General features: G+C 48.8%; 3 protein-coding genes across 6 annotated transcripts; 1 reads left to right on the forward strand and 2 right to left on the reverse strand.

The window, feature by feature from the left end:
- The first annotated feature begins 5,129 nt into the window (after positions 1–5,129).
- ZSCAN2 (zinc finger and SCAN domain containing 2) lies at positions 5,130–26,514 on the forward strand. 3 transcript variants are annotated; one of them, XM_061158769.1, is made up of 3 exons: positions 5,130–5,254; positions 6,933–7,444; positions 25,449–26,514. In XM_061158769.1, the coding sequence occupies exons 2-3, from the start codon at positions 7,039–7,041 to the stop codon at positions 25,538–25,540; spliced, it is 498 nt and encodes a 165-aa protein (XP_061014752.1). In that variant the 5' UTR covers positions 5,130–5,254; positions 6,933–7,038; the 3' UTR covers positions 25,541–26,514. The 3 variants fall into 3 exon arrangements, with proteins under 3 accessions (XP_061014752.1, XP_061014751.1, XP_061014753.1); XM_061158768.1 differs by lacking the exon at positions 25,449–26,514 and adding an exon at positions 15,246–17,947; XM_061158770.1 differs by lacking the exon at positions 25,449–26,514 and adding an exon at positions 11,600–12,550.
- A 127-nt stretch (positions 26,515–26,641) lies between these two features.
- On the reverse strand, positions 26,642–38,718 carry WDR73 (WD repeat domain 73). The gene is made up of 8 exons (XM_061158771.1): positions 38,620–38,718; positions 37,809–37,876; positions 37,412–37,500; positions 35,610–35,698; positions 34,935–34,999; positions 28,978–29,142; positions 28,286–28,645; positions 26,642–27,141 (listed from the first exon to the last, which is right to left on the reverse strand). The coding sequence occupies exons 1-8, from the start codon at positions 38,658–38,660 to the stop codon at positions 26,906–26,908; spliced, it is 1,113 nt and encodes a 370-aa protein (XP_061014754.1). The 5' UTR covers positions 38,661–38,718; the 3' UTR covers positions 26,642–26,905.
- Positions 38,719–39,744: 1,026 nt separating this feature from the next.
- Positions 39,745–43,069, reverse strand: NMB (neuromedin B). 2 transcript variants are annotated; one of them, XM_061159608.1, is made up of 3 exons: positions 42,875–43,069; positions 42,071–42,243; positions 39,745–39,986 (listed from the first exon to the last, which is right to left on the reverse strand). In XM_061159608.1, exons 1-3 carry the CDS (start codon positions 43,029–43,031, stop codon positions 39,921–39,923), a joined length of 396 nt encoding a protein of 131 aa, XP_061015591.1. In that variant the 5' UTR covers positions 43,032–43,069; the 3' UTR covers positions 39,745–39,920. The 2 variants fall into 2 exon arrangements, with proteins under 2 accessions (XP_061015591.1, XP_061015592.1); XM_061159609.1 differs by having other exon boundaries at positions 39,745–39,991.
- Positions 43,070–51,456: the final 8,387 nt, after the last annotated feature.

Below are 51,456 nucleotides of genomic sequence, written 5' to 3' on the forward strand. Positions count from 1 at the left end.
TACCCATTCCAGTATTCTTGCCAGGAGAATTCCCAAGGACAGAGGAGCCTGGCGGGCTACAGTCTGTGGGGTTGTAAAAGAGTCGGACACTACTTATAACTATGACCAACAACAAATCTTAGGGTCAGCCAGGCTCTGACAAGCCAGTCAGGCTCTGACATTTCTTTCACCTGCCAAGTGTCTTGGAAACTTTTACTAAATGTCTCCAAAAAAATTTTTTTTCTTTTTTCAATGGTCAACTATTCTGGTGATAATTTTCTTCTTATGAACTAAGCAGGCTAGGGATACACTAGTGTGTGTAGTGTGTGGGGTGTCTGGGTGTGTTTCCCTGTGCATGAAAGTGTATGTATTTAATTTTTTTCCTTTTTTTCATCCTATTTTGGTAACTAGTCTTTACCTGTAAAAGCTTGGGGGACACTGAGGATTCCAGAGCCAGATCTCCTCTAAAACACCCCTCAAGCCACCTCCAGCACCACCCGTGCCTCTGTGTCTGGGCAAGCATCACCCACACCCAGGCCGCCTCCCGAGTCATTCAGTCCAGCCCAGAGCACCCTTGTGTCTTCCCAGAAATGTCCTTGAATAGAGCAGTTCAGCACAGGGCATGGGAACTGGCCAGAGGCTGTAAATCCATTTTTCTCTTTGGCACAAAGGGGCTAGAGAAGCCCAGGCAAGCACAGGACAGCTGAAAAAGAGAAAAGCCAACATTCCCGGAGGGGCAACTCAAGGTCCAAAGCAAAGGGCCTCCTTCTGCCACACTAAATGCAAACCATTCATTAAAAAAAAAAAAAAAAAAAAAAAAAAAAAAAAAACAGGGAAAGATACTCTAAAAAAATTTTTTTTAATCCTGCTCTAGCTCTTTTTACATGAGTATGTGTTAAGTGATACTTAATTTCACAATTTTTCAATGACACTTCCTTGAACTGAATTTCACCCTCTGTCTATAAAATAAATGTTACCCTGATTCCATTTGCTAGTTTCTCTTCCTGTCTGGGCGTTCCTACAATGATCCCCTCTTTCGGCCTTTCCTTCTCTTTAGGCCAGTCTTGCAGCATCCTACAACACTGTCCCTTTAAATTATCTTTTCCTGGGACTTCCTTGGTGATCCAGGAGTTAGGACTTCACCTTCCAATGCAGGGAGTATGGGTTCGATCCCTGGTCAGGGACCTTAGATCCCTCGTGCCTTGAGGCCAAAAAATTTTAAAACAGAAGCAATACTGTAACAAATACAATAAAGATTCTAAAAATGGTTCACATCAAAAAATGTTTAAATTATCTTTTCCCAGTCACACTTGGCAGGCTTCTATGGCATAACTAGCAGAAAGGTGACATACCTTTTGCATAATCTGAGCAGTCTCCCTTCTTACTCTGTCATCAAGGAAGTAGGTTGGAGTAAGCAATGCTGGGAGTCTCGAGTAGGAGGAGTTACTTCCTGGACCCTCAAGGCCCACAGGCCCCCCTGCCTCAATGCCTAGACCTCACATGCTCAGGTGTCATTGGCTCTGATTGTCACTAGGTGTTATAGAAAGCAGGATCTGCCCATCCCCATCTCTATCACCTCCATCTACTTGAGATGAGCTGGGTGCTCTCCAAAGGCTTTAGGCTGAGCATTGCTTGGGGTGAGTTTCCCTCTTGCTCAACATCTAAAGACAAGTAGTGACATGTGTAGTTGCTGCCTGTCCTAGAGGCCTTCAGTCTCCAGATTGGATAACTCACCTTTGTGGGGTGTATTAGTAAGGAAATCTAGAGCCAATCACCTCTCCCCTGGTACATATCTGGAGTGGCCATGTGATTTATTTATTTATTATTATTACTTTTTAATTTGGCTGTTCCGGGTCTTAGTTGTGGCATTCAGGATCTTTAGTTGTGGCATGTGAACTCTTAGTTGCAGCTTGTGAGATATCTAGTTCCCTAACCAGGGTTTGAACCTGGGCCCCCTGCACTAGGAGAGCAGACTTTTAGCCACTGGACCACGAGGGAAGTCCCAGCCATGTGATTCAGACTCAAACAACCAAATACTCTTTTCCTGGTCTTGGAACCTTGAGCGGAAGGCAGGCAAACAGATATGGCTAGAGCATCACCAGAGCTCACGGGATGGGCAGCCTGGGTTGTTTTTGCTAAGAGATTGTTGCTGTGGTTTGGGGGACTTGACTCCCTTTTCTTGGTTTCCTGACTATTTTCAAGCCTGATACTTCAGTTCCCATTTACTCTGTAAGTTCCCTTATAGTCTTTCAATAAGTCCCTTTTAAGTTAGCCAGAGTCATCCTTTGAAGCTTCTAACCAAGAGCACTCACTGTAGAACTGAGCCTCTGTCATCCCTGTGGTTTGGAGGATGGAGAAAAGGAATCACTGGGAGAAGCAACCCTGCTCACTATTCTGGACTTGTTCTGGGCTTGCTCACTGTCCAGGGTGGTCTTATGGCACTGGCGTGGGTACCAGGACCATTATGCCCCAAATTGGACTTAAGTGTGACTTGCTCTCTATCTAAATGTAGGGTAAGTTGACACTGGCCAGGACCAACTTCTCAGAGAATCAGGCATGGCACAGAGATGGCTAGGTCCTAGATTCTCCTGTGACAAGACGGTGCCAGTTTCTTGACCTCATGGGTTGTCTTGGGAGAGAAGTAGAGGGAAATGAATCCTTAGGCTCCTGGGAAGTTTCAGCTGTATCCCACCTCCCCAAACCCCTGCCCCAGCCAAACAAATATCTTCCCTTTTGTGTAAATTTCCATTCCTCGTGGAGGTGAAAAAGTGGAGATACAAGCTTTGTGAATACAATATCAAGTGCAGAATTATCATCCTCAGTCATTTTGGAGATCTTGCTTTTTTATGAGTTCTGACCACTGCAGAGGTGGCGGCTGGGAATCATGCCTGCAGGTACTTAGTGCAGATTTCTCAGGCCAGCCTGGAGTGGCGCTGTTTGCATGAGGTCACTTTGGACTAATAAGATGCTACCCTACCAGGGACAGAGCATTTAATAACTGAACCTCTCTCTGCATCTTTATACTTAAAGAGGTTAATTAGTGAAAAATGGGTGAAATTCAAATAATCTTTGGAGTGGTGCAGAGAACTTTCCAAGAGTGACATAAAACTCAGAAGCTATAAAAAGACAAGAATGATAAACTTGACAGCATAAACATGTCAAATTTCTATAAAAAAAAAAAAAAAAAAAACAGCAAAAATCGAACAGCATAATGAGAAAAACAGCAGAGACTTCTGTGACAAAGGAATCATTTTCTTAGCTAAGAGCTTTTTCCATCCAGGGATCAGAGTCTCTTATCTCTCCTGCATTGAAAGGCGGGTTCTTTAACACTAGATCCACTTGAGAAGCCCAAAGAGCTTTTACAAGTAAATTCAACTTTAAAAATGGGAAGAAGATATGAAAAATCAGTTCATAGAAAATGAGATTAAAATCACCAATAATCATGAAACATTTTTCAAACATTCATGAAATGAAAAGTAAATTTTCATGAAAATGAAATTTAAATAAAAATTAAAACAAATGTGGTCATTTGATTGTGCATGCTCCCAATAATTGCCTTGTACAAAAATATACCATTGTTCTATCACAGGCCATTAACTATTGACTAGATGGATTAATACCTCTTTTGTTACCCAAACATTATTGATCAGAGACAATTCAATATTCACTAACATAACAAATCGGTGTTAGTTTCTGCAACAATCACCTAGTCAATCATATTAGGAGTGTCTTTCTCTCTGGCCTTGTATTTCCCCCTTGAATTTCCAGGCAGTTACCCACCTGCTGTCATACATTGATAACGACAGGCATTTCTTTAAGAGCACTGTGAAATGAAATATTTCCCGCCATATCAGTGGGCAAGAAGTGTCATAGCTATCTGCGATTCTCTCTCTCCAGATGTGAATTTCTGAGCTATGCCAATAAGCAGCACCACTCCCTACATGAGGAAAGGATGTCACAGTCATCAGTGACTGTGCTGTGCTTAGTCGCTCTGTCGTGTCCAATTCTTGACCCCATGGACTGCAGCCAGCCCTCCAATATCAGCTGGGGAGCCCTAAGGGAAAATGCAGGATGCTGGCCCCAGATCGCTGAGATGCATATGAAAGAAATGCCTTCAAAATCCCAAATTCTTGCACCTTCCGATACACAGAAGAGCACTAAATTCCTTAATTTGATATCGCTTTTTCTTACTGAACAATAATCTTTGATGTGCAGACTGCCTGCTCCCTTCCTTACAAACTTGTGTATAGCCTGACTCCCTCTCCCGCCTCCTGGGAGCTATTTCTTAGGGCTGAGATATTGTCTCCCGGGCTTGGAGTCCTGAACATTCCCAACTGAACAAAACATTCTCTATTTTCAGGTTGCGACTAATTTTTTAGTGGACAGTGCCAGCCACTGAAACCCCACAAGAGAGGCCATTCTGTCACTCTCAGCCCCCCCCCAGGGCCGAGAATGACAATAAGTAAGGCTGGGATAACTATTAATACCAAGGAGACGTGGAGCCGGTGTGCTGGGGGCGGAGACTCCGACTAGGGCGGTATGATGAGGCAGGTTCCTTACAGGAGGAAACGGAGGAAAGAATGGGAGGTCCGCGACAGAAGAGGCGGGACAAAGCTCTCCCCCTGACCCAGGAACACCACGTGCGTAAACAAAGTGGTGTCCAGAAGCCCGGTGCGAGCGGGTGGGCAGGCTGTGGGAGGGCCGCCGGGCTGGGCGGGAAGGAACTTCTCCATGCGGGATTCTTTTCCTACTCAGGGGCCGCTTTGGGCTGTCGAAGGGCCTAACAAAATTATCTGCCACACAGTTTACAGCTGAAAGGGAGCCTCCATCCAACTTTCCCTTTTTATAGACCACTATTTGGAGGACACAAAGAAGTGGAGTGATCTGTCCCAGGTCACAGCTCTGGGGCCCTGACTGCCAGTCGGTGGATTTTCCCGCCTCGGTTCCTTCCGCACTGCGCAGGTTATCAAATCCCCAAACTCTGCTCCCTGGCCCGAGGTCGCAGTCGGCTAGTGGGTACTACATCTCCCACAATGCCTTCGGCCCAGCCTCGCTCCCGCCGCCAGGCTGGGTCCGTATTCACCAATGGGAAAGCAGAGTTTCCTGGGACCGTTCTCGGTGGCCAATGAGCGCGGCGAGGGGGCGGGCCTCTCCCGTCCATTGTTCTCGGTGCCCCTCGGGCTTGAGCCGCTGCGACTCCGGAGGGGCCGGACCGTGCCCGGGGGCGCTTTAGCGCGTGGAGCTACCGAGGAAGCGGCATCCGGTCTCTGGAGAGGTGAGCCCGGGGACACAGAGCTGGAGCCGCGCTGGCCCGGGGAGCAGCCCGAGGCCAGGGGATAACGGGCCTGGAGCCAGTACGGGCAGCCCTGCTGGGGGAGGGGCGTCGGGGGCTGTGTCCGTGTCCTGCGGGCCCCCGGCTGTCCGAGTTTAGCCGTCCCGTCGGGCTCTGGGAGCCGACCTGAACTCTTCTCCCTAGCGGCGAGCTCCTTGTACATCCAGCTAGGGGCGCAGGCTTTAGACTGAAAGGCACAGAGGACAACATCCCGCGCAGCTCATTTTAAAGATGGGGAAACTGAGCTTCAGAGGGGGCGTGTCTGGCCCCAGGTGGGACAACGCTTAAATTGTCTGGGAACGGTTTTCCTGCTCCCCACCCCCAAGTTAAGAATTGTGTTATAACTGTTTCTTCTAGCCATTTGGTGAATACAGTTTGAGAGCTTTAGTGTATCCACCGGCTTTTCTTTTTTCTTCTTTTTAAAAAGTTTTCCCGGGAGTGTTTCTGAGTCTTTATGCTGTAGTGATGATTTTTAAAAATAACTTCATTGCCTTTTAATCTTTGTTTTAAATAACTGCTCTCAACATTCTTGTAGAATTTCTCTCCAGGTTTTTTTTTCCTTGTGTATGTGTTCATTTTTAAAAGGAATTGGGGTCATAACTGTATCTGTGGTTTTTCTATCTTGCTGGTTTTGTTTTTATTCATTAGTTTTCATATTATGAGGATTATCTTAAATCACCAATGATTAATAATTATTGTCAACATAATTTTTAAAATATTTAAAAATACATACATCAGAGCACACAAATCTTAAATTTCATATGTATGCTCTTATGCAACCATTGCCAAATCAAGACATAAAACATATCCAGCTCCTTTGAGCCCCTTCTCAGTAATATCCCCATATCCCCAACCCTCCACCCCCCCCCCATAAGTAGCCATTATTACATCATCAGCATAGTTTTTAGTACATTTTACTATATGGATGTGCCATAATTAGCCATTCTCCTGCTGCTGGATTTTAAGGTATCAATTTTTTTTGCAATTAGAAACAATGCTACAGTTGTGTGTCCTTGCAAATATTTAGTAAATTTCTCTTTGCAAAGATGGTTATTTTAAAAAATAAATTCCTGAGGGGCCAAGGCTGGATCTAAGAATATGAACATTTTAAAACATCATGTTTTAAAATATAATAATGCAGTTGAGATATTTCCCTCCTTTCACTGAGGCTTAGAGTGCCTTGACATCTGATCCTTTGTAAATTCTTAAGACATTCCTTTCAGATTAGTAGGATGGGTGTTCTTATCTGTTTATTAGGTAGTCCGTGAGGTTATATGACTGAGTTGTATGTTAGGTCAAGGTCACTGACTCTGCAGCAAGTCTGAACTGACTTAGAGCAGGATAGCTCTGTCCTGGGTTCTTGCGAGGGCTTTGAATTTTCTCATACTCATGCTTTGGTCTTTTGGGAAGAAAAGCACTGTATTTTGTGCTCGTGATTCTTCTTCTCTTGCCACAGAGATGCTTTCAGGAATAAGCCATTTTTCCTTTAAGAGGAACAGGAAACTTCTCCTGATTTGCGGATGTAAGAATCACTTGGTGGCCTGACCTGGGCTGTTGTGAGTTAGATTGTTTTAGGACCTTTTACTTATTGATCCTAGTTCTCTCTCTCATTCTTGGCCAGACCACTTGTTGAAACTGGAGAAGGGTGCTGTCTTCTCAGGGAGCCTGCCTGGAGAAGACTGAAGGTCAAGATCAAAAGCCTGAGTGATTCCAACCCAAGGACGTGGATGATGGCCTCAGAGGGGCCGAGAGTAACTGCTCCGCAGAGCCCCGTAGTCCGCCTCCCTCGGGAGGAAGACGACCAGGTGGAGGAGGTGGCCACCATGATCCTGGAGGACGACTCCTGGGTACAGGAAGCTGTGCTGCAGGAAGACGGCCCTGAGCCCGAGCCCTTTCCCCAGGGTGCTGGCAAGGGCAGCCCCCATGAGGACGTGGCCGGAGGGCCGCAGGGGGCACTCAGCCGCCTTCGAGAGCTCTGCCGGCGCTGGCTGAGGCCAGAGATGCACACCAAGGAGCAAATGCTGACCGTGCTGCCCCGGGAAATTCAGGCCTGGCTGCAGGAGCATCGGCCCGAGAGTGGCGAGGAGGCAGTGGCTCTGGTGGAGGACTTGACCCAGACCCTTCGGGACAGTGGTGAGATGGAGAGCCTCACTGGGAGAGGGTGGGAGCTCCCCGCCGACCCCAAAATGGAGGGGTGTGGTGTTTGCAGAGGAGGAAAAGGTGGCATCCAGGACTGAGTCCCCGTCAGCCCCTGCCCTCCAGTCGGTCTGCAAGCGATCAGCACGCTGTCACCCCAAATGCCCTGGTTGTTTGCAGTGACAGTTCCAGAATCTCAGCATAAGATATTATTCTTTTAAGTAATAAGTAATTTTTAGGGCTTAGAGGACTTTTTTTTTTTTTTCCTATTTGGCTATTCTGGGTCCTCATTGCTGCTCAGGCTTTTCTGTAGTTGCAGCGAACGGGGGCTGCTCTCTCGTTGTGGTGCACGGGCTTCTCATTGCTGTGGCTTCTCTTGTTGCAGAGCATGGACTCTAGGGCACAAGAGCTTTGGTAGTTGTGGCACATGGACTTAGTTGCTCCGTAGCATGTGGAATGTTCCCAGTCAGGGATCAAACCCATATCCTCTGCATGGGCAGGGGGATTCTTTACCACTGAGCCACCAGGGAAGCCCAGGACTACCATTGGAGCTACATTTACATAGTTAGCACAGTTGTTATTTGCGTTGTAGTTGGAATGGTTGGGAAGCTGATGGAGGTGATGAGGAAGGGACTGAAGACCCTACAGACCACCTCTTGGCACTTTGACCTGGTTGTGCAATACACATCCAGATAGTTTAAGTTCCAGCAATTAGAGAAACCAAATCCTATTTTTTTTAAAGTGAGTATTTTTTATGAAATCATGATAAATGACGAGTAAGCCAGCTAATAACTAGAGACTTAGTCTCTGGTATAAAGTCATCTTGGGCTCTTAAAAGAGTAATTCCAAACTGGAGCTTTTGCAACTTAATATATTTGTCTCTAGTTTTATTATGACATTGTGGGACCCATGCATGCCATTCAACCACCCTGCCTCCTTTCTGGTCTTCAGCTGTAAACTGGGCTGCCTTGATTACCAAATGTTTACTGCAGATCTGCCTGTGCCCCTGGGCTTCCTGGGTGCTCAGTGGTAAAAAATCTGCCTGCCAATGCAGGAGACATGATCCCTGGGTCGGGAAGATCTCCTGAAGAAGGAAGTGGCAACCTGTTCCAGTATTCTTGCCTAGGAAGTCCCATGGACAGAGGAGCCTGGTGGGCTACAGTCTCAGGGGTTGCAAAAGTCAGACATGACTTAGCAACTGAACAACTGCAACCACCTGTATCCCCAGGACTGTTTCAGGACCATGCGAAACGCGGCAACCTTTGTGCTGCTGAGAGCTGCAGAGGTTCAGAGAAAGGGGTTGGAGGGGAGAGGAGAGGCAAGGTCAGCGAAGGCTTCGTGAATGATGGACCCTTGAGCAGGGGTTGAGCTGGTGGGGGGTTTGGAAAGTGTGGAGGGAGGGGGAGGGTGTGGCATTCCAGGAGCTGTGCTAAGCAGAGGCCTGGAAGAGTGGACCCGCGTGGGATCATTCGGGTGACCATTTGGGTGACCGACCATAAGGAAGACTGGCGGATTGGAGTGGAAAGTGTGGTTTTAGGAAGTGGTGGGAAGTAGGGTTTGGGGGAAGGGTGGGTGAGGCTTTGGCCTCAGCAGGTTGTAACAAGGGCCCCAGGGGCAGGGAAGGAAGCTGAGCTCAACGACAGGATGCAGGTTTTATCCTGGAGGTGGGCGAGCAGCTGGGAAGCCGCCTGGATGCTGGGTGTGCAGTGATAGGGTGGGGACAGCAAGGGAACGGGAGGAGATGGGACATGTGAGAAAGAACTCATGGTAACACCAGTCAGCACTGATGGATCCTCTTTATGGGCCAAGCAGTGTGCCTAGCATCTTATATGTAAAACTCACATAGATGTCACCAGCTTGAGAGATTGGCAGGATTATCATCACTGGGGAAGATAAGTGACTCCATTAAGATCATGCCCCCAGTATGAGGCTGAACAAGAATGCCGGCTCAGGGGTCTGAGGGTGTGACTCATGTTCTTAATCATTTCATCACAAATGAGATGCAAAGTCCTAGTTCTTGGTAGGGTATTGGAAAGAGGGACTACAGATGAGGACTGTAGGTGACTCATCTGTAGGGTCAGTAGGTGACTAGGGACTTCCATGGTGGTCCATTGTTTGAGTCTCTTTGCTTTAAATGCAGGGGCCACAGGTTCAATCCCTGGTCAGGGAACTAGATCTTACATGCCGTGAGTGAGTGATAGTTGCTCAGTCATGTCTGACTCTTTGAGACCTCATGGACTGGAGCCCACCAGGCTCCTCTGTCCATGGAATTCTCCAGGCAAGAATATTGGATTGAGTTGCCATTTCCTTCTCCTACATGCTGTGAGACATGACCAAAAAAAAATTTTTTTTAAGGCAAAGGTGACTAATTCAGAGGCATCTAGTCTGGAGGATTCGAAAGACTGGGAAGGGAAGATGGTTTGGGGGCGAAGTTGTAACAATGCCCAGAGACTTGGGAGGTGTGAATAAAGCTGTGCTTTGGAGAAGAGGGTGGTCATGGAGGTTCCACTGTGAGCCCAGGCCTGCACTGAGCACCTTATACCTCCATCTCACTAATAATCCCGTGAAGTGTGTGGGACCATTTAACAGATGAGGACATGGACATTCAGCAAAGTCCAGCTCTTTGAGAGCTGGTTCGTGGTGGAACCACGATTCAAACTCTAGTCTGTTTGCTTCCACATGTGTTTGGGGGAATCTCAGGGTTTTTTTTTTTAATATATTTATTTTTATTTATTCATTTATTTGGCTGCACTGGCTCTTAGAAGTGGCTTGCAGACTCTTACTTGGGGCGCGCGAGATCTAGTTCCCTGACCAGGGACAGAACCTGGGCCCCCTTCACTGGGAAGCCATGGAGTCTTAGCCAGTGGACCACCAGGGAAGTCCCTACCCCAGGTTTTATTTGAAGCAAAGTCCCAGATGGTCTTTGACCCTGAAAAATAACTTTTTAAATTTTACTCTTCCTGCTTAAAAAAAGCAAAAGCCTCTCATCCTTTTTAAAAACCTTGTTTACTTTACTGACGGATGTAACAAGTCTGTGATGAATGTCAGGCTCTTGAGTCAGACGCTAAAGAGAGGCCAGAGGGCTGAAGGGCTGAGGAGAAGCCCCTGGGTTATTGTGAGTTGGAGTCACAGAGCAGGGGGTCACCAGGTGTCTCTGACGCAATGACTGGCCCCCACAGTGACCGCCTTCCCCACCTGGCTTTGTTTCATCTTTCACGGGACGCCCCAGATGGAGAATGTCCAGACTGAGCAGCTTTGTCAGTGCTCTAATTTCTGCCTCTGAGGTCATCTTCATTGGTTTTTGTTTCTTCAACATGTGTTCCTGACCTGCCTGGTGATTGCTCAGAGGAACCTCTGCAGTGATCTCCATCCCTTGTTAAGCACGTCCTCAGGATAAGACCACTTGACCTCTAGTCTCTTTGTCCAGCCCGGAACCTTTGGTCACATGTTTTACCCAGCACGTTTTTAAGACCTGATTAGACCATGTTGTTTAATATTTGACTAGCAGGCACCTCTGGCTGTTCTCAGATCAAATATCTTGCATTTCGGTTGAGACTGGACCTGTGTTAATAGTTTTGGAATTTATTTCCCACAGTTCTGAAGGCTCTTAAGTCCAAGATCCAAGTGCCATCAGATCTGGTGAGAACCTGCTACCTGACTCACAAACAGATGTTTTCTTTTTTTTAACTAATTAATTAATTTGGCTGCATTGGGTCTTAGTTGCAGCACACAGGATCTTCCTTGCGGTGCACAGACTTTCTAATTGTGGCACGTGGGCTCCAGAGCACTCGGGCTTAGTAGTTATGGCTCTCTGGCTTAGTTGCCCCCCTGCATGTGGGATCCTAGGTCCCCAACCAGGGCTTGAATCTGAGTTCCCTGTGTTGCAAAGCAGGTTCTTAACTACTGGGCTACCAGGGAAGTCACTTATGTTAATAGTTTATGAACTAAAGCTCATCTCTCTTTGCGTTTCCCAAGGACATTTTTGATCTCCACGCATGCATGTTCAGTTGCTGAGTTGCGTCCAACTCTGCGACCCCATGGACCATAGCCCTCCAGACCCCTCTGTCCATGGAATTCTCCAGGCAAGAATACTGGAGTGGGTTGCCGTGAACTCCATTCCCAGCCTCATTCAGGCTCTTGCTATTTCACCAGACTCTGGCAGGAGCCTCCAGAGGGACCGTGCCTTCAGCCTCTTCCACCTGCATGGCAGCTGCTGCAGTCCTACCTGAGCGATGGGACACTTCTGCTACACATCCTCTCTAGTCCCCCAGTGTCTCCAGATCAAGCACGACCTCTTTGTTCTGCTCGCACTCATGGCCCTGTGTGGCCTGGCCCAGGTGGCCCCTGGCGGGTCCTCCCCTGATCCCCTCCCTACAGCCCTCGCTCCATTCAGATCCTGCTGTTCCTTGGACATAGCCTGTGCTTGCTAACTTTCACCTGCGCTGCTGAATCATGACTTGGAATGGCCTTGTTCCATCCCTGTGTGATGGTCATCCTCTGAGTACACAGCTTTGGACACCTGCTCCATAAAGCCGTCCTTACTTCCGGCCTCTCTTCCCCGTCCCTAGATCCACCACCTGAGAGCATCTCTGTCACCTCTGCTTGAAGTCATCGCCCCTCGAACATTCAGATTCTCCTTCTCTTTTGGCTTTGTATCATATATTGTTTTAGGATTTTTTTTTTTATGTCGATCATTTTTAAAGTCTTTATGGAACTTGTTACAATATTATTTCTGTTTTATGTTTTGAATTTTTGGCCGCAAGGCACGTGGGATCTTAGTTCCTTGACCAGGGATGGAACCCACACCCCCTGCATTGGAGGGTGAAGTCTTAACCACTAAACCATCAGGGAAATCTCTTGTTTTCTGTTTGTATCAGTCCTCATCTTATTTCTTCTAGGAGCCTATAAAATCCCCAAAGTCAAGGAACCTGTTTTCTTTTCCTTTTTTTTTTTTTAAAAACAGTACCCAGTACAGTGCCCTACACATAGTGAAGACTCATTACTGTCAGAGTGAGAAAAATGAATCTTTCCTGTGTGGAGAAAGAACTGCTGGGTCAATAAAGGAGGCAGATGGATAGCTTCATCATTCCAGGCTTATCTGCCTTTCCCTTGAGAAAGCCAAGCTAAACTTGTGTTTTAAAACATAATGGCGTCAAGCCCAAAGTTAGCAGAACATAGCCCAGGATATTCCAAAATCTCAAAAGGGAGACTGGGTAAGACCTGGGAGAATTCTCAGGCCAGGAGGCAAGTCAGGCCAGGCAGCTTAGTTCAGCCAGAGAGGACCTATGCTTTTTTTTTTTTTTTAATATTTAGGTATTTATTTGACTGTACCTGGTTTCGGTTGCAGCACACAGGATCTTTAGTTGCATGAAAACTCTTAGTTGTGGCATGTGGGATCTAGTACCCTGACGAGGGATTGAACCCAGGGCCCCTGCATTGGGAGCGTGGAGTCTTAGCCACTGGGCCACCAGGGAAACCCCGAGAGCACCCGCTCTTAGGTTTTCACTCTTGGAAGCTCTGTATTAATTCTTTGTTTATATTTAGAAAACTCAATGGGTATTATCATCTTTTATGCTGTTAACAAATATACTTTTATAATTTTATTTATTTATTTATTTAGGGCTATGCTGGGTCCTGTTGCTGTGGGTTTCCTCTAGTTGTGGTTCAAGGGCTTCTCATCGCAGTGGCTTCTCTTGTTGCAGAGCCCGGGCTCTAGGCATGTGGGCTCAATAGTTGTGGCTCCCAGGCTGTAGAGCATGGGCTCAGTAGTTGTGGTACACAAGTTGCCCCGCAGCACATGGAATTTTCCCTGGCCAGGGATCGAACCCGTGTCCCCTACATTGGGTTGGTGGACTTTTTACCACTGAGCCAGCAGGGAGCCCATACGCTCTCTGGTCATAAGAAGAGTATAGAGCAGTGTAGGGTTATAAAGGTATGTCTTCTTAAAGCCACGATTCTCAGGTTCAGAACAACATCACTTTTAATTCATTTAAATATTTGAAATGTATACAACACAGAGCTCTTGAGATGTAATGTTATTACTAAACTGTTTGGCAGTCATTCATTTAAACTGATAACAGCTCCTTGCTGTTTTTACCAGCACTTCGTCTTTCAAGCAGTCAGAGTTCAGGGGGAACAATGGCCCAAGCCACTTAGGTGCTATCGGGTTCCCACCAGGCTCACCAAGGCAGCACCCTGATGGGGAGAATCCCACTGGGGCATCAGCTGTATCAGAATTAGAGACCCACTTCTGCATTTCAAACCAGTGGCTCTGACCGTGGTATTGAGTGAGACCCAGCATTACGTCACAGTCAGGTGGGAGGGACCTTACAAGAACTGTGAGCCTAACACACACTAAAGCACCGAAGTCTGTGACCAGTGATCTCGTTGTTCACTTACAGCACATGCACGCTTATCCCCATATTGACAGCAAATTTCTCCACACTTACTCTGATACGTTTTCTAGTATGGGAGAGAAAGCAGAGGCCTCTGGCTGGGCAGGGGCACACACGTGGCCCTCTGAATTCTATGTGAGCCTAGAGCCTGGGTCAGGGTAGGAAAATGCAAGAACCATTGGTTTAGGATGAGTTGTAATTGTCTACTAACCAATAAGGGTCCTTTGGCAATTCAGTAGTATTTGGACAGTGGTCCAACCCTTTTGAAAAAACTAAAAGTGGCTCTCTGCTTCATAACTTACACCGAAATAAATTCAGATGAGTTACAGATCTATACTGTAAACCATCTGAAATCACCTATAGTAGAGTATTTTTGCCATCTTGCAGTGGGGTAGGACTTCTTAATTTTAAAACAAGTCATCAAAGCTAGATTGGACTCATGGGAACAAACAAAAGCCCTTTATATTAAAAAGATACTGTGAAGAAAGCCAGTGCAGAGACTGGGAGGAAATATTTGCAAAAAAAGCCTGAAGTGTAACAGATAAGAGTTGAAATCTTGCTCTATAAGAGCATCTACAATTCATAAAAAAAAGTCAACCCAGTGGAATAAAAGGTAAAAGATAATGACCTGGCAATTTAGAAATGAATGAAAATGAATTATATCCATAAGAAAAGATGTTCAGCTTTACAGATTACTAGGGAAATACCCATTAAATCGAGATGCTATTCTGTAGCCTGTGAGACCATCAGAAATTGAATAGTAGGACTTCCCTGGTGGCCCAGTGGTTACAACTTCGCCTTCCAATGAGTGGGGTGCGGGTTTGATCCCTGGTCTGGGAACTGAGATATTCCACATGCATTAAGGGCAAAAGGCCAAAATATACAATAGAAGCAATATCATAACACATTCAATAAAGATGTCAAAAAAAAAACACCAAAAACCTTAAAAAATTGAATCATGTTTAGAATTCTCTGCCTTTTTGAGCATTGACCTCCTTTAAAACTGATTCCAGAATTCTTCTAGTAACTAATATGTGTTATTTATGTGTTGTTTTTTTTTTTTTTTTTTTTTGGCGATGCTGGGTCTTCATTGCTTTGCAGGCTTTTTCTCTAGTTGCTGCGAGTGGGGGCTCCTGTCTGGTTGTGGTGCGTGGGCTTCTCACTGCAGGGGCTTCTCTTGATGCAGAGCACAGGTTCTCGAGCTCAAGAGCTTCAGCAGTTGCAGCCCTCGGGGCTCTGGAGTTGTGGCATCTTCCTGGATCCGGGATTGAACCTGTGTCTGCCACATTGGCAGAGGATTTCTTCACCGCTGAGCCACCAGGGAAGCCCCTCCCCTTTGATTTTCTTTTCTCATCATTACAGGAAATTGAGTACAAATTGCACATTTTCCCTCATTGTTTCAGATTTTGAGATCCAGAGTGAAAATGGGGAGAGCTCTAACCAGGACATGTTCGAGGACGTCGAGTCCCATGAGATGTTCTCAGACGTGCCGGATGGGGAAGGCATCCCGCAGTCCGACTGGGAAAGTGACGTGGAGAGAGACTGCAACCCCCAGGGGCCCCGAAGAAACACCCCCAGGAAGGACCGCGGGGTGGTGCCCGCCCCGGGCAGGGAAGCTGGCCAGCTCATCGGCCTCCAGGGCACCTACCTGGGCGAGAAGCCCTACGAGTGTCCCCAGTGCGGGAAAACCTTCAGCCGGAAGTCCCACCTCATCACCCACGAGCGGACCCACACGGGCGAGAAATCCTACAAATGCGACGAGTGCGGCAAGAGCTTCAGTGACGGCTCCAACTTCAGCAGGCACCAGACCACGCACACCGGGGAGAAGCCCTACAAGTGCCGGGACTGCGGCAAAAGCTTCAGCCGGAGCGCCAACCTCATCACCCACCAGCGGATCCACACGGGCGAGAAGCCCTTCCGCTGCGCCGAGTGCGGCAAGAGCTTCAGCCGGAGCCCCAACCTCATCGCGCACCAGCGGACCCACACGGGCGAGAAGCCCTACTCGTGCCCCGAGTGCGGCAAGAGCTTCGGCAACCGGTCCAGCCTGAACACGCACCAGGGCATCCACACGGGCGAGAAGCCCTACGAGTGCAAGGAGTGCGGCGAGAGCTTCAGCTACAACTCCAACCTCATCAGGCACCAGCGGATCCACACGGGCGAGAAGCCCTACAAGTGTCCCGACTGCGGCCAGAGGTTCAGCCAGAGCTCGGCCCTCATCACCCACCGGAGGACCCACACGGGCGAGAAGCCCTACCAGTGCGGCGAGTGCGGCAAGAGCTTCAGCCGCAGCTCCAACCTGGCCACGCACCGCCGGACCCACCTGGTGGAGAAGCCCTACAAGTGTGGGGAGTGCGGCAAAAGCTTCAGCCAGAGCTCCAGCCTCATCGCCCACCAGGGCACGCACACGGGCGAGAAGCCCTATGAGTGCCGGACGTGCGGGGAGAGCTTCAGCTGGAGCTCCAACCTCCTGAAGCACCAGCGGATCCACACGGGCGAGAAGCCCTACAAGTGCGGGGAGTGCGGGAAGGGCTTCAGCCAGCGCTCCCAGCTGGTGGTGCACCAGCGGACCCACACGGGCGAGAAGCCCTACAAGTGCCTCATGTGCGGCAAGAGCTTCAGCCGGGGCTCCATCCTGGTCATGCACCAGAGGGCCCACCGCGGGGACAAGCCGTACCGCTGCCCCGAGTGCGGCAAGGGCTTCAGCTGGAACTCGGTGCTTATCATCCACCAGCGGATCCACACGGGCGAGAAGCCCTACAAGTGCCCCGACTGCGGCAAGGGCTTCAGCAACAGTTCCAACTTCATCACCCATCAGCGAACTCACCTGAAGGAGAAGCTCTACTGAAAGGGCAGAGAGGGAGGGAGCGTGAGGGTCGGGGGGCCCGGAGAGGAACCGGCCACCCTGCCCCCACGCAGGGATGTGTCTTTAGAGGAGCCATTCCTCCTGAAGGCATATTGCCAGGATCTTAACCCCTGCTCACCCTCACTCCTGGGATCCTGTCACATTGGCAGTCAGAGTCAGACCCTGAGAACCGAGCTTAGGAATGGAAGCTCAGAAAGCTTGGTCCTTTTCCTGTGACACTTCTCCACTCGGTTGGCTCCATCTCTCCTGATCCTCTGTGCCTCAGTTTCCCCTTTGATAGAACAGGAGGGATAGTTCTCTGTGTGCAATGGAAGCCAGCGTTGCCCTCATTTCAGAGAGAGGCCCCAGACCTGGTCCTTCTGCTGCCACTGTTGGGCTAAGGTCCCTTCACCCAAGCTGCGAGCATCCCAGGCCCCCTGCCTTGGCAGAACTGGCTCTTCCTGCCCCTGGGTCCTGGGTTTGGATTTCGGGTCAAGCGGAGGGGCTTCTCCTGTTCTGAGTCATCCGCATGAAGGTAAAGTCCTTTCCTAGTTCTAGAAAGTATCAGGAACACGGAAACACGGGGGTGTCTGGCCCGGAACCTTTCCATTGATAGGAGGTTGCCCAGGGCCTGCCAGGGAAGGCATAAACAGAGAAGTGATGTGTTTACTTTTGTCTCTGCTCACTGTCCTGGGGTAAGTTGGCTGTGGGAGTTGGGGACGCACTTACTCTTGCAGGGTTTCGGTTTTTGAGTGTGAGGTGTCATCAAAGCCCCCAGCTGCCTCCCCCTGGTGGATGGTATTTCTCTCATTCAGGGTGATCGTCCTGCACTCTGCTTGCAGGGTGGCCTCGCATCTTTACCCGCCAGATCCGCGGCCCCGTAATTGTCACCCTGTGCGCTCGTCGTTTCTGTCTTACGTACACAGATCCAGAATTCCGTCTGGTAGCGTTTGTGTACAAAGAGCATTCTTTTTAAGGTGGTGTTCATTTTGAAGCCACATCGTCTGTCGCCTGGAGAGATCTGGGCTTGAATCAAGATACAGTGTCTCCCTTAATCTTGAGACGCTCCCAGGGCTTTGTTCTCGGCCGTGAAACAGTGAAGACAGGATGATAGCAGGTGAAGGGGTTTTTTAGGAGGGAAGAGGATGGTAAAAACAGGCTTTTCTCTCCTACGCATGGGGTCTGCACTCAGAATGCACCTTGGTTTTTACAGGGTGGCTGCTCCAAATCGCCTAATAAAGTCGAGTCCCATTCTTTTCCCAAGTCTGTCTTTTTACATGTGTTAAAAACCCAAGCTTGACTGTTGGCAAACCCATGTCTCACTTCCCCACTCCCTCCACCTGCTCACCACCTGCCTCAGGCCAGAAGTGGTCCAAGACCTTTAGAGGGAAAAAGGTCACTTGCTTCAAAGGGCACAGCTTTAAGGCAAACCTGGTCCCATGTGTTCGACCAGCGCACACACCTCTCCACTTGCCCTTTGCCAGCGCTGCATCCAGCCTGTCAGCTGACGCCTGGAGCCCCAGCTTTGGCTCCTGTGCCAGATGGTCTCCCCAGGAGGTATCCTCTCCATCCAGAATCGACTAAGTAAGACACAGGAAGCTCTAGGCAGCAGCAGCTGTTACACCAAACCACTAGGCTGTGAGATCCCCATCGCTGACTGCATTCCTTCACTTACTGAGAAAGCGTGTACTGAGGGCGTGTGTACCATCGCCGTGCTGGGTGCTGGGGAAAGGCTGTGAACAAGAAGTTCTGTCACGCATCGTCATGCCGCTTTACTGGAGCAAAGATTCCCATCTGTCTGGGAAAAGACAAGATCTGCCCTGCCTTTAAGGGAGAGGGGCCAAGAGGGTTTCCTCGGTGACGCCCTGGAATTTGGGTTGTAGAAGATGGTGGCTCTCTTTAAGTCTCACCTTGAGAAAACAATGGATACTAAGCTTTTTAAACTTTTCTAAGTAAATTTCCTTCTTTATTCCTCCCTACCTGGTAGAGAGACAAAATATCCTGGGAATAAAAAGCAAATGAGATTAGCTAGAATTGCAGAATCAATCAGGCAGGAACCAGGTTGGGAAAATGACAGATGGTGGTTTTTTAGAAAGGTTGAGAGCCCCTGGCTTCCTGTCCTGCTTGCAGCTAAAGGGGGTCTGCAGAGGGGTCTGTGTGGCAGGAATGTTGGATGGAAGGACACAGCTTGTTCCCCTGAAAAACATCAAGAAGCCCCTACCCCCTGGGCAGATCTACCTCTGCCAGACGTGTTTCTGTAACAGGCTGTCTCCTCTTCAAGGTACATATATTTAGGGACCAAGTTTTTTGTTACCAGTTTGTTTCTAAGTTCATGAGAACAGCCTTGGGACAATTAAAAACCTACAATAAATGGTTTATTTGCTTTGCCCTCAGTGTGGCCCCACAATGACCACCCTCTACCCTCTGGCCCATGTCAGCCCCCAGGCCTCTGCTCACCTCTGAGAACCTCGAACCTGCCTCTGCCTGGTGTGGCCTCCTTCAGCGTCCCGCCCCCAAACCAGCTACCTTCTCTGAACCTCGCCCCTTCCTCACCTCAGGGCTCAGCCTTGAGATGCACTTTTGGTTTAACAGTTCTCTCTGTCCACCTGCCGCTCGCCTCCACCCCCACGCAGAGCTCAGGACCTTGCTCTTCTGCGGTTTTCTCCCTCGATTTCTAGTCTGTCCCTCTCTACTGGCTTCTTCCTGCAACTTACCTCTAGTGTTCCTAGAGCCTCAGACTCGCAAGTTCAGAGCTCACGGCCCCACCTGCCTCCCTTGATGTCCTGTGACCAGCGTGCTGGTGACAGGTGAATTTCCTTTTTGTGAGTAGCACCGCCATCCACTAGGTCTTACCCAACTCGGAAACCTGGGAGTCACCCAAGACTTCCTCCTTCCAATCCCTTAGAGCCATTTGGGAACCAGGCCCTACAAAATTCTTAGCCATTTGGGAATACAAGCGCCCATGGAGTGATGAGAGCTGGACTGACCTGGCTCTGGGCACACTTGTGCCACTAACCACACACCCTCACTCTTATTATTAGAGATTTTACAATTTGAGGCAGGTCATCATGAGACCTCTTGTTTTCCATGGACTTCTACTTCCCTGTGAGTTGCATTTCTGGCTTGCAGTAACCCATGATAGCTGAGAGTTGCACAGTCTATGGCAAGGTTACTCTGCACAGGCAGCATGCTAATCAGCTCTACATGCAGGTCTGAATCCTGACAACCACCCTGTGAGGTAGTAAATTATCCCCACTTTACAGATGAGGACCTGGAGACCCAGAGGAGAGATTCGGTCTGTAACTTGCCCAGCTTCTGCTGCTGCTAAGTCGCTTCAGTCATGTCCGACTCTGTGCGACCCCATCCCTGGGATTCTCCAGGCAAGAACACTGGAGTGGGTTGCCATTTCCTTCTCTGATGCATGAAAGTGAAAAGTGAAAGTGAAGTTGCTCAGTCCTGACTCTTGGCGACTCCATGGACTGCAGCCTACCAGGCTCCTCCGTCCATGGGATTTTCCAGGCAAGAGTACTGGAGTCGGGTGCCATTGCCTTCTCCAAACTTGCCCAGCACCTGTCGCTTAACCACTCTACTCCTGATGTCAATTAACCCCACTGCATTAAAAAAAAAAATTTTTTTTTTGCCATGCCACATGGCAGGTGGTATCTTAGTTCCCCAACCAAGGATTGAACCAGAGCCCCCGCCTTGTAAGCATAGTCTTAACCACGGGACCACCAGAGAAGTCCCCCCACTGCATTATTAAAGCCAAAAGAAATCCCACAGGAACAAATGGAAAGAACAAGGAAACATTAAAATCGGCATATTGGCTACTCGTTCCAGTCTTCTCCCCTAGTGTCAAGGTGATCCACTGTTGTAACTGACCCTTTCTTGCCCATCACTGGGGGTCACTCTCCTCAACTCTTTATCCCTAATGGGAGGTCTGTCTCATAACCAGAGAGTTGGGTGGGGGCCCCATGTGCTGGGCTTGCCCCCTCTCACAGTCTCTCAAAGACAGACCTGGAGTTTTTTTCAAATGTAGGGCCATTATAACCTCCCTGTTGCCTGACCTTGTGAAGCTATTTCAAATCTCTGGATAGATATTAAAGTCTTTGCTTTCTCTCGCCCTCTTGGTAACATAGCACATGGCCATAGAGGAAGTGGTAGTAGAATTGCATGGTTGATGCTCAGATTTTGAGATAAAAGATTTCAGAGCCTAGTGGGGAGCAGGGAGCCACAGCCTTTGGGCATCTAAGCCCACAAGCCCTAACTAGAGGCCTACACATGCAACTACCGAGACAAGAAGCCCTTGTGCAGCAACTAGAGTGTCGCACAATACCAAGTGCCACCACGAAGACCCAGATTAAAATTTAAATTAATTTTTAAGGTTATTTAAAAAAAGAACAGGTAAAAGCAGAGATGCTCTAATGACTGGATGGTGGGAACCAAAGCTCTCTCCTGGGCTGGGTCTTGGCCCCTCTTTCCTGGTCCCTGAGGCAGTTCTGTGGAACTTCTAGGCTAGGCTGGTTGGAAAGCTAGGTGTGTGTGCACCCTGAAAGAGCTGGGCTGAGTTTTCCATGTTAGGCCTCTTGGAACTCTTGTTCTTAAGATCCAAGAGGCTAGAAGAAATCTCCATGACCCAGACTTGCAGCTGGATTTAGGGCTCTACAGATAGAGCCCCTCTTGTCCTATACCCCACCACAGGCTGTCCCTCCTAGGGGGAATCATATCTTCACCCACCTTCCATTGAATTTAAGACCCTTTATGTGTTAAACAGGGAGTGAGACATACTACACAAAATTTGTTGTCAGAACCAAATCAGATAAAATATGCTGAGAGGGACTTCCCTGGTGGCTCAGTGGTTAAGACTCTATGCTTCCAATGCAGAGAGCACCGGTTCGATCCCTGGTTAGGGAACTAAGATCCCATATGCCATGCAAAGCGGCCAGAAATAACAAAGGTATAAAGTATAATTTCCCCACCCTCTTCCCTGAGGGTGCACTTTCTTTCCTCCTGGGCTCTCCCAGCTGCTCTCTAGTACTTCCTTCCAGTCATTTACTTTGAAAGCTACTCCATTTAGCACTTAATCTTATCGCTTTGAAGTTCCTTGGGTTGTTCACCATTCCACTTTAGAAAGTGCACCCTCTGCCAGTTTGCATTCAAGAGGAGGAAGTGTTTTTCTTGGCCCAAAGTATATGCTCTACAATGGTCTGTTAAATGAATAAGCGTCAATGATAGTCATCTTGAATCACCCAGGACTGGGCACTGGGGAAATGAGGGCCATGGGCCGAGAGGAGCAAAGGGGAGGATAGTAGTGAAGCGTTACTACAGTGGGCAGCCAGAAAAGCTCTTTGTTTAAATGGCAAAACATCTGAATTGGGGTCTCAGCGCCACCCTGAGAACTGGGTCCAAGCTGCCAGGGTTTATTCACCTGTATAATAGGATTAAATAGGGATTAACAGGGATAAACACCCGCTTTCAGCTGTAAGGGAAATGCTTTGCCAAGGTCCCTCTGTTTCAGTAAATCCCCCCCCTCCCCCAGGCGGAGTAAGGCGAGAAGCCGCCACCTCCCCAAATTCCCACGGGGGTGGGAGAAGCGAGGCAGGACTGCAACCTCTCAACTTGCGTGGACTACAGCTGTGGCTCAGCAACCCCGAATCTCCGTGTAGGAAAGTCCCACTCGTCATCGATGATTCGCAGCGATAAACGGCGCCCAAGCCACTCCGAAAGATCATTGGTTAATGCTGCTGTCAGTCGGCAGACGCTGGCGGAGGCCTATGGGAAATGTAGTTTAGCCAGCCCGAGTCCTTCGGAAGTTTGCATTTCCGCTTCCGGCGTTTAGTCGCTGTCCGAAAGTGGTAACTTGAGGTCCTTGCTCGGGGTGGGAATGTCGTGTAGGGACTGTGCGTGGCCAAAGAGAAGGTGCCGCGGAGTCAGGCCCCCGGTGGTGGTCGCAGGGCCTCGACGGACAGGAGCGGGTCTCACCTCAGGTCTGAGCCGCTCACACGGGCTGGGCGTGACCAGGCAGGCGAAGACCCGGAGTCCGACAGCTTCGGTCTGGAACCCGGGGGAGGATGCGCCCCTCATGCTGGCGGCGCCCTCCTTCTCGCTGTCCACCAGGCCCGGCGGGGACGACTCTGGTTCCGTAGCCAACGAGGCAGCTCCGTCCGCAGAGCCTGCGTTTACCCCATAGAGCTTCCAGAGAAGGTCGCCCGCGGAGCAGGGTAGCTTTCCGGTGAAAGTCACGCTCTTGAGGGTCAGACACCCCGTCCACCGTCACCGGACTGCCCATCTCCAGCCAGCTTTGTGTCCCCCGGCAAGGTCCCGGCGGTCTCTGAGCCACGACTGCTTCAGCTTTGAGGGGGTGGAAGCCTGAGTATCTCAACTTTCTTTCCAACTGTAACATCTTTTGAGTCTGTGATCACATTATCCTTGCTCTCACATCTTGCAACCTTAATAACCAGGGTAATTCTCCTTGTTTGGGAGAGTTATGATGCCGGGACTGAGGAATCCCCAGAGGGCGCCCCCCACCCCTCCAAATCTGAGAACCCAGCCTGTGGGAAGGACAGCTGAGGGTTGGAACTATTGAACCTCCAAAGCTTAGAGCAGGCTCCATTCAGGCGCTGCTCTCCAAGGTGCTGCCACCTTGGGTGCCCGTCTGGCTCGTGGACCGCACATACTTGGCAACACTTTGAAGACCAGTGGCTTGGGAGAGCGGGCAGTTTTTCGTTCCTATTTTATCCATCCGCCCATTCTCATTCTTCAGTGTGGATAACTGGCATTTCCTTGGTGTAAATTGCTATGCAAAAACAGCTTCACACTCCCCTTCTTTCCAACCAGACCAGCCCTTGACCCCTCCTGTCAAACTTCTGGAGCTTCCTCCCCAGAGGGGAAGCCAGTGACAGAAGGCCAGACTCCACGGGGCATCAGGCTATGGCACAGGCAGGGGTGGGGGTGTGGGGAGGAACAGGAAGACTATTTTCATCACCTCAGTCTTACTGGGCTAACCTTGTGGTTTTCACTAGAATTCACTTTGTAATGTATGTCTCTGGCTCTAGAATTTCAACTTCTGCTTCTTCCTATCTGAAGGTGGCTTCTCAGGGAAGTGAAGGAAGAGGTTTGAAGTTCAGAGCAGAGCTGCAGGGTTTCTCTCTGATCTGAACAATGGCTGTAGCTGTGGACGAACAAATCCACACTCCTTAAGTACAAGAAGGGCTTCGAATAGTGAAGCTGGAAGAAGATTCCCACAGGGAGCAGGAAATTTTCCTTCAAGCAAATGTCCCTGGACCAGAGACCTCCTGCCAGTGCTTTTGGCATTTCTGCTATTGAGAACCAGCAGGACTCCAGGAGTCCCTCATCCAACTCTGGAAGCTTGGTTATCAGTGGTTGAGACCAGAGAGGTAGTCGAAAGAGCAGTTCCTACAGTCGCTAGTCCTGGAACCATTCCTGGCTGTCCTTCCCCAGGAGATCCAGATCTGGGTTAGACAGAAGCATCCAGAGAGCAGACTGGAGGCAGTGGCCCTGGTGGAAGATTTGCAAAGAGAACCTGGAAGACAGCAGCTGCAGGTGAGATACGGGAACTTAGTTCTGAGTAAAGTAGAGGAACGTGAGAGCGCCACCTTCGGTTGCCAGCAGTATATGGATGATGTGTAGACTTTTCTCTTGGTATCAATGTGGAATTTGCTCATTACAGCTTCCCTTCCATTTTCAGACTGACTCTTCTTTTCTTTTTCCTTAAACAATTTTAAATTAATTAATTAACTTGGCTGTCCTGGCTCTTAGTTGTGGCATGCAGACTCTCAGTTGCGGCATGTGGGCTCTAGTTCCCCAACCAAGGGTCGAACCCCAGGCCTCTTGCATTGGGAGCATGGCATCTTAGCACTGGACCACTGGGGAAGTCCCTTCCACTTTTCAGACCAACTCTTCAGATAATGCACAATATTGGGTACTCTTGTGTTGGTCCCTGCCGTTAAATAAAAAAATTGCTTAAAATAGAGTGAGCACCTCTCTGATACAGGAGCATGCATAAGCTATTTTCTCTTTGCAGAATAGCTCTCATTCAGCAGGAGCCAGCCTGAAGCAAGGGGCTTCACCAGGCTTTACTAACTTCATTGAACCTTTGGGTCCTGTTGCAAAATAGCTTTTTTGTTGCTGGCCATCTCTGTGTTGTCAGTTTTGCCTAGAAGTGAGCAGAAGCAGCCCCAGGAGAGCTGGAAGGACAGACTGCAGTGGGTCTGGGTTCCAGATATTATCTCTCTGGTGTCTTCCACACCCACCCTCCTCACTGCCTCTGCAGTGATCTGCATAAGACTGAGCTCCCCCTCTGTTTTTTAAGATTTTAAAAAATGCATTTATTTTTGTTTGCACTGGGTCTTTGTTGCTGTGTGCAGTCTTCCTCTTTTTGCAGAGCGTGGGCTCTAGGTACAGGGGCTCGGTAGTTGCGGCTCTTGGGCTCTAGAGTGCTGGCTCAGTAGTTTTGGCACATGTGCTTAGTTTCTATGTGGCGTATGGAATCCTCCCAGACCAGGGATCAAGCCCGTGTCCCCTTCATTGACATGAATTCTTAACCACAAGACCACCAGGGAAGCCCTCCCGCTTCTTTGCTTCTTTATGGCTTGGGATGATTTTTTAGTGCCTACAGAATTTTGACCTTCTCCAGTCCTTAACAGGGATTCAGAGAAGGAATCCTCAGGATCAGTACTGGGTTCCCTAAACATCCATCTGAAGCAAACACATCTGTTTGCAAAAACAGAACATGTTTCTGTTCCAGGTCATGGTGATGATGTCACAGCCAGATCAGAAGACCAAATGAATCGCAGCCACAAAGTAGAACTGGGAGCCTCCCACAAGAGCGAGCAGTAAGCAGCAGCAGTGGGAGGGAGTGAGGGAGAAGGGACCCTTCGTGGGTGGGTGTGAAACCTCCTCTGATTATAGGAAGTGGGATAAAAGGGTACAGCTCCTTTCCCTGGGAGGGTGTGGCATATAACTGAAGCTGAGCACAGGAATCTGTGGGATCCTCAATAGGCACTTCCAAAGGGAAGAAGCACCTTGGTTGGCAGGTTTTGTAAAACTCCACAGCAAAGCCTGTGACACTGCTCCTTACATGAGTGAGACATCATTGGTCCCAGCAGGTAAGGTGTGGGCACCGATTTTAGGCCTGGTTGGTAGGAAAGGCAGAAGGTAGGGTTAAACTATTGTGGACTAATTCGCAAAACAGGTACATGTCCCAGACCAATTCAGATGATTCCCATGTGCTGTCAAAACTGAAGAATAGGGACTTCCCTGGTGGTCCAGTGGCTAACTCTCTGTGTTCCCAATGCAGGGAGCCCGTGTTCAATCCCTGGTCAGAGAACTAGATCCCACCAGTTGCAACTAAGAGTTAGCATGCTGCAACTATGATCTGGCATAGCCAAATAAATAAATAAAAATAAATATTTAAAAAATGTCATCAGCCTGCAAAATATTGCCCAAACCTCCTTTCTTGTTTAAGATAGGCCACAGCTGAGGTATTAAAGGCACTGTTTTCCTTGACACTAAGATTGATAGTTTGTCTTAAAAGTAATAGTCACTTCCTTCTTTCTGTATCTAGATCTTGCCCTCATGATAATTCTTTAACATCTGGTGGTAGTGGTAAAGAAACTGCCTGCCAGTGCAGGAGACTTAAAGAGACACAGGTTCGATCCCTGGGTCGGGAAGATCCCCTAGAGAAGGGCATGGCAACCCACTCCAGTATTCTTGCCTGAAGAAATCCATGGACAGAGGAGCCTGGAGGCTACAGTCCCTGGGGTCACAAAGAGACAGACACAACTGAGCAACTAACACAACACCACAATACCTCTTAGTTCTGTAAAAGAATTCACAAAACCTGTTTACATTTATCCGCTCTTCAGATTCTCTATATTGTGAATACAGACGGAGTAAAACACTGCCATTCTGCACTAGGAGAAATGGGGCATCCAGAGCTAAGAGCAGTTACCAAATATTTATTGTGCCATGCATCCTAGCAGTTATTTTTAAATATGTTACTTCTAACTTTCCCAACAGCCCTGCCAGGTAGTTATTACCGGCCTCATTTTACAAATAAAGAAACCGGGGTGGGCTGACAGGCTGGTTAACTTGCCCTCAGCCACTCAGCTGGTAGCAGGGCCGTCTGCGGTCGCCTGAATCCTGAATCCGTCTCCTTGCTCTGCAGCAGGTTCCCAGGGCCTGGGCTGAAAGATGCTGGTGTCAGTGAGAAGCGCAAGGGTCCACCCAGTCCCACACGTGCAGAGAAGCATCACTGGCTGCCGATAACACAGTCCTTGGTTTATAGGGGTGCCAGGTGTGGGTGGTGACCAGCGGGGCAGGGTCCATCCCACTGTCATCTAGGAAGATGTGACCTCTGTGAGTGAAGAGAGGTTCTACTTGATGCCCCACTCCAGCCCAAGATGTGACATCATAGACCTGGACCGTCCCATCGAACCCTGAGGAAGAACAAGGGAAGAGAGTGTTGACGCTGTATCTCTGAAACTGTCTTTATAATTTGCTCTGTGGAACCAAAACAGGCTGGAGGGTGAGGAATCAGACAGTAATGAGGTACTTAAAGACCAACCAAAGGACATGTGACATGTGACGTCAGCCACGTCAACAGCAGCTAATGATGTCACAGAGCACATGCTGATGAGCATGTGTGGTCTGTCTATCATGTGCCAGGCCCGAGGCTAACCCTGCATTCTCTCTCTTTTACCCCTCATGACTATATGAAGTAGGTAGTATTTTTTTTTTAAGTTTATGTATTTAGTTTCAGCATGTGGGATCCAGTTCCCTGACCAGGGATGGAACCCAGGCCCCCTACATTGAGAGCAAGAAATCTTAGCCACTGGACCACCAGGGAAGTTCCCATGAAATAGGTTATTATTATTTTCCCCAAGAAACTGAGGGTAAAGAGACTTTTCAAACCTTTTCTGCTAACCCCCAATTCTAATCCCCCCACATGTGGGTCCCTCCCTGCAGATGGCCTTGTCTCCTACCTGATGGGGGAAACAGAGAAGCCTACAGAGAGAGAAATACCCCAGAGACGCCTACAGAGAGAATTACCCCCGCCTGGCTCATGTCTCCTGTTCTTTCTGGATCCAGTTGTTATCAATGAGCCTCTCCTGCTCCCTCAATTATTTTCAGCCTCTCCCCACTCAGAGGATTCTTCCATGGGCTTTAAGATACCTCATTACACACCCTCACTCAGCTAGATGCTGCCAGGCCAGACCCAGGAGTCTGCTGACCTCATTGGCTTGCTGTAATTCTAAAAGCAAGTCGCCTGAGAGGCACCTCAGATCCTGTCACCTCTCCCTGGTTAAGCCCATGGCTGTTCTGGTGCTGTACCACCTGCAGGCTTCTAGACAAACCTCAGAACTGAATTCCTGCTGGGACAGGAAAGGCCCGCTACCCATGTGTGAAGTTTGGTAGCCAGGATGAGGAAGGGCCATCCCTCATGAACCTGGAGAACTAGGAGTTTTTCTGTGACAACTGTACCTTCTGGGGCCAGATTTATTATGCGGCTGTGGGCTCCCTCCTGAGTACCTAAGAGTCCCCTGGGAGAGAGATGAAGTGACAAAGTCCTCTCAGCAGTACCTGAAATGGCCAAGCAGTTGTCCAGGCCAGGGGCCCAAGTCACTCGCAGCAGCTCTGGCTCAGGGCTGGGTGTGGACACGGGGCACTGGACTGAGCTCACAGGCTGGCAGAGATCCCGGGGGTCGAGAAGACAGAGCTGCCCCTCTGAGCCAAGGCGGGCAATGCTGGGCCCAGGGCCCCGGCCCCCAGCTTCAGCACACCACCACCTTCCAGCAGACCCAGGGCCGGGGCCGAGGTTCTCTGACGGGGCCCACTTCTGGCGGGTATCGACCAGCCCCAGGCGGCCTGAGGAGCAGCAGAAGGCGAAGGTGTCCGTGTCCAGGACCTGCAGGCTACTTAGCACATCATCGTCACTGACACCTGGAGAACGGGGCGAGTGAGAAAAGCTGCTGCAATCAGATGGGGCTGGTGGGCCCGGCCGACGGGTGGCCAGTCCTCTCCTCGGGGAAGCTCCCCACCAGCCCCAGGCAGAGCGAACCACATCCCCGGTGCCCCTCGTCTCACAGGTGCACTCAGCCGGCTGGGTGCTGCTCTCAGGACCACCTCCCCACACCCAGAACAGGAGCCCCTGAGGCCAGGCCTTGCCTCTCATTCATCTCGCTTCCCCAGCAGCGGGCACACAGGGCTGAATTTGGATTCCAGTGTGGCTGAGTGGAGCTGGGAGGCAGAGGAGCTGGAAGGGACTGCGGTACCTGAGGTGTACGTGGTCTTCTGTGAGTCCAGATCCACCACCTTCAGGCTGCTGAGCCTCGCACCGTGGAGGATGCCGGGTGCCACCGATGGGAAAACGGCCACCCTGGGCCAAAGAGGGCCGTCGCTCTCGTGCACGTCCATGGTGCTAACAGCTCTGATGACATCTGGTGGGAAGCAGGAGAGGCTCAGAATGTTAAGGCAGGTCTGGAACATTCCATGGTAAGGGCCAGGCAGAAGGTCAGGGGAGAAAAGGAGCTCCCTGTCGGTGAGGGAAAATGTGGAGACCTAATAACTCCGTGCTGTTTCCACCTCTAGAACCGTCAGGGCACTGTCATTTCTCTATGATTTGTCTTAGGAACTGTTTCACAGACTGGAGATAATGAATGACAGCAGCCACGTCCAAACCCGCCCAGCAGTTCTGACTTTTTATAGTTTTGTGGAGAACAAATAAGGAAGAGGAAAGCACACATCAGCACTGTCGTCTGTAACAGGAACAGTTCACGCAGTGACGTTATTTCTTCAAAAATATGTCCTGTGACCTCAAGCTGTTTACTGAAGCCCAACAGGTGAAGGTTACAACACAGATGCCTTCAAACATAAATAGGGCAAGAAAGTCCACGTCTTTTTTACACTGAACATCGACACACTTGACCTCAGGCTAAATCAGACTTTAGCTCTGTTCGCCTCAGCCTGCTTGGGCAGCAGGCAGGTTCCCACCCTCTGCCATCTCCACATGTAACACAGTTCAGAACAAGCAGTTTGCTGGGCACACTACTGTTACTTGACGGGAGACACACGTTTTCCATTTTCTATTTTCTTGCTCCTAGAGAGGGTTTACTGTTTGGTTTCCAGGTTCTCTGAAGAAAATGGAGAGCTGTATTTTTACACTCTAGATGAGAAAGGGATTGATGAAAGAAAAAACACCAGCACGGCTGATCAAGCAAGCGTGCAACAGCTATTGCCTTGTGACAGTACACACACACACACACACATGAGTCACAGAGGGCGCGGCAGGGCCGGGCTGGCTGCAGAGGCCCCCCGAGCCCTGCTCCCCAAGCCACAGGCTCTCGGTGCCCCTGGTGCAGACTTGCCGAACATAACTGCGCTGCCCCAGGGACTGCGGGGGGGGCAGGGAGGTTGAAGCAGACACAACAGCTGAGCCTCAGGCCCAGCATGTCTCTGGGGGCACCAGTGAGGCCGAGATTCAAACAGCCCAGCCCACCTGACTCTCCCGGGCCTCACTTAGATGGCTCCCTCTTCCCCTTCCACAGACTCCAGGGAGCCTGGCAGGGATCCCCCAGGACCTGCTCAGAGCCAGGGGTTCTCAGGTGGAATCTGTCCCCTGATGGCAGGGAAGGGGGCAGCTGAGGGAAAACCATCAAAGGCCGATTTCAAAGATGCAGTGGAAGACAAAAGCTTTGGAGCTCCTGACTGGACAGTCACTCCACAGTTAACAAGAGGAAAGAAATGTAGGTTCTTCCTCCTCCTCCCCTCTCTCAGGGGAAAAAATACCCCTTCTAGGAAAGCACACCACCCTCACCAAACCAAGTGAAAGGAGAAATTACTATGAAGTCAAAGCAAAAGATACTGTGAGGCACCTCCAAGAACTGGGCAATAAAAGAAAGTTGGGACTTCTCTGGCAGTCCAGTGGTTAAGACTTTGCCTTCCAACGCAAGGGATGCAGGTTCGATCCCTGGGCAGGGAACTAAGATCCCACTTGCTGCAAGACAGTTAAACCCGTGCACCTAAACTACTGAGGCCGGGCACTGCAACACAGATCCCACATGCCACAACTAAGACCCAGTGCAGCCAAAAATAAATCAATAAATATTATTTGAAAAGAAGAAAGCAAGAAGGTTGTGTCTGAAGATTAAACCAGTAGAACAGGTCACAGAGGCTGTAAGTGACCTTCAGGAGTCAGAATGGCTCCAGACCCGAGATACTGAGCAAACCTATTACCAGGTTGAAAGGAAAGTGGTGGCCATGAGAGGGCGCTGTGGAGCCACCAAGGCACTGTGGGGGGAGGGGTGGGAAGGTTTTAACTTCAGTGGAGGCCTCAGCAGAGAGCTGTCTGACACTGTTAGACATGTCTTCATCTAAAGACATCCTCAGCAGACTCCTCCGCCCCAGAGCTGAGAGGAGAGGCCACAGACCCTACCTCCAGGGGCCTGGACAGCACCTAGGCCTGGGGAGCCACGTCTTCACAAGGTCTATACTCTGCCTCTGGAGAGCTTGGGCTTCCCTGGTGGCTCAGTCGGTAACGCATCTGCTTACAATGCGGGAGACCTGGGTTTGCTCTAAGAGACCTGGGTGTGCTCTAGGAAAGCACACCACCCTCTCCAAACCAACTGAAAGAAAAAATTACTATGAAGTCAAAGCAAAAGATGCTGTGAGGCACCTCCAAGAACTGGGCAATAAAAGAAGGTTGGAAGATCCCCTGGAGAAGGAAAGGGCAACACACTCCAGTATTCTTGCCTGGAAAATCCCATGGACGGGGGGAGTGCAAAGTCAGACATGACTGAGTGACTTCACTTTCACAGAGAGCTTATAACCACTTTGGAAGAGCTTATAATCATTTGGAAGCCTCTGAGCTGGTTCTTCTTGCTATGCTTATGTTTACCACACAGCCTGAGATTAGGTTAGGTCTTTTATAGGAAAAGAATAAGGATCTGGAATACTTCATCTTTGGGGATACTTATTTTTTCATTATAAACTAATAAAACGGCATTCTGGTTTATACAGCAGTCCTCCGGGTCTGGTCACTACATCCAGCCCTATCAACAGATTAGATTTACTCTGGGTGTGCTCACCAAATCAGGTTTGAGACGCCAAAGCTGTGGGTCAAAACCTGGACCTTAGAAAATACACTTTTAGGTATCTACAAAAACAGCTGGCCAGACTTGCCCAGATTATGGACTATTCTGCACTAATATCCAGGGGAAGATAATGATCTGATTTCCTACTGGCACATGAGAGTGTCAGGGCACATCTCCTCGGGCTGAGCTCCCCGGGGCCTGGGGCTGCAGCTTCTCTGTGGCACCTGGTACCCAGGCAGTGTCGGAACAGGAGGCAGCTCCAAAGGTGCCCCCCACCCCAGTTTTAAACCACCGCTGCCCCACACTGCCTAGTCTTAGAGAAACATAAAAAACAATGATCAGTTCCTGGCATAAGGACAGACACAGTGATCACGGGAACAGAATGGAGGGTCCAGAAATAAATCCTTACATTCACGGTCGACTGATTTTCAACAAACACACCAAGGCAGATCAGTGGAGAAAGGTCAGGCTTCTTGACCCATGGTGCTGGGAAAACCTGACATTCACAGGCAAAGAGATGAGCTTAGACTCTTCAGTCATACCACACACCAAAGTGAACTCTAAGAGATTTAAATGTTGGAGCTAAAGCAATAAAACTTTTGGGGAAAAAAAAAACAAACATGGGGGAAATCTATGGGTAAGATAGTTATGACACCAAAAGCACCATTCTGAAGAGAAATAATAAAATGGACCTCATTAAAATTTAAAGTTTTATGCTTCAGAGGACCCTATTAAGAAAATGAAAGACAAGGAGAAAATATTAGCAAAACATACATCTGATAAACAACTCGTAGCCAGAATGTACAAAGAGCTCTCACAACTCAAAAAAGACAAAATAGCCAACCAAAAAAAAAAAAAAAAAATGGGCAGGTTTCCCTGGTGGCTCAGTGGTAAAGAATCCGCCTGCCACTGTGGGAAACATAGGTTGGATCCCTGGGTCAGAGAGATCTCCCTGGAGAAGGAAATAGCAACCCACTCCAGTATTCTTGCCTGGGAAATCCCATGGACAGAGGAGTCTGGTTGGCTACAGTATGTTGGATCACAAAGGGTCAGACACGCCTGAGCCACTAAACAACAACAATTCATAGTTACCACCAGGCATGATTATAAGCAGACTCTGAAATCAGACTAGAATTAAATCTTGGTTCTGTTACCATCTTTGACCAAGTGAGCCTCTCTGGACAGTTTGTTCTCAGACTCATGAGAATTTAATGAGCTCACACATGGAAAGTGATCAGTACAGTGACTGGAATATAACATACACTCATTAATATTACTGTTACATCTTACAGATTGTTGAGTAATGTGAACAAGTATCTAAGAAAATGTACAATGGAATTAGAATATCAAAGGGCCTATGACAGCATATTATCTCAGCCTGCTGGCAGAGAGTGGATAACAAAACACCCTCGTTAAGATTTGAATAGGTATTTTACCATAGAAGATACATGAATGGCTAGTAAACACATTAAAAAGATGCTCAACACTACTAGTTATTAAGAAACTGCAGACAAAGCCACGTGATATACAACTTCACATCCATTACGATGGCTTTAATAAAAAAGACAATAGCACATGTTGGTGCAGGACATAGAGAAATAGGAACCCTCATACACTGCTAGTAGGAATGTAAATAATGAAGCCATTCTCGAAGAGTCTGGGAGTTCCCTAAAAAACCCAACGTAAATTCACCACATGATCCAGCAATTTCATTCCTAATATCTATCCAAGACATATGAAAACATGGTCCACACACTTGTACATGAATGATCTTAGCAGCATTATTCCTAATAGCCAGAAATCAGATCCAGCAACTGGTGAATGGATAGACAAATGTGGTACATCCATACTAAGGAACACTGTTCAGCCTTAGAAAGGAACAAACTGCTGATGCGTGTTACAACACTGTATCACATGGCAGACCACAAAAGTATTATCACTATGCTCAGTGAAAGAAGCCAGCCAGGAGAGACCACACGTTGTATGAGTCCACTGATATGAAACATCCAGAAAAGGCAAATCTGTCATAGAGACAGAAAGCAGGGTGTGGGCAAGGAGATTAGCAGTAATTGGCATGACAGATCTTACTGAGGACATAAACATGTTCTAAAACTGACTTACAGTGGTAGTTGCACAACTTGTTAAATTTACAAAAAAAAAAAAAATCACTGAATACTTAAAATGGGTGAATTTCAATAACATTATGAAAAAAAATAACCACAATGATAAAGAAGTATATTCAGACACCTGGAAGCTACAGCATCAGACAACTGAGAAGGAAGAGACGACAAAGGAGGGCCCACAGGGTCAGTGCCCCAAACCCAAACGAGGACCAGGACTGCCTCCTGCAGCAGTGCGGCTGGGGGAGGAGCACACAGCGGTTTCTGGGAAGCACCCGAGACAGGCAGCGTGGGAACCGCAGGCAGAGACCACACGAGCCAAGGGGCAGTTCCCAGGGAGGCTGCCTGTGCCTCTGGGCCCAAGTCCACGCTGGCCCGCAATGCTCCCACCCAAGGAGGGATGGAGGGGCTGGTGCCTGCCTGATGGGAACCAGAAACCCGCCGCTGGAGGGGATGCGCCAAGGGAACCCCCTCCACTCCCACAGGAACAGGACGAACGCTTCCTGCGCCTTTCCGTCTCCTGCAGGTCAGCCCGGCCTTTTCCTCGCTCTGTTTTCCTTCCCAGAGAGCAGCATGGCTGGAACGAGAGGTGACCTCCCTGCTGCCCTCGTGCTACCCCTGCCCACGGGAGAGACCCGCCGCTCACCAGGTGCCCTGCCTCTGACTGGGATGGCGCGCTCCATTCCTGAAGCAAGCTATAGGAAGCTCCATGAGGGGCTTGTGTGCATTGCTCTGGCTACTAATTCATCTCTGCTGTGTTAAAGTAGATACTGCATTTTCAAAATAAATTTTGGGGGCCACAAGGCATGCAGGATCTTAGCTCCTCGACCAGGGATCCTGTCCCCTGTGGTGGAAGCATGGAGTCTTAAACACTAGATCACCAGGGAAGTGTCTATAGATTCTCCATTTAATTCCCAGTCGGCTCTGAGTCTACTTCTTAACCGGCTCAGATCAGGGATTGGGGGTGTGGGAGAAACAGGCTTTCCCACACCCCCATCCCTCACCAATTCAGTCACTCACCACTGTCCTCTGCGAGCTGCCATACCTGCAGGTTACACCCGGGAGGGCCACTGGTCACCAGCAACCTATTAGGATGGACAGGGAACCTCAGCGCAGACAGTGGGGAGCTCACCCACATACCCCAGCCTCTCCCTCTCCAGCGCACTCAGTGTGGGGTCCCACACTCTCCAGATTGGGAGAGCTTATAGCAAGGAGGGTCATCAAGACCAGTCACCCTCATTTAACAGATGAGGGGCAGGCTTGATCCCCTCCAGGGACAGCTGTGGGACTGAGCCCTGGCTGCCACTTGGCATGATGTGTCCAAGAGGACCCAACAGGGATCCCAAACACAGAACCCTCACCCACAGGCTTTTGGCCTCTGCCAACCGAGCTGTTAGCCCCAACCACCCACCATCGGCTCTTTGAGAAAGTAACAGCGTCGCTTCTGCTTTATGCCCTGGAGCAACACCACTGATCTGTGGGTTACAGTAGTCAGATGGTCTGTGAGGGACCAAGACACCACCCAGCGCTGGTGTCTCTGTATTCCGGAGACAGCCTGTGCGCACAGCCCATCCACGTGCCCCTGTGCTGAGGGCGGAGGGGTAGGGGTGGGGATAAAGAGGCAGGATCACCCTGCCGTTTGCAGCCACTCCATCTGGAACGGAAGATCTAGGTCACAGACAGAGCTGACCTTACCTGGTGTCTGGCACGTGCTTCAGATCAAAGACAGACCTGTCTGAAAATCCTCCATGCTGTACCTTGAAATCTCTTTCGGGGAATAAGCCCTAAAATACAAAGAGGTGGCCAATCAGAGAGGGCTGCTCTCTAAAGGAGTGTTTCAGAGGAGCTCCAAGCGAGGAGCCATATCCCAGCCTGGCAGGAAACCCTGGAAGCCGCTCAGGTGGTAACGATGCTTCTTGAGCAGAGCCTCTGGGCACTGTTACTTGTATAATAAATGTTGGTCTCAGCTGCCTAGAGATGGCTTTCTTTCCTGCATATCCAAAGCCTTTCTTCTAACCTTTCTCCATAGCAAAAGCATTATATTCCAAGCCTGCTTAGGGGAGTCACAGAGGTTTAACAGTGTATCAGAGAAATAACTAGAATGTATCAGCGGACAAACTCAGCCCCATTCCTCCTGGCACCTCCCACCAGAAGTTAGGTGGGTTCCTCCAGCAGTAAAAATACAACCGTCAATCAACCAGTATTCACTGTGCCAGCCACCTTATTTAGTGCTTTATCACGCTGAATTCTTAGAACCACCCTGTGACGTGGATAGTATAATTATCCCTATTCTAAAATGACAGAGCTAGGATACAGGGAGCTTAAGCAACTTTTCTAAGGTCACACAAGGGTTATGTTACACATTTGAACCCAAGTCTGTCTAACCAAAGTCCATGCTCTTAGCTGCTGGACTACTATCTCCACATGAGGAATCAGAGGCAGGGGAAAAGGAGGTGGCCACAAGAGAAAAGAGGAGGGACTTGCCTGGTGGTCCAGTGGTTAAGAATCTGACTTGAAATGCAGGGGATGTGGGTTCAATCCCTGGTCAGGGAACTAAGATCCCACATGCCTCAGAGCCCACATGCCACAAGATTTCCACATAATGCAACAAAGATCCCAAGTGCCACAACTAAGACCCAACGTGGCCAAATAAACAAAGTTTTTTTTTTTGAAAAGAGGAAAAGCCAGGGGTGAGGTGAGAGGTAAATCAGGTCTCTTATCAAGGCTTGATTTTGGTGTGGTCCTGTCTCCTGAGGGGTGGAGATGAGGGAGAACAAGAGTGCTAGAAAGAAATTTACTCGAGGACAGCAGAGGCTGAACTGATCTAGCTGATGAGTCTGAGTGATTTCAGAGTGACATCAGGCAACCATCAACGCTTTTCATCACACATTCTTTTCTCCTGGCTTCTGGATCACTGACTGTTTCTGAGATGCCTTCTACTTTGAACACTATTCATTCTCAGTATTCCTTGTGGGTCCATCTTCCTCTACCCATTCTTCAAATGTCCTCCCTGGGGTTCTGTCTTTAGCCATCATCTCTTCTTACTCTTTATACACTACACATTCTGAGCTGATCTTAATCATTCTAAGGTTTTAACCACCCTTGATACTCTAATGGCTCCCTAAATCTGTTTCTTTTTTTTTTTTTTCATACCTACAGGATCTTAGTTACCCCCACCAGGGTTTAAACCCAGGCCCCCTGCAGTGGAAGCAAAGAATTATAGCTGGACCACCATGGAATTCCCCCTCAATCTATTTTTGATAAAGTATAATTGACTTCTTGCTCTAGGAGCCCTCTGTAAATGACAGGACTTTCTGTAACACTTACCTCTCTGCATATCTGTCTCTCTTTATTAGACTATAAGGGCAGGCTCAGTGCTTACAGTTTCTCTCTCTCTAGTACCCAGGAAAATATTTCGTAGACAATAGAAGCTCCATAAAAGTTTAATAAATGAGTAGAAGCAGACACATACAGTCAGCACATATATTTCAAGTTACCTGGTTTTCTTTTACAGAAAGTCTGAGAGGCAGTATGAGATGAAGAATCTCATTTTTTTTCAGGCTTTCATGGCCAGCAACCAAGATTCCTGGAAAAAGAAGCAGAATATGCTGGGACAAATTGCTAGAAAGGTTGTGAACCATGGCTGGGTCTAGAAACTTTGCCATATCTCCCAAAGCAAAAATAAACTCCTTTGCCACTGGTATGCAGCCTCGTATTGGGGGACTGGAAGAGAGCTAGATAGAAATATAATGCTGATAGAACAAGAAATTGCTGCAAGTGAGCAAGAGGTCTTCAAGTTCTCGGAAATGGTTGGGTCCCTCTAGGCTGAGCTCCTTGAGTCCCAGCTTTAGGAGTGGAATTCTGTCTCCTTCAGGGTCACGAAGGGCATCTCACCTTTATCACCAATCCATTCAAGCACTCGAGTGGCTCCTGAGAGGTCAAATGCATGGAAATCTTGGTACCTGAAGGACAGAGACACGATATCACATATTGATGCATGGCACTTTTACAACTGTTCAAGATGAGATGTCAGCATGGTTTGGTGGTTGGGGGCCCAAATTCTGGAATCAAGCAGAACTGGGATCAAATCTTGTTACATATTTTACCCTCTGTGTGACTGGGACCAGGCCAGTCACAATTTCTCTGAGCCTTGTCCTCATGCGTAAAGTGGAACTCCCAGAGTACTTCACAAGGTTGGTGTGCAGAATCAAGACAATCTTTGTTTAAGGTTTAACTCAGAGGCTGGTGCAAAATAAATGGTCACTTGCTTCCCTGGTGGCTCAGATGGTAAAGAATCTGACTACAATGCGGGAGACCTGGGTTGGATCCCTGGTTGGGAAGATTCCCTGGAGAAGGAAATGGCAACCCACTCCAGTATTCTTGCCTGGATAATACCATGGACAGAGGAGCCTGGCCGGCTACAATCCATGGGGTCGTACAGAATTGGACACAACTGAGCAACTAACACTATAAAACAAAAATTATGCTATTATTATTCCCCACAAGCACGGCTCCTACCAGTACTTCACACAACTTGCACACACAGAAACGTGCCATTTCCCAGAAGCGGGGGCCGAGGCCCAGACGGAGTCCTCCGTACAGGTCCCGCCCCACACCAGGATTCCCCGCATGCTCCACCCCGCGCCCGTCGGCCCCCAGGCCAGTTCCCTGGCCCGATTCCACGTCCCATGCCCATACGATTTACAAGCGCAAGGACTCCACCAGCCAGTCCTCCGCGGGCTCCATGGCAACAGTCGCTTCCGGTATCCTATTTCCGCCTCTGAATCTTCCTGGGCAGGCTCGGCCTTCTCGCGAGGAGTGGGTGCGGCCTGCTTTGACCTGGGGGTGGGGCCCACAGATGCCCTAGCGCAGGCGCAGACCTGCCGTTCTTTTGCCGCGCTCGGTCTGGGGTTCTCCGGATAAACTCTCCTGGAAAAATGACGTCCAGTCAGGGATTCCCAGGATGTCAGTTCCAGACGGGGCTTGAGGGATCAAATACACGCTGGTTTTATGAGCGTGTATTTGCAGATCAGAGGAAAAGGCCCGATGAAATACGTCCCGTTAAATTCGAATATTATGTAAAACAGAGAGTAGTTTTTTTCATTTATGTCCATGCAAGGACATACTTTTTCATTAAGTATGTCCATGCAAGGACTTCTTGGCAGTGCAGTGGTTGACTTCGTGCTCCCAATGCAGGGGCAAGGGTTTGATCCCTGGTCTGGGATCTAAGACCCAGCGTGCCATAGCGCAGCCCAAAACAAAAACACACAGTTAAGTCCACGCAATATTTAGGATATCTTTTTATACGAAAACATTATTCATTGTTGATCTGACATTCGACTATAACGGAGTGTCCTGTATGTTTATTTGCTAACAGTCAGTCCCTCAAGGCCAGAGAAGAGAGTAAGGGGACACTGGGGTCTGGATCCCAGCTCAGCTCTCTTCTTTGTAAGCGCTGGGCACTCCCCTCAAACCTTGGCGAGTAGATAAAATCAGGTAAGTGAAGCCCTCCCGTGTAGTGTAGGCAGTTCTCTTTTACAGGTGGGAAACAGGAGAGACTTGCCTCTGCCAGTAGGTGGCAGCTGCGAGAGTAGAAAAGTGGCTGGCAGAGGACCTGGCATCCCAGCAGACACTGAGTGAGTACCTGCTTGCGAATGAGTGGATGAACAGAAGCACAGAATCAGTGCCAGGCTGGTGCCACGGAGTGTTCTGGGCTCTTTGGGGCCAGCCCCATCTCAGCGAACACCAGGTCTTTCAGTCTCCTTTCCCTCCCATCCCCTCCAGCACAGGTAGAAGGAGAGGACCAGACAGTCTACGTAAAGAGCAGGGTTTTATTCACAACTTCAACAGGGAAGCAAGAAATACAGCAGGAACATCATTTGCATCTCACTGGCAATATTCCTGACAGCCCAATCAGAAATCACGGTAGTGGAGTGCCAGAGGTGTAAGCCCATGATTTACATCCAGATGGGTCCCGTGCAGCACCTTCCCTGGGTGGGCACAATCTCAGCCATGTTGTCGTGTCTTCCTGATTAATAGCATCACTTCTGCAGCATTTGCACCAGCAGCCTCCTGTGCTGAAGGGGAACACACAGAGGAATTGGCCCGGGCAGGGGTGGGGCAAATGATAGGGGCATCCTGCCATTCCTAAGTGCAGGGCACCCACAGAGGTCAGCAGGGGCAGCCTCCCCACCCCACCCAGTACCTTTCTCCCTGAAGGGCCTGGGAGGGGTCAGGGCAGTGATTTTCTCAACCTCACAGAGACAGTCAATGGAGATCTTAGAAATAAAGTCCAAGCACCAGGCCCAGCCCTGGGCCAGACAGTGTTTTGACTCCCTGACCTCCAGCTCTGCTCCAGACCTCACTTCTGAAGTCTTAGCCCTGGGCGGGTACTGCTTCCTCTGAGATTTTCGAGTTGGTCTTCATGTTTCGGGCCTTCAAGACCAGTGGACCCAGAGGGGCCATCGTCTTCCTTCAGACCCAGCCAGCCTGAGTACCTAGCCCTTACACCTGAAGTCTTTAGGGGCCGTGCGGCATGTGAGGTCTTAGCTTCCCAACCAGGGATCAAACCCATGTCCCCTGCAGTGGAAGCAAAGAGTTCAACTACTGGACTGCCAGAGGAGTACCAGGCTGGTGGTTCTGTGCATCAGGAGGGTCAAGGTTGACTGGGGCTGGGGATGAACTTTCTCTAGGGAATGCCCCCCCCTCTTTCACAATGCATACACTATATGCTAGGCACAGTGGGAGACACACGGTTAAGTCAGCCACTGGCGCTGCCAGGGAGCTCACAGACTGGTAACAGGTTCTGTTTACTAAGTGTTTTCTATGCATTAGGCATCACGCTCAGCATGTGACATAAATGGTCTCATTTAAGGGAAGAGGGACACTATTATTCCCATTTTAGGGTTGAGGAAGATGAGGCTTTGAGAGGCTAAATGACATTTCTAAGGTCCCACAGCTACCAAGTAGCTGGATTATGAGCCCAGAATGCTGTCACCAGAGTCCACATTCTACTATACTTTACTGCCTTCTTTACAGAGCAACAAAGTACCAGGGAGGGTGTGTGGAATGGGGAGGCGCCGGGAGCAGAGAATGGATGAGCTGCCCCTCTGCCAGGCTGGAGACGAAGGCTGGCTTGGCTCCAGCTCTGGGGCCTTGAACCCTATGTGTGTGCGTGCTCAATCACGTCAGTTGTATCCGACTCTCTGGGACCCCATGGACTGTAACCCGCCAGGCTCCTCTGTCCATGGGATTCTCCAGGTGAGAATATTGGAGTGGGTTGCCATGCCCTCCTCCAGGGGACCTTCCTCATCCAGGTCCTCTGCCCTCCTCCAGGGGACCTTTGAACCTGCATCTCTTATATCTCCAGCATTAGCAGGCAGGTTCTTTACCATTAGCACCACCTGGAAGCCCCCCCCCCCCCGCCCCCGCCCAAACCACATAGGTCAGTGGTTTACAACCAAGGGCGATTTTTTTGGCTCCCTCCCATGACCCCTCACCAGGGGACCTCTGGCAGTGTCTGGAGCATTGTCAGTTGTCATAACTGTGGGCATAGAGGGAGGCTATGCCAGTGGATAAAGTCAAGGGAGGCTGCTAAACTTCCTACAATGCACAGAACAGCCCCCACAATGTAGGACTGTCCCGCCCAGAGGAGCAGGAGTGCTGGGGTTGAGAAACCCTGCCAGTGGTCACTGAGGCAGATGAGAAACTGGGAAGAGCGCTGGTCAAAGTGAACAAGGTCCAGACTTGGTCCTGGCTGCTGAATCACTCTTTTCATCCTTTCTGTGGGCCCCAGGGTCCCAATAAGCACATACAGGGCACAACAAAGGTGGACAGCAGGGGTGGGGCAAGTCTGCATAGACCAGGGGGTGAGGGGTTGGGGGAAGGTCCTGCTGGAAGAAGCTGGATAAGCCCAGGCTGCACCTTTAGACTGGGCAGTGGGTGAGGGGGAACATCTTCCCCTACTTTTTTGTTCCTCGGGGTTTGCTGAGAAGGTCAGCTCCCTTTCTTTGGAATCCTCCCACTTTGAGCTCTGGATCACAGGGAGAGCCTAGAATCCCTGGCTTTCCTGGGCCTCTCCTGCCCTGGCTGGGCACTCATACCCTAAGCCCAATGTGGGATCCAGGAGGAGCCCTGGCTGAGTTCTCCTGGCTCACCTGGGTGTGAGGTGCTGGGCCACTCAGGGTCATGCCCAGAGCTTTCTTTTGCAGGAGGACCCTGAGCAGATGATGACTCAGCCGTGGTGTCTGGTCCCTCAGGGAGGTGTGAGGAGCTGTCCCCAGTAGGGATGGGCTGGGGGGCTCCAGGCTCTTCTTGCCCATGAAGTGACCTAGAAAGGAGGTGCCAAGGCACAGGGAAGTCAGGGAGCAAGGATGCTATCCCAGTGGGCAAGTCCCCATCTCTCCCACGTCTCAGTTCTCCTGGCAGGAAGATACACACACAGCCTTTCTCCTCCTGGTCACCGGAAACCGACAAAGAACCCCCAGTGGGGCAAAGCCTGCACCTCAGCTTTTCCGGAGCAGGTAGAGGTGGGTGGAGGGGATGGCACAGCTGGAAGGGGCGGTGGGAGGCTCCAAGGGCCAGGAAGAAACTCTGCCAGCTGTGCTGTCTGCTGAGAAGAGGGACGGGAAACAGCAGAGAAAGACGTGAGGACAAGAGGTGTCTGGAAGGTGGAGGTGCAGAGAGAAGACACACTAGAGGTCGGAAGATTCAGTGCAGTCTTGTCTAAGGGAAGAGGCACAGACTGGCAGGTAGATCTAGGATCCAGCCTCAGCTCTGCTTTAAACCGGCTGAGTGAATGATTTAAACCAAGTCACTGGGTCTGGGTCTCAAGTTCCCCCATCTTACTAGATGAGTTCCAGGGTCCCCACTAGCCTGGACACTAGTGTCCATGTTGAGGAGAGGCCAGAGAAGGAAGGTGGGAGGGACGGGGAGCGCTTGCCGGAACCCCGAAGACTCACCGGTGGCCCAGAGGTTGCCCCGCGGGTGCACTCGGATCTTGCTGGCCCGGCTGCGGGGCTCCGGGAGATCCCAGCTGAGCGGGGCGGCGCCGGCCGCGAGCAGAGTGAACAGCAGGAGGCCGCCAAGCAGCCGAGCGCCCCCCGCCCGCAGGGTCATGGCTGGGCGCGGGCGACACCTCGGTTTACGTGCACTTGGCGGTGGCTCCGGTCGCCGGCGCGTGCCTTCCCTCCTTTTAAACCCGCGCCGCTGGGGGCGGAGCCGCCCCGAGGAGCCCGCCCCCGGCGCGCTCGCGGCCGCCCCGGCCCCGCCCTCTCGGAGTCTCGAGTCGGCCCGGGCCGGGGTCGGGGACCCCCTTCACCGCCCCCACGCCCGCACTCCTGACCCGACGTGGGCATGGCTTCCTCAGGGTGTCCGGGCCCAAACCCACCAGCTTCAAGCTGAGAATGGGGGCAAAGCCGGCTCCCCTGGCCCTCCTCGCCACTCCCAACGGCTTTCGGTCCTTCTTCAAGGTAGAAAAGGGGGCGAGGACCCCGCCTTCCTGGGTAACATAGGCGTTAACTGTGCCCAGCAAAGTGCCGGGCACAGTAACATAGGCGTTACTGTGCCCAGCAAAGTGCCGGGCACCAGAGGAGCTTGCCAGTCGGCCCCTCCCTCTTGGAGCATCTGACCTGCTCACCCAGCTATCTTTATGTCCTCTCTCTCCCAGCCAGCACTCACCAGGTAAGCAGAAATCACAGCACATGCTCCGGATGGGAGTGCAGAATGATGGAAGGGGAGCCCTCCTCAACCCACCTCAAATGGTGAGAGCCTGGCTTCTCAGTCGGCCAGGAGGCAGAGCTTTGGGTCAGGGGAGTGAAAGGAGCACTGGACCCGGAGTCCATATACAAGCTGTGTGATCTCTTTGACCCTCACCTTCTTCAACTGTCAAATGGGAATAACCCTGCTGCCCTATTTTTAATAATTTTACATCTTTTTAGCCCAGTTATTTTGTGGCAGGAAGCAGCAGTCCTACAGGACTCTCAAAGTCAGCACTCTCCTCTCAAGGAGCAGTCCAGGCTTGTCTTGGAAAGAACTTTTAGGTCAGTGGCAACATTTAATGAACAGGAGAAGACACTGTGCTCCAGAATAATACATTTATTTTTGCTTAAATGTTTACCAAACACCAACATTCAGAGCACCATGCTAAGGACAGGAGGGGAGACAAAAAATAACTATCTGCTTCCACCGTAGCTGACCATCTCATTGGAGAGACAGAATACAAAAGCAGTCAATGAGAGAGGCGCAGGATACCAACCAACCCCTGGGCTCTGGACTCTTCTCAGAAATACTGCAGTGTGGCTGTGAGAGAACCTACTCCCCAGACTGGCTCAATAATGGTACCTGCTATTATTACTCTTGCCATGTCTAGGTCAGCAAGGCTCTGTGGATCACCATCTTAAAAGGGAAAGTGTGTACAACAAGCTGATTGTCATGCTGAGCTACCAGAAAGCATGACAGGCAAGACAAGGACACTCCGTTTCGGCCCAGGCTTTCTTCCCACTCTCCCTGCTTCTCATCTCCCACCCTGGCATTTACACCTCTCTGTATTCTTGTCACTGCTTAAGCCATAGTGTACAGATATAGCTCTCATCACCTTCCCATTATAATCGTTCCCTTTTCGACCCCCTCCCTCTGCTTGCATCACACACCCATCCTGTCTTCTCTGGTCCTCGGTCATAGAAGTTAGGAGGTGGTATTGAGTGCGGCCTCACTTAGACGCTTGAAGGAATCTTATTTGGCAGGTTTATCTCTCCTCATCTTATAGCTGCAAGCAGGCTCGGACTGGAAACTTGCCCAGACGTCACGCTGGAATCAGACTTCAGGTCTGTTCAGAGCACTCCTTCAGGCCCCCAGAGTCACCAGGAACCGATGCTGCTTTCTCTGAGCCACGCCCACTCCCGCTGTACCATCCTGTTAAAGAGCAGGTTGGTGTGGATTTCTAAAGGGGGCGAGGGAGCAGGCACTGAGTTTCAACTCTCTTCTACAGGTGACCCTGGCACCTTGGTTCTGCTCTGACAGGCTCATTTATAGTTAGGCAAACCTCCTCTGACATAGCCTGTGTTCACAGCTCCAACCACACCTGCGAGAATGATCCCCGATGCCCCTGGGGATTATTTCATCTGTCAGATGAGCACAGGAAAAGAGGGGCTTCCAAGGACCCCAGAGAAAGAAGCAGGGCAGCAGCTCCACAGCCAGCTATAAGCCACTGTATCCCAGGAATGTGCAGTGTTAGGCACAGCAGAGAGGGGGCTTGCCCAAGACAGCACTTCCACATCAGATCCCTCAGGGAGTAGTGCTGGGCTGAGTTTAAAGTGAGGACCTCAACTGCACACTGCCTGTTCCTAAGTCCTCTCTCCCTGGGGGAAGACAGACAGTGAATCACATGGAACTGGCCAGGGGAAGCTCTTCAGAGCTCACTCTGACCCTCTGAGATTTCAGACAATGCAGAGAAGATTCAAAGGACACCCAAAAGATGAATAAGGCGTGAAAGATATATGGCAAATCCTCTGATAACCAACACCAATCAAATATTTAGACTGCATCATGCTTTTAATCAAAGATTGCTTAAAATAAAGAACATATATAGTATTGATTGCTACGTTTCATTAAATTAGAATCAATTACAAATAACATCTTTTCACAGCCAAATCTTTTTTTGTTATTGTTTTCCAAAGCACTTACATGCACACTCCTTTGATCACCAACACTACTCTGATGCAGTAAAGGCTAGTACTATGTCCATTTTATAGATGAGTTAACTCAAGTAAACACAAGTTAGTTGCACAGAAGCTAAACAAACAGAGAAATCCTGAGTGTGGACTTCAAACACATGAAAGGTACAGAGGACAAAAGAGGAAATAAAAAGCAGAAATTTAAATGAGACATAAATGAGCCTAGAGAAAAAGGAAAGGTGACAAACAGAGGTGCTCAGAATAAGATGGTGTAAAATCAGTCTCCTGGCAAATCTCTGAGCACAGATCCCATATGCATGGGTTGTGGAGAGAAAGAGAAACATCTTGGGACATCTCAGGTCCTGCTCTTTAGGTTTCAGAATGGGCAAGGGGCGGCAGAATCAGGAGAAATGCATAATCTTTAAGAGAGGAAGAAAAACTATCAGGGATATTTGATACAATTTCACAAAGTCAGAGGGAACACATAGGAACTAGCTAGAATATCTAAATATTAACCATCAAAAAGGAACTATTTCAGGAACTGAAATTGCCAAAATACAACAATTTTTCAAGACAATATTCAAAAACAAAATAGAGAAGATACTTCTAATGAGAAAGTGATGAGAATGCTAAGAATGGCTAAGAAAGCTAAGCAACTGCTACTCAGCTAAATGGCACAAATGCTCAGGAAAGTTACCACAACCCTAACCAAGTGAGAAGCCCCAGGACCCGTGTTCATAAGATGATTTGGGTGTAATAGGTACTTCAGGGGGCATTTTAGTAACTGAAATAAATACTCTTTGAACTCCAAAGAGGTTTAAATATTTGGAAGTTTACCTGAGAATCTCACTATTTCTAGGCGATTTACTGAGGAAATCCATGGAAGAACAACCTAGGGCTTCTATGAAAGAACACCCAAGGGCCTTGTGATTGTGGGGCTTATTCCAGATAAATGAATCTCATGAGAGTTTATAAAGGTAGAATAACTGGGTTATGACATTGTGGCCTGGTAAACATAACCAGAATTCAAGTTCTGGCTCTGCCACCCACAGGTCTGGAGATCCTGGGCAAATCTCTTCATCTCCAGTTTCTCTCTTTTGTAAAATGGAGTTTATTTTGAGGACTAAAGGAGAAAAAAAAAAATCTGTTATAAATTCAAAAGCACTTGGCCAAGCACTGGAGAATTTGGAGTACTCATTATTATTAGCTGGATCCTAGGAAAAGCAAAGCCTGCCTTACATCTGAAGTCCATTACAGGGGAAAAAGCCTCCCTGGGTAGCGGGTAAGGCCATGGTATTGACACAACAGTCCACAAAATGCCTATAACATCGTCACTTGTTTGATAAACAAATGCTAGCATACCCACCTCAACTTTTGACCAATTCCAAGAAACATGTTCTATATGGCATTCTCTCTTCTTGCTTAAATAAGTTGTCAAGCTGACAACTCTCAGCAAAGCATCATGCGAGCAGATTTCCTTACTTGCCTGCCCAAAGTCCTGAGTATAAATTATTTTAACTCGATTCCTTGAATGAAAGCTGGAAACCAGCTTGAAAGGGTTCCAGATTTGGCTCAAATGGTAAAGAATCCGCCTGCAGTGCAGAAGACCTGGGTTAGAACCAGCTTAGCCATCTAAATAAACCGGCCAGTTAAAATAAGGGCTTTACAGGAATGATTCTTGATGGAGAGTAGGTGGCATTCCAGAAACTCCTAAAATTAACAGAACAAGGATCTATAATTTGAAAGTTGCCTTGAATATAACTGTATATGAGAGATGAGTAACTACTGTTTTTATAGTACAAACTTAAGAAGCAAGATAACATATTCTTGGCTGGTAAGGATAAGAGGCTGGATATAACAGATCTGAAAAGAGGTTTATCAGAATGGAGAAGAGGTATGAAATTTTTGTTTCTTAAAAAAGACCATGAGTTTATAAGGACTTCCCTGGCGGTCTAGTGGTTAAAACTCTGCACTTCTAGTGCAGGGGGTACAGGTTCAATCCCTGATCAGGAAGATCCTGCATGCCACATGATGTGATCAAAAAAAAAAAAAAGACCATGAGGTTTTAAAGATTAAGGAAAACTGCTTTACAGGAAAACTAACTGAAGGAAGATTCCTGGCTGATTAGATGGGTAGCTGATTTTCTCCGAGGTGGCTTTCTGCAGAAAGGGCCAAAGTATACCTTAACATTCTCAGGAACAGCTCTATGAAAATCATTAGGCTAATTAATATAGAGATTATTGCATAATGCTACACAGTATCCTTGCAGTGAGGTCTCAGAAGAGAAGTTTGTAGATTTCTGAGTGTCATTACAAGTTTTAAAAAAATTCCCACTTTATATCCATTCCATGAACCATAGATATGATTCTTTCCCTCTTCACATTAACCCCTAAGGAGCTGAGAACCAAAGCGATGGATCTTCTCCAGCAGACAGCAGGATCTTCTGACATGTCTTGTAGTTACTAACCTCACCTCCCATTTTATCCTTTCCTCCCCCCATGCTTATTTCAACCCCAAATTCTTCAACTGTTTTATATCATATCACATAGTACTGGAAGTATCTTTATGAGCCACTTTGCTCCAAATCCTTTCTGGAACAAAAGAGGGTATAAATAAATCTAAAATGTGAAAAACACTGTGACGGGCACCAGGGGATACACAAGAATGAATTACAGGCTAGTCTTGTTTATATGCCTTCAAGGAGCTAGTTGGAGAGCTGGACACACATAAGACAAACCACTCTGAGGACAGTGAACAAAGTACTGAGGAGACAGCACCAAGAAGGAAGCACTGTATACCTGAGAGCTTGGTGAATTAGAAACACCCCCTCTTTGAGCTCCCTGTGCATCTCTTAAGGTTGCACTTATGATCCTATGTGGAAAGATCTGTTTACACATTGCCCCAATTAAGGCACTGAGTTCCTGGCAGAGGAGGGACCTTGCCTCACTCATCTTTGTCTCCCCAGGGCCTGGCCCCAAAGCTGGCACAGAGTAGATGCTCAATAAATGTCTCCTGAATGAGAAAGCTTTTAGTAAGCAGAGAAGTGAGCAGGCACTCCAGGCAGGGCGACCCAGCATAAACAAAGACTGGATGTCTATACAGTGAGACCATTGTCAAGGCTATGAGAACCTGGGGTCTGCTAAGAGCTGAGGTCAGAAAAACCCTGCGGGCCTGGGATGCTACAGGACCTAGATGGCAATGTCGTCGCTGTTTCTGATAACCTCTGCATATTCTAATTCCCAATACTTTTTGGTTACACAGAGTTCTTTCTATATCCAGATTCACCATAATTATGTGTGAAGGGTTAAATTTGTTGTTTTATTTCGGAAACTTCTCTGGTATTACTTGAGGTTATAATAAGGGACAATGGGGACAGAGACATGCCTGGCCAGGAAACAGCCTGAGGAGCTGACAAAGGTCCGTATAGTCAAAGCTATGGTTTTTCCTGCAGTCATGTATGGATGTGAGAGCTGGACCATAAAGGCTAAGCACCGAAGAACTGATACTTTCTAACTGTGGTGCTGGAGAAGACTCCTGAGAGTCCCTTGGACTGCAAGGAGATCAAATCAGTCGATCCTAAAGGAAATCAGTCCAGAATATTCATTGGAAGGACTGATGCTGAAGCTGAAGCTCCAATACTCTGGCCAACTGATGTAAAGGGCCAACTCACTGGAAAAGATCCTGATGCTGGGAAAGATTGAAGGCAGGAGGAAAAGGGGATAAGAGATAATGAGATGGTTGGATGGCATCACTGACTCAATGGACTTGAGTTTGAGTAAACTCTGGGAGATTGTGAAGGACAGGGAAGCCTGGTGTGCTGCAGTCCATGGGGTTGTAAAGAGTAGGACACAACTTAGCAACTGAACAACAAACTGAGGCGCATCCTGAGGAAGGTGGATAATCCATTCAGCCAGCTAGAATTTCTGAAGCTCAATAGGGTGATAAATGTCATAAGAAAGGTACCTTCAGAACCAGGGGGAGCTCCCACACCTGAGAGGTTATTAGCATTTGGTAACATCCTTATGCAAATGACCAAGAAATACAGTCAGGGATAACAGAGCCTTTACTCCAAGCCTAGGTTCTTTGAGAAGCCTGTGACTCCCTAAGAAAACTGACAAAAGCCAATACTTCTCCCACTGAGAAAGAGAACACAGGAAGAGACCAAGAACACACAAACAAAATGAAGAAAACAGGATTAACATAAAATATTCTAGAAAGGGAACATGTCGTTTTAAATAGAACCGTTGGGAGATAAAGTTTTTTGATTTAAATTTGGCAAGACCAAGATAATGTACTCACTAAATATCAGGCAAATACAAATCACTTTAATGATTCATATGCTCCGATCCAGGATAACAGCACAACAGTGATGCTACCCTTAGTTACTGCTTCTGGTTCCAATGCATGATCATACTAAACACTTGGTATATGCTGCCGGATGCTACTGGGAAAACAGAGCACAGTGTCTATAAAACGGGGCTCCTGCACTGGAGGAACCTACAGTCTGACAGGGGAACTCGAGTCCACAGCCACCAAGATACACAAATAGTGTAAGGCTGCAAACACGGAATGACAGAGAAGGAATAATTACGTTGTGAAAACAGTGAGACTCGGGTAAGCAGAAATGTGATACAAAGTAAGTGAGAACATGGTGGCACAGCACAAGGTTGCTTCATGTCAGCACCATTCCAAGTCTGAACTTCACACGCAGGAAGTACGAGGGTAAATACAAAATCTGTGGTCTAAAAAGAGACACTTCCTAAAGGTAAAAGGGGTGTGAAAACGAACTAACAGGTGGAAATTATCTAAAATAGGCACACCAGCATGTTATAGGAAAAATGGACGTAAAGTCATGCAAGCAACAGTCATGAGTTATGTTTCTGGATTCAAGGGATGGCCATGAGAATGGGATGACATGGATAAATGCTGGCTTTTAAATGACTAAATATGATGCGAAAATGACAAATCCAGGCAAATATGCCTTCAAAGAGAAGTTGAAATGTGAAGGGGAAGTTTGCACGAACTGCCATGAGCTTCAGTTTAAAGACAGGACGATCGACTGGAGGAGTCCTGCGGGAACAGGCAGAAACAGGACTGGAGACACTCATGGAGACTGATGAGGTGATGACTCACAGCCAACAGATAATCCATTATCATGTTCTCATCCGAAGTTTTCTCAATTCCTCTTCGATTCTCTTCACTCACAATGGTTAAACCCACCTAACTTCCCACTAGCCCTGTAAAATCTCAAAGAGCTTATACTTCCCTTAAAATAACTAATCAAGCACCTATGGCATTTCTTACATTTCCAAAGAGCTTTTAAAAATACATCTACTGAGATTTCCCTGGCGGATCAGTGGTTAAGACTCCACACTTCCAACGCATGGGGCACGGGTGTGATCCCTGTTCAAGGAACTAGGATCCCACATTCCCTGTGGTGTGACCAAAAAAAACCCCACATTATATTTACTAATAAAATCTCCCAGTTTTAAGTCTTATATTTTAGCACTAAAATATAAAACCTGGGAACACGGTACCTCATTCCACAAATAATGGTTTTTTTTTTTTATTTTTGGCTACTAGAGTGAGTCAAATATTTTTAAATGATCTGATTACTTTTCAGAGAAATTTAGCTGTTGCTTCAAACTATGGCATCCAGTAAAGGAGGAAAAACAGTAATTTTATAAGACTGGGTATGAAAATAAGCAAGTGAGGAAAATATAAACACTTCCCTCCCAGTAAGTGTAAAAGGAGGAGGAACCTGGATCACGGAGGATACAAGTACAAGCATGTTTACACTCCGGCGAGCTAGGATCACAAAGAACTTTGAGATCCCAACCTTTGCCAGCAGAACACAGGACTTCTCCCCA

The sequence above is a fragment of the Dama dama genome, chromosome 13, assembly GCF_033118175.1.
Source record: "Dama dama isolate Ldn47 chromosome 13, ASM3311817v1, whole genome shotgun sequence".
Taxonomy (NCBI): domain Eukaryota; kingdom Metazoa; phylum Chordata; class Mammalia; order Artiodactyla; family Cervidae; genus Dama; species Dama dama.

What these genes read in the sequence shown, in the direction of transcription:
- NMB (XM_061159608.1), bottom strand. Translation starts at nt 43,031, where the DNA reads ATGACCCTGCGGGCGGGGGGCGCTCGGCTGCTTGGCGGCCTCCTGCTG. An exon ending in GGGCAACCTCTGGGCCACCG is followed by an intron (nt 42,244 to 42,874) that starts GTGAGTCTTCGG and finishes CCTCCTTTCTAG; the next exon opens with GTCACTTCATGGGCAAGAAG. An exon ending in GCCCAGCACCTCACACCCAG is followed by an intron (nt 39,987 to 42,070) that starts GTGAGCCAGGAG and finishes CCTTCAGCACAG; the next exon opens with GAGGCTGCTGGTGCAAATGC.
- WDR73 (XM_061158771.1), bottom strand. Translation starts at nt 38,660, where the DNA reads ATGGAGCCCGCGGAGGACTGGCTGGTGGAGTCCTTGCGCTT. An exon ending in TTTCTGTAAAAGAAAACCAG is followed by an intron (nt 35,699 to 37,411) that starts GTAACTTGAAAT and finishes TTTGTATTTTAG; the next exon opens with GGCTTATTCCCCGAAAGAGA. An exon ending in AAGCACGTGCCAGACACCAG is followed by an intron (nt 35,000 to 35,609) that starts GTAAGGTCAGCT and finishes CCATCCTAATAG; the next exon opens with GTTGCTGGTGACCAGTGGCC.
- ZSCAN2 (XM_061158768.1), top strand. Translation starts at nt 7,039, where the DNA reads ATGATGGCCTCAGAGGGGCCGAGAGTAACTGCTCCGCAGAGCCCCGTA. An exon ending in CCAGACCCTTCGGGACAGTG is followed by an intron (nt 7,445 to 15,245) that starts GTGAGATGGAGA and finishes TCATTGTTTCAG; the next exon opens with ATTTTGAGATCCAGAGTGAA.